General features: G+C 47.2%; 2 protein-coding genes across 6 annotated transcripts in view; one reads left to right on the top strand and one right to left on the bottom strand.

The window, feature by feature from the left end:
- Positions 1-20,411, top strand: part of PKNOX2 (PBX/knotted 1 homeobox 2) — a 255,102-nt gene extending 234,691 nt beyond the window's left edge. For 2 of the 3 annotated variants that reach the window (XM_060017724.1, XM_060017723.1), the window contains 5 exons: positions 7-104; positions 919-1,038; positions 15,084-15,160; positions 16,111-16,289; positions 17,325-20,411. In XM_060017724.1, the coding sequence (XP_059873707.1) occupies positions 7-104; positions 919-1,038; positions 15,084-15,160; positions 16,111-16,289; positions 17,325-17,551 (701 nt within the window). In that variant the 3' untranslated portion in view covers positions 17,552-20,411. The remainder of the gene's footprint in view (positions 1-6; positions 105-918; positions 1,039-15,083; positions 15,161-16,110; positions 16,290-17,324) is intronic. The other variant, XM_060017725.1, reaches the window with a different exon arrangement.
- A 9,742-nt stretch (positions 20,412-30,153) lies between these two features.
- Positions 30,154-70,992, bottom strand: FEZ1 (fasciculation and elongation protein zeta 1). Of its 3 annotated transcripts, none has more exons than XM_060017721.1 (10): positions 70,892-70,992; positions 64,292-64,647; positions 57,108-57,207; positions 45,494-45,580; positions 43,406-43,574; positions 39,410-39,681; positions 38,313-38,393; positions 36,829-36,904; positions 32,913-32,978; positions 30,154-30,508 (listed from the first exon to the last, which is right to left on the bottom strand). In XM_060017721.1, the coding sequence occupies exons 2-10, from the start codon at positions 64,600-64,602 to the stop codon at positions 30,492-30,494; spliced, it is 1,179 nt and encodes a 392-aa protein (XP_059873704.1). In that variant the 5' UTR covers positions 64,603-64,647; positions 70,892-70,992; the 3' UTR covers positions 30,154-30,491. The 3 variants fall into 3 exon arrangements, with proteins under 3 accessions (XP_059873704.1, XP_059873703.1, XP_059873705.1); XM_060017720.1 differs by lacking the exon at positions 70,892-70,992 and adding an exon at positions 70,232-70,389; XM_060017722.1 differs by lacking the exon at positions 70,892-70,992 and adding an exon at positions 69,619-69,722.
- Positions 70,993-71,287: the final 295 nt, after the last annotated feature.

The following is a 71,287-nucleotide window of genomic DNA, read 5'->3' as shown; positions in this document are numbered from 1 at the left end:
CCTCAGGTGGAGCCTTATACCAGCCGGTTACCATGGTAACCTCCCAGGGTCAGGTGGTCACCCAAGCAATCCCCCAGGGAGCCATCCAGATCCAGAACACACAGGTGAGTGTGTGTGTGCAGTGTAGGTGTGTGCGTATGTGCATGGGTTTGGGGGAGGGCAACCGTGACGCTTTACTGCCTGCTAAGCACTTTACACCGGTAACTCCTTACATCCTCATTAGTCCTCTAAGGAGTATCATTACCCCCGCTTGACAGAAAAGAAGGTGGGTGTTGGAAAGGTTTTATCAACTGGGATTTTGCTGCCTCTCGGGGTTACATCGAGGGATCCTGCACTTCCTATTCCTGGTCTACACTCCGAGCCACTCTGTAGCTCAGTGGGGTAGAGCGTACACAAGGGAGCCAGGGTGGGAGTGAGAAGATCTGAAGTCAGAGGCCCGAGATCTGACATTAACTCTGCCATCTCAGATGAGTCACCTAACCTCTCTGAGCCTCTGAGTTTTTATCCATAGATGAGGGATTGACACCAGCTGCACACTAGCCCCACCAGCCTACGGAGCTGATGTGAGGGCTGACCATGGTAATGGATAGGAAAGCGCTGTGCAGACTTTAATGTACCCCAGGAATGCTAATAACTATTGGATGGTTTACGGCCAATCTCTCTCTCCTGTGCCCTTTGCATGACCCTGTTTCCTCTGTCTCCTCTCTCATCCCCTTCTCCTCCCTCTTCGCCGTCTTCCCTTCTCCCATCCTCTGAGAGGCTGGCGCTGGGTGACAGGAAAGGTAACCTCCCCCGGGCCCTCAGAATGAGTTGGGAAAGGGGACTGGCAGCGAGAGGCTGCTGTCTCTATGGCAACAGGTCCCTAGCCGCTGGCCCGCCAGGCTGCTGATGCTGATTTTTTTTCCACGTGCCCTGAAGGTTAACCTTGACCTCACCTCCCTCCTGGAAAATGAGGATAAGAAGTCCAAGAACAAACGAGGAGTCTTGCCCAAGCATGCCACCAATATAATGCGTTCTTGGCTCTTCCAGCATCTCATGGTGAGTGTGTGTGTGTGTGTTGGGGTGTGGAGTTGCAGCGTGGGGTATGAATAAGCCCTGGGGCACCAGACCATCATCCCTAGATCTGCAGAGGGTGTGGCCTCAAAGAGAGGCCCTCTGATAGGGATACCATCTTCCAGAGGCCAGGGCAGAGGGAGGCTTAAATGGGACCTACAGCTGGGAGTTCCAGTGCTTGCGGCTGCTGCCTCAAAAAAGTGTGACATCGATGAGGGAATGGGGACAGACACATTCTGGAGAGAACGCAGTACTGGGCTAGTGGACAGGGTGGTTTCAGGGACAGGGTGAGATTCCGTGGGAGCCGGGGCTGTGCTTACTGGTTCAGAACCTCCTCCCGCGGTCAGCCATGCTCACCCCTGACCTCTCCCGTGGAAGAAAATGCTGATTCTCCATCAGGACTCTTCTGCTTCCCGAGTCCTCAGTACGGAGGGAAGCAGAGGGTGTGCGTCCATTTCCCTCTGATCAGGGCAGCCAGAGGAGGCACAGACTGGGGAGCCGTGGCTGAGCCCACCCCCCGGAGGAGCCGCCCAGGCAGAAATCCTGGCCTCACGTAACCAGCCGAGCTCAGAAACGCAGAGCAGTTGCTTTCATAGCCTCTTTCGTAAAATGACGACACGGCCTCAGATTTAAGTATAATGTTTATAAAGCAACTGCCCTGTGCCCCTACCATGACGGTAGTTGTGTTTGTGTGCAGTGTAAGTGGCAGCAGACAGGTCTTGACTATCAGAAGTGACTTTAACGCTATTATCACTAGCAACCTCCTAGTATCATTCAAGGACTGGAGCAATAAAGAAAGCCAGTGACTCTGGGCTGAGTGTGTGTGTGTGTGTGTGTGTGTGTGTGTGTGTGTGTGTGTGTGTGTGTGTGTGTGTGTGTGTGTGTGTCTGGGGTGGGGAGGTAGATTCTTCGAGCACAGACGGGCTCCCAGTGGACTGCAAGCTCTTGGCCTGGCATGAGTACTAGACACACAGACAGAAGACAGATACCAAGCTTGGGGCTGTAGATATATTGGTCGGAAAAGTGTGGGGAAGAATCAGGAGTTAGGGGGACTCTTTCTTCAGAGACAAGGAGACAAAGCCAGCGGATCGTGGGAACTAATTAATCAGTCAGTCATCAGCCCTTTATTTGAAAGTGCCTCCAAGAGCCAGGGCGCCCAGGCCCAGGTGGTCCTAGGATCTGGGGATCTTAGGATCTCCTGCCCCCCAGCAGATGGCCAGAACTGCTCTGAGGTGCGGGATGTGGCCTGAGCTCTGCGCTCCCCACCCTCCCCGCCGGCCCTGGGGAATGATGACTCGGGGCCGCCCCAGCGTTTGCTGAGGAAGCACATCTTGAAGGCACAACCTTGGGAGCAAACAATAACCAAATTTGGAGAGAAAGCGCTGGAAGGCTGAGGGTTAAAGCCAGGAAAGGAGGTTGGAGAGACTCCCAGAGCCTAGTGATGAAGCCAGGTGCAGCCTCGGCCTGTTGTTCTGACTCAGTATCTGGAGCTCGCGGTGGGGATGCCCAGGTCTTCTGCCTGTTCTCTCTTCCATGTTGTTAGAGAGCCAGAGGGCTCAGATGGACTTGGTGGCCCTGAGAGCCCAGTGTCTGTGCGAAGCTCCCAGCCCCAGCGCCGGGAAGAGGGCCTCTGTAGGGGAGGTTCTGTCTCTGTGCACTGAGCTGTAACACCCAAGTTGGGGGCACCCAGGCTACCTCCCCGGCCCCAGCCATGGACCTAGAGGAGGCCACGTGTTACGTTGTGTTGCTGTGTAACTGTAGGGCTGTGGGTTTGGTGGAAAGCTTGTGGGCTTTTGAGGCAACCAAACCCAGCTTCACATCTAGTCTTTCCCTCTTCCTCTGTGATCTGGCCACACTCACCTCTTGTGGCGATCGTGACGGAGCAGTGAAATGAGTGCAAAGACCCTAGCACACTGGGGCTTCTTAAATGTTCGTTCCCTCGCTTCTCTTCCTTTCCTTACCCCCATCCTGTGCATGTTTGAAGACTGATGTGAACACACCTACAGCCTTACTTCTGAGGGGAGAAAAGGCAAGTATAGGAGGGAGGGGAGCCTGACGTCCAGGCCAGTGCCCCCCGCTGACTCCTGTCACTTCCGGTGCCTCCCGTACCCAATGGCAACTCACCCCTGAGTTAAGTCTTCAGCCTGAGACAGAGGGTCACACTATCCATCTCTCCTCTGACCTTGGACTCAGTTCATGTCCTGCCTCTCGCCCTGCCCTTCGCCCCCCCGCCCCGCTGAGCCCCCTCAAAGGCTCAGGATCTTTCCCTTCCACTCTACGACCACCTCCACCCGGACGTGGGAAGGCAGAGGAAGGTGGAGGCAGGGAAGAGAGGGTGTAGCAGCTGAGCACAAAGCAGAGGGGAAAGAAGGACCCAGGTTAGAGCTGTAGGAGGGACCTGGAACGATGGCAGGGACTTGCTGAACCGTGTGAGTGAGCCCGTCACCCGCCCCAGGCCCTCTGCAGCGCAGAGTGCACTCAGTGTGGATACTGTCGATAAAGCACTTGACATTGGCAAGTCCTCCCCCACTTAATGCCTTCCCCACAGAGACCATGGAGAGAGGACAAGAGAGTGACCCGTGGGCCTTTAAAGTCAGAACTCAGAACTTCTGGAAGAGGGGGAGGAAGAAGATGGGGAGAAGTCCAGGCTCTAGGGACTTAGCATGACGCAGTTGTCCCCTGCAGGCCAAGGCTGGCTCCCCAGATACAGGTGGGCACACAGTTCCCCTAAACCCCAGCTCAGGAAAAATCCTGTGAAGGCTCTTGGTAACAGGGCGCAGTGGAAGGAAGACAGGCTTTCAAGCCAGACAGGCAGGAGTAGGAATTGCCCACTAGCTGGGCAATCACTTTATTTCTTTGAAAAAGGAGATAATACCCATTTTCCATGGTTGAGAAAACTAAATGAGATAACTTATGTAAAGAGCCATGCCTGATACACAATCACACTCAAGAAATGTGAACTTTCTAGAACAGCAGACCAAGAGCAAGTTTTTGAGGCCAAGGCCCAACATCTGTGAAAGTTATTTAGAGGTGGATGGCTGATCTGTTGTTCTGATCTGTAGTACCTCCTGATTCTCCCATCATTTGACCCTAAGAATACATTGACTAATACTGTTACCTACCTGTTCTGTGTGTATATGTGTGTGTCGAATCTACATGTTGTATATCTCTGACTCAGCTGTAAATTGTTTAAGAATAGAGATCATACATGATACCTCTTCTCTGGGCCCCAAAGCATTGCTTCCCAAAATGGGTACCTTTACAGGATGTAATAGGTGTTGCTCCCAAGAAAGGGTACCCTGATGAAACAGATTTGGGAAAATCTGGTTATACGAAGTTTAGCTTATTTCTTTACCCTTAGTATACTAGGGGGGCATCGTGAATTTGCAAGAGGGGGCATGGCTTGAAGCTTTTCCCAAATATTTGATCACTCTGAGTCACTCTTGTTTTCATTGTTGCTCTGAGAACAAGTCTGAGACTGTAGTTCTTGGAGAACCCCACTCTGTGGCAACATTGTATTAGGCATATAGTAGCTGTTCAGTCTTAGAAAAGGTATGAAAAAGGGCAGATCTCAATATCAGTGATGTTCTCATATCCAGTGCAGGGGAGACAACTAATTTGTTGATTGTTTAATTGGAAAAGTTGATTGAAGAAAGAAACAACCATTAAAAAGATACATTTTATTTTTTTAATTTATTTTATTGAAGTAGAGTTGATTTACGATGTTGTGTTAACTTCTGCTGTACAGCAAAGTGACTCAGTTATATATATATATATGTTTACATTCTTTTTCATATTCTTTTCCATTATGGTTTATCACAGGATATTGAATATAGGTCCCTGTGCTGTACAGTACGACCTCGTTGTTTATCCATCCTATATATACTAGTTTACATCTGCTAACCTGAAACTCCCAATCCTTCCCTCCCACACCCCCATCCCCCTTGGCAACCACAAGTCTGTTCTCTGCATCTGTGAGTCTGTTTCTGTTTCATAGATATATTCATTTGCGTCATATTTGAGATTCCACATACAAGTGATATCGTATGGTATTTGTCTTTCTCTTTCTGACTTACTTCACTTAGTATGATAATTTCTAGTCCGTCCATGTTGCTGCAGATGGCGTTATTTCAGCCGTTTTTATGGCGGACTGGTATTCCATTGTGTGTGTGTGTGTGTGTGTGTGTGTGTGTGTGTGTGTGTGTATACCACATCTTCTTTATCCATTTATCTGCTGATGGACGTTTAGGTTGTGTCCGTGTCTTGGCTATTGTGAATAGTGCTGCTATGAACATAGGGGTACCTGTAAGATACATTTTATTTTGATTTAAAAGACATACATAATATATTTGTTTGCTAATGTTTTGATATAAGGACAAGGTCATTTTCTGATTAAAGTTTGTCATTTTACTTGCACAAACTTCTCCTATAAGATCTATAAATTTCATCTTTATTTAAAATGGAATAAGAACTTTGGCTTTGGGGAAGTAATCTGTCTGCAGGATATTTCTAGATTTTTATTGTGTATCCCAGTCTCTTATACTTGTCTCACCTGGTCTCACTTTTAAGCAAATTTGAGTCTGGAGTCTTTCCAAAGCACTCCGCTTAGTTTTCTTAGCAACAACTCTTGCTTTTTGCACTCATATTTTATTGGTTTACAGAATAAAGTTACATAATTACAGTAACACGTATAACTGGCATAAACTAGTCAACACAAACACTGCTGACTTTCTGACAAGCACATAAATTGGCTAATGAACATTCTACAGAGTAATCTATTCATCTCAAGCCGTCAGGATACTGCAGACAGCAGTTCTAATGGTTGACAGCAGAAAGGGAGAGCGTGGTATAATCTGTAGACTTGTTTAATAGAGATCGGTTGTTAGAACTTCTATTGTAGATGCTGGTTTTCCTGTTTTCTTCTTTCCCTCAGGCAGAAGTTAGTATTCTTTGATTCCTTTTGCCCTGTGTCCGAGGCTTCTTGTCATTTCCACTGTTCTGGGGCACTAGCAGCTATAGAAATGTATTCAGATGACAGCATGCTCCTGAGATGGAGGCTAAACCCCGGAGCCTTTTTGCTGTTAGGCTGCGGTGAGACTGGAATGGTTTCATCCATCAGTTCCTTGCTTCTGGGTCCCTGAAGAATCCAGTGAGATTTTCTTGCTACTGCATTTTGGCTGAAAGCAGCTAAACTCCTGCTGGAAGCAGTCATTCCGTTACAAATCCAGATAGGGTGAGAAACCCTGGCAGAGGGTCCTCTCCGTGGAGGAGAGAGGGAGGGGCGCAGCTCAGCCCCCGCTTCTGCCCTCATCCCCTCTTGTCCAGATCCCAGCCTCCCCATGTCCTGCCTGGGTGATTCTGCCTATTTCCGTCAAAAATGTGCCTGTTCTCTGTGCTGCTGTTACCCAAGCACAGGAGCAAGTTTACAGAGTATTTTCTGAGGGTGGGGGGAGCCTAGAGAAGAAACCAAGCCCCAGCGGCCCTGCCACCATCAGAGGAGCCCCTCCTCCCTTAGCTACTTCTGTGCGCCGGGGTGTGGGCCAAGCATTTTCCTGCATCATCTCGTTTCACCCGCCCAGCCGGCGGGTGAAATGATCCTCATTTTACCAATAACAAAACTAGGCTCCATGAAGGTAACGCATTCCCCAAGGTCCCGCAGGATTTGAACCCAGGTCAGCGTGGCTTGAGCCTCTAACGTCTCACCCACTAGGCTGTTACTGCCTCTGCATTGACGCAAGAAACCACAGCATCTCTCAGCTCCCATGGAAAGTCTAGGTAAAGCAAAGGGGGACCCCGACCCTCAGCGGAGGCCCAGAGCCCCATCCTGGGACAGCTGCAGGATTTTGATAGCCGGGCCCTAGTTTTAGATACAGTGAGGCTGTCTTACTGTCTCATCCCTCCTCTTCCTTCCGTATCCATCACATCCACAAGCCCGGCACGCATCCAGCCAGGGTCACAGTTGCGCTCTGCTTGCAGCCATCTCACCCCTGCCCCACAGAGCTGAGGACCTTGCTCCAGGGCCCTCGTATAAACTCGGCTATAGTCACAAAAGCTGAGTGCACAGAAACACCAGGGGCCTTCTCTGTTTGATTCTTTCGGTATTGAAATATAACTCACATGCCATAAAATTCACTCTTTTTAACTGTACAATTCAGAGGTTTCAAGTATATTTACAAAGCTCTGCGATCATTACCACTATCTCATTCCAGACTATTTCATCACCCTGGAAAGAAACCCTGTACCCATTAGCCGTCCCTCCCCTGCCTCTAGAAGCCAGCGATCTACTTTCTGTCTAGATGGGTTTGCCTGTTTTGGGTAATTCACGTGAAGGAAATCGTACGATATGGAGTCTTTTGTGACTGACTTCTTCCATTTAGCGTGATGTGTTCAGGGTTCATCCGTATTGTACCCTATAGCAGTGCTTCCTTCCTGTGTATGACTGAACAGTGTCCCATTGTGTAGATAGACCACATTTTGTTTATCCGTTCATCAGTTTGTGGACACTTGGGTGGTTTCAACTTTTGGGCCTTGAGTGATACTGCTACACACATGCGTGTACACCCCACGATTCTGAGCCCGTCCTTATCTGTGAGATTCCTTGTCAGATTGCCAGCTATCCTCACCCACAGGGCTAGAGCCTCACATGCTGGGCTCATCCCTGCTGGGAGAAACAGGGTTGCCGCACACCCAGGTACAGTGTGTGCCCTGCACAAGGGCTCCCAGCCGGGGAAGGCTTGTGGAGGTGAGATCCGGTTGGTTGCCTCTGCGCCTTGGTGTTGCTTTCAGTCACTCAGCAAACGTTCTTGCCCCCTTCCCTGTGCCTAGCATTGTATTAAGCTCTGAAGGAAGCATGCATCCATCCCTGTCAGAGGCCCATGTACAGGCTTCATCGACAGCTGACTTAGAACAGTGGTGGCTCTTACAACAGCGACAGTCTATGGAAAGGGCATGGTACTCGGAGGCAGGATCTAGATTTGAGTCTCACTGCCCCCTCTTCGTAGCCAGCAGGGTGCGGTGAATTGCTTAACCTCATGAAGCCTCAGTTTCCTCTGCTGTAAAATGGGAATCACGATACCCAGCTAGAATAAGATGATGGATGTGAAGGTACTTTGTCCTGATACTGACACAGCTGCTGCTACAAATACCCCCCGTCTCCCTCCAGGAATCCCCACCATCTGCCCTGCCTTGGAAAACGCTGAGAGAAAGCTTGACACTTCTAGAGAATCTGTGGAGGAAAGTAGGAAACATTGAAAAGCAAGAAAATGGCCTAGGGAGACTGAACCATTCTTGTTCCAGAATATTTTGTCTACTACTTTTTCCTTTAACTTCATCACCTTATCTGAAATCTCACTCATCAGAGACCCACTTAAAATGAGCCAATCCTTGTCAAAATACCTACAGCGAGGCCCTGAGGCCATCACTCCTTCACAGCTTAGGTATGAATTCATCCAAAAGCTTGGTCTTCTACACCCACTCAGCTAAGATCACTTTCATGGGAAGAGTGCCAGTGCCTATTATTGGTAGAAGATGAGATTAGAACATTTTTAAACACAGCATTCTGAGGAGGTAAGCCAGACTGGGGTGCCAGAGGAAAGGTTCCTAGCAATTGTTTTCAACCTCTTCTAGGTCCTTGACCCTTCTGAGAATCTGGTGAAAGCTTTATCTCCATCATCATGAACATAGTTGCAGGGCATTTGACCGTGAAGCCCTAGAGGCCAGAGGCCTCCAGTTCAGGAAGCTGACTGTAGGATAACATGAAGACCCGGGGATTAGTGAGAGGGGTGCTGGGAAGAGTCAGCAAGGCACCAAAAAGGGAGAAGCTGACAAAGTCTGTGCTCTCCAGTCTCAGCGTTTACCCAGGTCTAGTTCTGTTCCCTGAAAGTAGGGGAAGATCTCTTGTTTGTTCTTCCTGAATCCGGGGGGGCTTCTCTCCACCAGAACACAGATCTTTAACTGAACTGTCCACTAAAACCTAAGCTTCAGGTAGGAGACATGATTTCGGCTGATCAATGAATCGGGGGAATAAATCATACATGTACTATGAGCGGTCAACCCGTGATGTAATCCAGTGCTGTTACACAAACACACACGCAAGGGGCTGGGGAAGAGATGACTCGATAGAGGTGGGGGGCTTGCCCATCTTGCTGGTCAGACACATCCAGCATAGTGTGTCCAGGACTGAGCATCAGATATCAAAAGGTCCTTCGACGAGTTGTGTCCAGAGAACGGCAGCTAGGATGGGGAAATGTCTGTTCAAATGATTCCGACAGGAAACGTGTCACATGATGAATGGTTAAAGGCTGGGGATGTTTGGTCTGTAGAAAAGGTTAGTTCCTTTAGGGCAGCCTGGTACAGTAGAAGGAACAAGGCTTTGGAGGCAGACAGACCCGAGATTGAGCCCTGCTCCATTTCTTACTGACTATATGACCTTGAGCGGGTCAATTAACTTCTCTGATGTCAATTTCCTCTTCATAAAATGGAGATAATAATACCTACCTATGGTGAATATCAACAATACGTTAAAAAGCGCAGTAGCTGACAGAGGTGGAATGGCTGTGGTTAAAGACACAGGGGGTGTGGGTCCCAGCTCTGCCATGTACCCCCCATATAACCTGGGGCCAGCGTTTAATGCCTCTGGGCTCAGTTTTCTCATGTGCAGAAGGTACCCCCTCCCCATCCCCCTTCCCCCACAAATATGCTTGAAACCATCAGTTGTGGGAATAGCACCGTTAATACGTAGGCAGCCTGATACAAGCTAGAATTCCCCCACCCTCTCCTACCCATCTTCACACCCACAAACACACACAAAGGGAATGGTGACAAGTACCAGTTACCCCCTAGGGTCCTATGATCATTCAACGAAGACATACTGAACGCTCGGCATGGGCCAGGCGTTTTCCTCGGCACCAGTGAGGTGGGGATGAAAAGACAGGTGTGGACCCTTTTCTCAAACATTGCAGCCTGTCTGGTTGGGGTGAAAAACAACAGATCATCCTTGTAGTGTGTGGAATCCTGGATAGGGTGAGGGCTCAGAGCTCATGGAGGGGGACCTAAGGGGTTGGGAGCAGGTTAAGAAGGACCAATCTTGCTGCCATGAGAAGGATGGATTGAAGAAGCCAGAGGGAGGGAGAGTGGTTTTGTAATTGCAGGAGGGTGAAGAACAAGAAGGCAGTAGATTTTTACAATGAGAAACTATACGGCAATGAACATGCATGTGATTGTTACATGGAACAGCCATAAGTGGATCTCACACCATACTGTGGAGTGAAATACTACATGCTACATGATTCCATTTATATAGAGTCCCAGACCAGGCAAAACTAAACCATAATGGTTAGGGATGTAACATAGATAGTAAAACTATAAGGAAAAGCAAAAAAAGTGATTACCATAAACATCAGGTTATCTTTGGGGAGGATATCTTTGGAGGTATGTGATTGGGAGGGGGCAGAAAAGGGGCTGCTGGGGTGCTGGTAGAAGTCTAGTTTTTGACCTGGCAGGTGGTCACATGGGTGTTTGTGATACTACACCAAGCTATGCATTTCAGTTCTTTGTGCTTTTCTGTGTGTGCACAACTGTAAGTGGGGAGGGGAGTTGAAAAGAGAGAGAAATGGAAGAGTGGGACATATAAGCAAGGGCAGCTACAGCAGGAAAGGGAGGGTCCTTGGGTGACTTGTGTGCCCCTCTCCACCCCAAACTGCTGTAGCATCTCTGAAGTCAGGGTGTGCCCGCGTCTTCGATGTGATGAAATGTGGTTGTTTCAGGGCCCCTCACCATCCTGGCTGCCTCCCTCCGGCTGGTCTCTGGCCCTTCTAGAGCAGCGGCCACGCTGTGAAGCTGTGGCCGCAGCAGATCACGTGCCCACAGTTGGTCAGGAGCGAGAAGGGGAGGAGGGTGTGGTTGACCCCAGTGCAGGAAAGTGGGAAAGCCAGCTCCAGGCGGCCCCTGCTCCAGCGGCAGCTCCGACTCACACCTGCAGGCCGCTGCTTCCCACGCGCTGTGTCGCTCCGGGACGTGGCCGGCCTCCTGCGGGTCTTCCTGGGCTAGGAGGTGGGTGCACCATCTTGGGTGGGCTTTGAGTGAAAGGCGTGGCCAGGGGCCCATGGGCCAGCCTGGCTGCGCTGCTTTCAGACCCGGGACCCTAGGGGGAACCCATAGTTCAGACTGAGAGATGCCTTCAACTCCATTTTAGCCCAGAAGAGACTTGAGTTCCAGGGCCAAAAGGGAGGTGTCAGGGACAGAGTTTGGTCAGACGTCAGAGGAGCTTCCCGATGCCAACTGTGGTGTCGTGAAACGCCTACTCAGTATAAATCCTGCAGTTCCCTTCCCCAGAGACTAAATATTCAGCGATACCGTGTCTGGGAGGCTTCACCATGTGGTGCAGAGTGAGTCAGTGCAGCGCACATGCTTTGCCTGCATCATTCATTCAATCACCCCCGAAGTCCAGGGAGTAGCCACCATCCTCATATTTCTATTTTAAGCCCAGGAAACTGAGGATGGCATACGTCAAACAATGAATCGCCAGGAGGGCCACACGGCTGGTTAAGTGGTGGGTGCAGGACACAACCTCTGCAAAGGCCATGCTCTTAACCACCAGGCAGCACTGCCCAGCCCCCTGAGGCTCCCCGCTGGCCCTGAAAAGGAGCTGGAATTTTCTGGTCCATTCTCTGTCCCTCCTAGAGGGCTGCTGCCTGTGCCCTTCCCTCCCGACTCCAGAGGAGCCCCTCCAAACTGTGATCAGAGAGCAGCTGCCGCAGCCTGATGGCTCAGCACCGTCTCGCTGGATACCTCTCCCCGTCCCTGGCCTCGAGCCCTTCCGATCGCGCTAAAAGTAGCACTGACCAAATCGAGGGCTGTCCAGGGGCCAGGACTATTTTGACTCTGTCCTCAGGAATCATCTGGTGTGAGGCGTAGACGAGCTGGACTGCTCCCATGAGCACCCAGACGTGGTGCCAGGAACGTTCTGGCGACACACCTGTCCCCAAGGCCGTGCCCGATGCAGCCACTCACCCCATGGCCTCCACCGCATGCCTCACGGGACACTGGTCCCAGGAGCGATGGGTGGTGGGACTTGCCCCCCAGGAGGATAAGGGCTTTGTATCCCTACCATAAGAGAACAACCAGCCAGTTTCAGAGTCCCTGCCTCTCCTCCCTCTCCAGTAATTGGGAACACATTAATCTGTGGATTGATGACATCCACTCAGAGTGGCGGCCCGCACGCGAAGCCTCCTTGGAGACAGCAGCAAATGTTATCTGGGTGGCGCTGAAGCATTTCCTTCTCTGGAGGTTTCTAATGATGGACGAGATTTGCATCTGACTGACTTGACTCTAAGTCCCAGTCCAAAGCCCCTGTCTGGAAGGCCCAGGTCCTCCTTTACTGGGATGGCTTGGCCATTCTTCAAAATCCAGTTGAAGTCCCTCCTCCCTAGGGAAGGCTCCCCTGACTTCTCTTACCACCCGACAGGTACTTACACACTACGTTTTCTTCTTTTTTTTTTTTTTTTTTGCCTCCAGAATCTGAGCTCTTTACTAAAACAGTTTACAGACTGCAGTGCTGAAGACACACTACCTTTTAATAGAGGCTTTTTCCTTTGCCTGTAGCCTTGCCCTCTAAGCTGCGAGCTCTATGGCCAGGTATCGTTCACTTGCGGCCACCTCCGAGGTAGCAGCTTCCCAGCATTTGTGGTTGATGAACCGGCGCAGTCGGCAAGGCTCAGGGAACAAGTCAGCCATCTCCTTCTTGTGCTGGTTCACTCATCTGTTTCATACACAACACTGAATATCCACTCTGCCTGTTACTGGTCTGGACACTGGAGATGCAATGTCTAATAAGACTGGGTCCCTGCCTGAGAGCAACTCCCAGGATAGGGGGGAGATATCTATCACCGTATAGCGGGCTAAAGGCAATTATTCAAGTGCAGCAGGCAGTGACTAACTTTGCCCCGGGGAGCTGGGGGGAAAGGCCTCTCAGAGGACTTGACCTGTGAAAGGTCTTTGCAGAAGCTCAGAAACGTACGCAGTGGAAAAGTGGGAGAAAGCTTTCCAGCAGAGGGAACAGCATGTGCAAAAGCATGGAGGTATGAAGGGCCTAGTGGGGCCCGGGAAGGCCGAAAGGTTACTATATTTTTGCTGTGTTCTCAGACCGGTTGCCTTGGATGACGGGGAGGCTGCTCGGCTCCCATCAGGGCCGCTGAGCTTGGAGCTCCACGGGGCAGGGGAGGAGGGCTCGGCCACCACCCCCCCCGAGGGTGTCAGATGCACGGAGCCCCTGGGAGGCTACGGTCTCCTCCCCACCTCCCTGGGCTCCTTCCCAGTTAGATGAAATTGGCTCCTATGACACCGACGTGCTTTCCTTCTTGTTAGAATCTTAATATTATATGGATCACGAGTCCCGGCTGCCCTGGTGTTGTGATCAGGGTCAGAAGTGTGAATTAAAACAACACACGACCCTGATTGCTTCAGTCGAGGGACATTGAGGACACCGAAGAGGTTCCTTTCCTTTGTCACTGATAATGAGAGTTCTGTGGGGGTTGTTGATCTCTAGCTCATCCCTTAGAGAGCTTTAAGCACCTTGCCAACATTGTCCAACAGTAATACGAAGAGCGATCTCTTATTGAGCACTTTACAAGTATAATTTCTTTTAATCATTAGATGACTTTATCATGTGGGGTTAAGTGATGTGCCTGAGATCTCACAGCTCTTCATGATAGAGCCAGAATCTGAGCCCTGGTCTTCAGGACTTTGGAAAGCCCAAGCACCACTATCTCAATAAGGGGATGATTCTGACCTGAGGACAGCTTGGCCCTCTACCCTGAGAGCTCCCGAACCTCCCCTAGCTGCCAGGGCAAGGCTCTGACCCATTCAGACGCTCATCACACCTATATTGCAAGCCTGCTGGGTGCCAGGTGTTATGCAGAAGCCTGGGAAAGACACACAGACACATAGACCCAGACATCATGGGGCTCACCACCCAGTGGGATCCAGAAGGTCCCCTAACCCTCTGCCACCCCAAACTTTCCCAGTCTTTAATGTGACCTATTCAGCCTCCCCAGCGCTTTGGCCAACACCCACTTCTCCTAAGCTTCTCCGGTGCTTGTTATCCAAACCCCAGCACCCACCGCCTTGTTTCTTTTGCTCAGCAGCCATTTGTACTTCGGGTCCATGTGGCGGGTGCTGGGGATACATTAATAAGAGCTGGTCTCTGCCCTCATGAAACATGATCCGAGAGAGAGACAAACGTGTAATCAGTGCAGGACTGAAGGCCCTGCCCCACGTCCTCACTCACCCCCACAAAGACACTGACTTCGTCTCACAAAGTGGCAGCATGAAGTGATGGGGGCAGCCCGGACCAACGTCAGAACTGAGTTCTGACGGGGAGTTCTGAACTGAGTTCTGGGGGACAGTGGAGATAGTCCTTCAGTTTCTTCACCTAACCTGCCTCTTACCAAGTTTTACCGATATGCTTTATGAAGTGAAATTAAGTGCATGAAAGCATTTCATAGGCTACAAAGTATTACACAAGTCGTAGTTATCATTATATTTATCTTCCGTCTCCTAGGATGCCTGCATGAATCTGCACCCGTAGTAGATATTCAGTAAATGTCAGTTAGTTTAAATTAAATGGATTCGTTCACCCGTTTACCACCTTCTGAGAGTCCTGTGGGCTCTTGAGGCCATTGTCAATCGTAATATTGATAATGCCTGACCTGCCTGTTTGGGGGTGGACCAAGTGAGAATGCGACACTGCTTTGGAAGCGATCAGTATTGAACTGTACCAACCCTTGGGAAACCACTTGGTCCTCCACCATGGGGGGCTGGGCTCAGGGCAGGTAGCCCTCCTCAGGCACAGAGCAGCCTCCCTCCAAGCCCTTGGCCATTCTTTCTGGGGAACATTACACTTTCCCCTTTTTGGGCTTCCAAACCCCTGGGGCTACCTGGCCTGCGATGCTGCCTGTGTTGTGGGCACGGTCTCTAGGGGGACCAGGCCACCACGGGCCCACCCCTCACTAGCCCTTCACCTCTCATTTCAGCACCCCTACCCCACGGAGGATGAGAAGAGGCAGATCGCAGCCCAGACAAACCTCACCCTCCTGCAAGTGAATAACTGGTGAGTTAGTATCGCCTGCCCAGAGGCTCTCAGAGCCAGGGGCCACTTGATGGGCAGGGGAATGCATAGCAGGGGAAAGAGGCTAGAGTGCCCAGCCTGGCCTCAGTCTCAACCTGGCGACCATGCCAGCCATCGCATGTGGGCTGGAAGCAGATATCCGGAATCAACACCTATAGCTTCATCTGCAGCTTCTCAGCGCCCTCTCCTGGGAAACTGTGTCAGGAACATCACTGGGAGCTTCTTGCCTTCTTGCAGAAAACCCAGCCCCACCTGCACTACGGACACACAGGGGTGCCTGCATCCCACGACCCGAGGCCACCGGTGGTCATCTGGTCTACTCACCACCCGTGTAAAAAGAGCTCAGGCTGAAACGCTCTGCAGGGCTGGGAGCAGGAAGAATAGGGAGGAGCTGGCAGTCCTCACCCCACAGGGCTCCCGTGCCCCCTCCTCTGTGGCCGCCTGGGGTGTCATAGAAACCTCAGAGGGCAAGTTCTGGCTGGATGGGAGCAGACCCTTGGCCCTCTGGAGAGAGGTCAGGTCAGAGGTTAGTGCCTTTGACTGGGGGGCTCTTCCTTCCTCTGTTCAGTCCTGACCGGTCTGGAGCAGAGATTCCTGACCCTTCTCACGCATTCGTCCCACGCTGGTTCGTGGTCCCCAAGCCCCCTGGTGACGTCACGAGCTCCTCGGTGCCCAGGGCTCATCACAGCTATGCTTCCACACCCTAGACCAGACCCGGGTCTGTTCCGTACAAGGACCAGCTTCTCAGAGTCTGGAAGCAGCTTAGCGCTCTCTGCACACACATGCACACGTGTGCATACACGTGCACACAGACACGCACACGTGTGCATGCACACGTGTGCACACACCCACACACAGACACACGTACCTGCGCACACATGCTCCCGCCCCCCTGGTGGTGACTAACCCGTCTCCATCTTACCCCTGGGCAGGTTCATCAACGCCCGGAGGCGCATCTTGCAGCCCATGCTTGACGCCAGCAACCCTGACCCCGCCCCCAAAGCCAAGAAAATCAAGTCGCAGCACCGGCCCACCCAAAGATTCTGGCCCAACTCCATTGCTGCAGGGGTGCTGCAGCAGCAGGGTGGTGCCCCGGGGACAAACCCCGATGGTAAGAGCTGGGGCTGAGGGTACTGCAGATGGGGGCGGGGAGCTGGTCGGGAGGGGCTCCTGGAGTTCCTATGGGCGCAGCTGTGCACAGAGTCAGGGGCTGATAGTCTACACGCTTGAGTGGCCGTGTCAGCTCTGTCACAATGGGTATCCCTACCTGATCCCCATCAAACGATGTATGTCAGCCTGAAAGAAGAGGATTTTTTTTTTTTTTTTGCGTATACTTTAACAAGCCAAAAGCAATCTCACAGAGACGAGTGGGAGTCAGCTGGTGGTCATCTGAGTCAGTGGCTCCTCAGCAGAGTCCCCCCTCCTCAGTCCCACACCCACCTGAAGTTCCTCAGCACCAGTGTCCGCACAGTTCCCCAAGAGCCAGGGCCATCTATAAATACCGAAGCAGGCAGCTGGCTTGCGAACGGAAGCCAGCAAGAGCATTGTTTTCCCAGCTTCTCCATCACACCCTTCGTATACACGTTTCTAATTGCCGGTCGCCTGGTGCACAATGAATAATTCAATGAGCCACGAGCCAGACAACGTTTTATAGCTTAGCATGTGAAGCTAGCTCTGTGTGGGAAGTGGAGTGGAGGTGTACACGTGTGCAGGCGTACCTTCATGTCTACGTGCATTTATATGACTGGGTACCAGTTCTGTGTGGTGGGCAATAGTCTTATGGGGTAGAGTAGAAATCAACAGATTTTGAGCTTGACCAAGCAGGGAGAGAATCCCAGCTATATCATGCCTGACTGTGTCATTCTGAGCTAATGACTCAACTGTCTGAGACTGTTCCCTCCTCTTGAGGATGGGGGTGATGACACCTACTTACAGAATTCTTCGAAAGGCAACAGTGTTTGACATACTTACACAGAAGATGCTCAGGAAGTGGTACCCAGGAGCGCTGCTGCTTGGGGTGGGGCAGGGAGCGGCTGACAGGGGAACGGACGGGAGACTTCGCGCCAGGGGACTGTCTAGCGTAGGAGCTCACCACTGAAGCCCCTGGCTTTCCTGGGCCTGACCCTTGCCTTCTTCTCCCACATAGGTTCCATCAACCTGGACAACCTGCAGTCCCTGTCCTCAGACAATGCCACCATGGCCATGCAGCAGGCTATGATGGCCGCACACGACGACTCACTGGATGGGACAGAAGAAGAGGATGAGGATGAGATGGAAGAGGAAGAGGAAGAGGAGCTGGAGGACGAGGCCGACGAGCTGCAGACAACGAATGTCAGCGACCTGGGCTTGGAGCACAGTGACTCCCTGGAGTAGCCGGGCAGCCCAGGTGGCACTGATCACCGAGCAGGAGTGTCGTCAGGAGGGCTTCAGGCTCGGGGGGGAGGAGACACGGGCAGGCAGCCCCGAGGAAGTTGGACCCTGGCTTCCCAAAATCAGTAGCTGGAGGAAATGCAGAGGAAACACCTGTTCCTTCCCAACCACCAAGCTTCCACCAGTACCCTGGCCCCACTTCCCTAGAGCTGCAGAGGACTCCGTTTGGCGGGGCCAGTCGAGCAGCCTGGACAGAAAGGCGGGAGTGAGATCTGGACTCACTGAATCCCTGAGGACAGATGGCACCCACGCCCCCAAACCCCCGCCACCGAAGGACTTGAGTTGTGTACAAGCCCTGCGCCGTGAGGTGGATCAGTGCTGTTCACAGAGTGAGCGTTTGCCAGGGAACAGAGTTAGGAGGAAAGGGAGAGACAAAGGGGGTCTGCGTTCCACCTCCAGAGGGCTGTTAGCTCCTCTGAGAGACGTTCAAGGGCAGGAGGGAGCCTCAACGTATAATCCATGGCTGGAGGAGGGGAACGGCCTGAGGCGTCGCATCCGGCAGACCAGGGTGGGACCTGGACTCCTGGAGCTCCTCTCAGCCCTCCATGGCCCTGTCTCTGGGTACAGGCAGCCGTGGACTTGGGAGAGAGGGATGGGAGCCACCGGAGCTGCCTTCTCTCTCTCCTGGAAATCAGTGGTAAGCTGGTGGGCTCATTTATAGGAGGTAAAGTGGAGTCCCTTCACCTGGGTTGGCTCCAGGACCCAAGGAGATGGCAGAACCTGGGCTAGGAGCCAGATCAAGGTGACTTTGGGGACCACAGCGATCCCCAGCGGTCACAGAACTCAGCTCCTGTAACAGCAGGACAGCGGTGTCTTATCCCAGATGTTCCAGCCCTCAGATGGAGCTCCCCAGACGTTCCACCCCCTCCAGGGGCCATCAGAGAGGGTGGAGCCAGGTTAGCTTGGAATCTGTCCACCCTCCCTGTCCCTCACTGCTGTCCCCCTGCTCCCAGGCCGGCTCCACCAGCCTTCATCCTCTCGTCTTCACTCTGTCCTTCAGAGGAGGCAGAAGAAACAGTGGAAAGAAGCATCCAGCCCAGTGGGAAGCCAGGGGTTGGAGAAGGTGCTACGTCCCTCTTCTCATCAATATCCAAAGTGTGGAGGAGGTGCCCCACCCCCCGCCTCACTGTTCTACACGCCATCACTTACACAGCACTGGAGGAACTGGGGCTCCACCAGGAGGAGGAATCTTCCCACCATCTGCCCCACACACACCCTCCCACCCCAACATCCAGTCCCCCGGGGTTGGCACCCCATCCTCCCGTTCCCTCCCACCCCTATGGCTGTGAATGACGGGACTGATCCCACGTGTGTTTTCCATTGAAGTTAATTTAATGGACTTGCAAATTCATTTGTCAGTCGTGCGTTGGCCATCTCCATCAGTGGCAGGATGTGAGTGGCTGCCTGGCTCAACTCAAGGGCCCCCGCGGGGCCCCCTAAGGAGGAGCAAAAGGATGGTGGCTTTCCTGAGGTCTCCCTGAAATGAATGTATTTCTTCCCCCAAAAGAGCTGATATTTAATGTTTTAATAAGGATTTTTGAGAAACAAATAACCTTATTTATAATCTGGGTGATCCAATCATTTTTTACTCCCTTTTGATGCCATAGGTAGAGGAAAGTCTAGCTTTTTTGGCGTGAGACTTTTGCAACGTGAAGTGGGATAAAATACATTTCCTGTTCTGGTTCACTTTTCTTGTTCACATGCACACTCTTCCACTTATCACTTTGGACAGGCATCCCACCCCAGCACAGGCACACCTGCACACATGTGCCCACACATCCTCCTCCCAGCCCCCTCCACCTGCCTAATTAATGTTATGCAACCTCTTCTGATGTATCCACCAAACCAGTACTGAATGTGGCCGAGTTTTCAGTAAACCTTATTACCTACCATAATTCTGGCACGCGATTCTCTTTTTCTGTGATTAGGGGTTAGGGGGACCCTGGACCAGAGAAAATTTGGAGGCCTCAGCATACTCCTTGTTGACCTGAATACCCATGAAAGGACCAAGGAAGAAGGCTTTCTGGGTGTCCTCAGTTTACCTCTCTGGGGAGGACGACGGCCAAGTTCAGTACACTCAGCGCAGACGTGTCTGCTCCAAGACAAAAAGATGAAGGAGGGCAGACAGGAGGAGGCTCTGCACTGCCCTCTCCTGGCAGGCTGCCCCCATAGCAGGGGAGCTCTTCCAACACACTCTACCCTCAAAGCCCCTTGCTTTTCCGACCTCCATCCAAGCTGGGGCCACCACTGCCCCTCCCCCAGCCCTCACATGCCCTATCCCTCAGGTGAAAGGTCCCGGGAATCAGGAAGGAGAGGCAGTCTTGACTGCCACATTGAATCCAGGAGCTGTGTCCAGAGCGTAGCCTGCCCTTTGAACCCCATAATTCAGCACTCTATTCCCTAGGGCGGGAAGAAAGTTAGAGGCAGCTATCTCCCCAACTAAGTGAGAGGCAGTCTTTCATGTTACTTTCAAGCTAGAGGTTTCCTTATCTGGGCCCTGTACTGGGGTATCGGTTTAGAAGCAGGAGGGAGGGTTCCTTGTTCCCGTTCAAAAAGGCTGCAGAGTTCACGCTTACCCGTGGACACCCTCTGGCCAGGCTGAAGATGGGAAAGGGAGTGATTCCACAGGCAAAACGGATCTCCACGCAGCGTGGATAGCGGTCCCCTGGGTCACCGCCCTCCCAGAGCCCAGCCCCCAGTCACACCTGGAGATTCTGCAAACACAGCAGAGACGCCACCCCTGGGCAGTGAAAAAAGTCTCAAGAGCCACAGGACGGTGATACCTGAAACCTCACCTTCCAGAACCAGGAAGACAGCTTTCAAAGCAGTGATTTCCAAGGAACACAGTCTTAAAAGATATGCTATCCAAAAAAAAAAAAAAAAAATTCCACAGCCTAATTAGTCTAGGATGAACTGCATATCATATTTTGATAGAGGAGTTTCATAATGTGCATTAGTGCATTAAAGCCTCTGAGAAGTCCTGCAGGAAAGAAACCTGTCTCTGTTTAACATGTTCCCCAAATTTATCTTTTTTTTTTCAAGTAATGTCTATTCAATTATACTAGTTACACACAAAACACATTTTAGGAAACACTACTCTCAGAAATTACAGTGGCCTACCCCAGCCTCTCCCACCCCTTCCTAAGTGTTTCTCTCAAGTTCCACCATCTTTTACACAATGCTTCTAACTAAAAAGTGGTTTCCTAAATCATTTGAGATGTGGGTGGTTGTGTTTTGAGAAGGCAGCAAGCTCTGTCTGTGCATGACCCCAATCCTATCCAACCCACGGAGAAGACGTGCCACAATCCATGCAGAAGTAAGAGATGGGACAATGCGGGGGTGGGGGTGGGGGAGAGGTTCCTTTACCCCCAAAATGGAGCTGTGGTATCAGGGCCCTGGGAAATGTTCAGACTAACTTTTAGCCCCAGCCCTGAGCCCATCAGGGATGAACTGATTGGAGATTCCTGCTCAGGGAAGTTCATGAGCAGAGCTCAACTTCCTTGGCCATGGGACCTCTCTGCTGCCTTGGATGTGACCAGATGAGGGCAGTGACTGTCACACGGCAGCCGGCACGAACTCATTCATTCATGTATTAATTGAGCGCCAACTCTGTCCCAGGCAGTTCTAGATACTGAGGACATAACTGTGATCAACAAAGACATAGTTCTTGCCTTCAGGGAATTCACATTCTAGGGGAAGATTGAGACTGAAGTGAGCTCCTAACATCCCATAATGGATGAGTTATGATCGCTTCCTAGGACAATGACCTCAAACTTGATCATTCAGAGCTGTATACAGGAGACACTCAGGTCAAATTCAGCTCACAGTCATGTTTTGTCTGGACCATATATTGTTTTGTAAAATTTGGGGGCCAACATTTAAGTTAGAAGGTTGCACATAAAAATTCAGATTCCTGGTTTCTCTTCAAAAATCAGGCAATCAGGCAACTCGGGACTTATATTCCCACCCGGCTACAGCTGAATGTAGTTGAGTCACTGCCGCCCCTGATGATGTGGCCTCCAGGTCGTCATGACAATGGCAACTCACGTGATCCCCCACCCGGAAGGCTGAGGGTCATTTATTATTGGGCGGCCGCTCCTTGGATGGCTCATTGACTAATTAAGCTTCCTCCTCCCTTTTATTCTTTTCCTTTTTTGCCTTTCCCTCCAATATTTGAGTGGTTTTTTTAAAAAGGACAATATAGCTTTATACCCATTGCTCTATCGAGAGTGAAGGCGGCACATCACTGGTGGCGCAGTGGTTGAGAATCCGCCTGCCGATGCAGGGGACACGGATTCGAGCCCTGGTCCAGGAAGATCCCACATGCCACAGAGTGGCTAGGCCCGTGCGCCACAACTACTGAGCCCGCAAGCCACAACTTCTGAGCCTGTGCACCTAGAGCCCATGCTCCGCAAGAGAAGCCACCGCAACGAGAAGCCCGTGTACCGCAACGAGGAGTAGCCCCCGCTCACCGCAGCTAGAGAAAGCCCGCACGCAGCAACGAAGACCCAATGCAGCCAAAAATAAATAAATAAAAGTAAATTTATAAAAATAAAACAATAGTTCCTTTAAAAAAAACGTGGGGGGGGGTGGGCTCTGCACATCCCTGGTGGCGCAGTGGTTGAGAGTCCGCCTGCCGATGCAGGGGACACGGGTTCGTGCCCCGGTCCGGGAAGATCCCACATGCCACGGAGCGGCTGGACCCGTGAGCCATGGCCGCTGAGCCTGTGCGTCCGGAGCCTGTGCTCCTCAACGGGAGAGGCCACAACAGTGAGAGGCCCGCGTATCGCAGGAAAAAAAAGTGGGGGGGGGGCTACTCTGCCTTTGAAAAAAATTCGGGAGAATATATTTGTGGAAGTGAAGAATCTCGCACCTTTAATTGCAAAGGTACCTGTGTCTGACATCCAGATACCTTTACTCATATGTTGCCTGCCTACCTGGCCCTCAGAGGTGATCATGAGCCTTGAGGCATAAAAACCACCAGGTTGCTTGTTATATATGATTAGGTCCCACGACTAGATTTTTCCCAGATTCTGATCAAGATGCTAAAGACTTTGAGAAACATCGCTCTCAGAAAATAGTTTTCAGGTGCCTTTTAGAAGTTCCTTGTTTTATAGCTGCTCCCGTTAACTTCCTTCTGCTAAATACACTACAACTCCCTGAGCCAGTTAATCATTCAGTGAGTATCCACAGGTGCCTACTATGTGCCTGGCACCGTATGGGGGACAGAGGATAATTTAACTTTGCAGAGCAGCCCAGGCCAAAGGTCACAGAGGACTGGTAGAAAGAATGCCAATAGCATCATACTCCACGCACTTCTTTCTTCCTTCCTTCCTTTCTTTTTGGCTGTGCTGGGTCTTCGTTGCTGTGTATGGGCTTTCTGTAGTTGTGGTGAACGGGGGTTACTCTTCATTGTGGTGTGCAGGCTTCTAATTGCGGTGGCTTCTCTTGTGGAGCACGGGCTCTAGGCATGCGGGCTTCAGTAGTTGTGGCACTCGGGCTCAGTAGTTGTGCCTTGCGGGCTCTAGAGTGCAGGCTCAGCAGTTGTAGTTGTGGCTCACGGACTTAGTTGCTCCGCAGCATGTGGGATCTTCCCAGACCAGGGCTCAAACCCGTGTCCCTGCATTGGCAGGCGGATTCTTAACCGTTGTGCCACCACGGAAGTCCTCCACACATTTCTAAGGTAGCATCTTATTTCCATCCCACATACCAGGCAGATTTTATGATACCACTTTCAAGTGTACCCTATACTTTTATATTTCTCAGTCTCTCTCTTGGCCAATCTCATTTAGCCCCTTTGCAAATTAAATGCATCTCATTAAACCAAAACCATTTAGGACAATGCCCTTCAGGTGTATGCATCTTAGTACCTCTTTCATTTTAAGACAAGTGTTTGATTTATTTTTCATCTCATTACACTCTTTAAAATTATGTGCATCTCATTACATTCAGTGCACTGAGACGACTTATTTCAGGTGTAGACATTACACCCAGTATTACCAGGCAAGAATTATTTTTCATTTCATTACAAGCCTGACAATTTATGTGCATCTCATTACAATCAGCCATTTAAGACAATTCCCTTCAGTTGTGTATATCTCATTATACCTTTTCATTTTCAGATTTTTTTCATCTTATTACACCCAAGCATTATCCAGAGAACTCACTTCAGGTGTGCAGATCTCCCATCCACCTGCTCTTTCGTGAATTTCTGGGTGGTTCTTCCCCCCACAGTACTGCAACTTTTTATGATATCAGACTCATGCAAGGCCAGCTCTGCCCACCTGCGGGCCTCCCGTGACTCCTTTGCAGGGAAAGAAAGAGCACTGGCTTCCCCTGGGTTTGACTGAGCCTCTGCCAATACTTCCCCTCACACACAGGGACCATCTAAATTCACTTCCTCACCTGCACAGCGAGGGGGTGAGAGGGGAGGGTCTTTAAGTTCCCCTTTGGTGGCTCTTCTATGAAACTCAGTCCCGCGGACTTCCGGGGATGCCTCTCCTCCCTGCGGACGGCCCCAGCCCTGCTGGGGAAGCTGAGACCACATCACTGCCCAGGCCCCCAGCAGCTAGCCTACTCCACTTTTCCTGCTGCCCCTTTGCCTGCATGGCGCTGTGTATGCATGTGGGGTCACATTTTGGAAGGAGATGAAATAACCTAGCTCTCTTGTGACGAAGTCCCCCCAGCATCTCCATGCCCAGGGGCATCTCGTCTCTCTCCCAATTCCCACCTCAGGAGTTCTCTGCAGGGGGCACCTCAGAATTGCTGAGCAGGGTTTTGGAGGTGAAGGCGCCCAAATTCCATTCTCAGTCTGCTAGAGCAGACTCTCCAAGGGTGGGCTGAGGTCGGTGCATTTTGAATAGCACCCCGGAGATGCTGAACCACCGGTTCACCCAAGCCTGATTGCAGAAAAAGCTCCGCGGTGAGTCGCTCTGAGCCGAAAGGGCCTTGTTGCCCTCCGTACCGAACTCTCCAGGAGTCTTTGCGCACAACAAGGATCCCAGGCTAGAGTGAAAACACTGTTTCTCAGTCCTGGAAAGGGCACCAAGGGTCAGTAAACCCAACTTGCCCACTCCCTGTGGGAACCCCATCCACAGCGCATTGTAAATTGTCACCCACCTTTGCCGTCCACGTCCAGCTACGGGAGCCCGGGGCCCTCCAGCGTTGCATAGATTCACCGGATCCCGCCAACCTCCACCCCTCGAGCTGAGAGCTGCCCTCTGGCGGCGGGTGGAGGAAGCAGTGGTCTTCGAGGCTTACTTCCTCTGCGGGATATCTGCAGTGCCTTTCTCCAACCTCTTGAATTTATCCTCATGACCCCACCTGATCGGATCACGTTGTAATCCTACAGCACGTGAGGCTTCTCTGACTGCGTCTGGGGTGGCCTGTGTGCTTCCTCTTCTGTCATTCTACCTGTCTCCTTGCCAGTGAAAATAGAATCTTTTCTCTAAGTGCAAAAATAAATGTGACTTTTCACCGTCCCTCCTCCACCACCCACCTTGAATGAACCTGCTGAGAAATCAGAATATGACCCAGCTCTGCCTCTTGGTTTTGTCGCCTTGTGCAGGAGAGCCCAGAGGCAACTGGTCCTAGAATCAGATGGGCCACCACTAAGCAGGATTTAGGGAGCCTAAAGGGGGTGGGGGTGGTGAGGCCGGTTTGAGGGGAACAGGCCACACCCTATCTTGTTTTGGTTTTGTTTTCAGGTGTTCCTGGTTGCTTCTGGATTGAAAAAATGATGAGGCTTACGAGGCCATAGGGCCCAGTCCTTTCTCTATGTTCCTGGAAGTTTACCAGCAACAATAAAAGTCACAATTTATTGAGCACTTAGCATATATGCTAGATACTGTAAATGATTCAAAAAAAACCCTGGGAGAATTACTGGCATTATTATTAATATCCCATTTCTAAAATAAGGAAACAGAGAAATTAAATAATTTTCTCAAAAATTATTTTGCGAATAGGTAGTAGAGCTGGGATTTGAACCCAAGCCTCAAACCTATGCTCCTTCTATGAGGTAATTTGCCTCCTGAGCTTTGGCTTGATCAGGGCTGGCCTTCAAGGTCAATGGAAGAGACTCCCCTCTTCCCTGAAATCCTCGGAGGTGCCTGCATCCCTGCCCCTGCCTCTGCTTTCCTCCCGTAAGTTTCCCAGATGAAACAGCCTTCACAGACGTGGGATCCAAACCTTAGCTGCTTCTCCCAAGGCAGAGCATCTACCCAGTAGCCCACCACCTCCAGCTGGAACCATTTACATTTTGGGGGGAGGGGCAGGACCTAAGTCCTTAAGAAATTGCTCTGCAGACTTTTCTAGGAGCAACCATTTACATTGGGGGGGGAAGGGTAGGACCTAAGTCCTTGAGAAATTGCTTTGCGTACTTTTCTAGGAGCGGTGCTGCGGCAGGGGGTTGGGGAGATAGTGTTGGGGGAGAGGCCGCTGTTGACTATCAACAGACGGGGACCAAGAACGGGGCAAAGGCAGGTCCATTGCGCCGTTGCTGATGGCTGCTCAGATGTGTCGTAGAGCTGGATGCGAGAGGTCAGGAACTGCTGAGTCCGAGTAATCTGTCAGTGATGACAACAGACATCCAAGCCTCCCTCACGTCCAGCCTGTGTAGGTGATTCCTTCCCTCCTGTTCAGAGGGCAAGGCCAGGTTCTTGGGTTTTTTAGGCTCGACTGTTGACAGTAAAACCAGGTTGAAAGATGGAAGGACAAAGAGAAGGGAGCTCATCTCTGGGAGAGAGAGCAGAGAATGGGGCCCAGACGAAGTGGGGAGGCCACTGAGAGCAGAGGGCAGGCCCGGGGCCCCAGGCGTTGTCGGATCAGGAACACTTTAATGGGAAAAACAAAATGGTTCTGTTCAAGGAGGAGGAGAGGAAAGTGGAAATACACTGGACTGGAATGCAGACACCTGGCCTTTCATTAACTCGCTTCATTTTCCTGTTCTCTGACAGATGGGGAGTGGAAGAGAGAATGAAGAGGGGGACACAGGATAGAGGAAGGGGAGAGAGGGAGGGAGGGAGGGAGGGGAAGAGAGAGAGAGAGATAAAGAGAGAGAGGAACTAGATGTGCGTGTGTCTCTGGGGTTTGTCAGACAAAGCTATTATCAAAATGCCAACCAGCTCCTGCCTGGCCAATTTGCATATTCCATGCTGTGCTCTTTGAAGCAGGATGAATATGCATGAGGGCTTGGGCCGGGGTGGGGGGGGGAGGGAGGGTGGAGCTGCGAGGCTGTGGGCTAAGGTGGCCCATTGTTCTTTTAAAAGAAAGGCAGTAATATGAAGCCAAGCACCTTCCTGGTAAGCAGAGTGGCCTCTGCGTCCCCTCTCTCATGAAGGGAGGAGGAGAGCAAAGCTCAGGCTCAGGCAGAAATCCTAAGGAGTCTCCTCTCATCCTCCCTGCGCCATCAAGAACGTGTCTCTTCTCCAAGAGCTGCATCTAATTACTCTCCCCTCCACGCATACTAACCGCGGGCGCTGGCCCGGGTGTCACCTCTCCTGGCTCCCTCCCGATTCACGCTTCTGCTGAAGGAGGGCTGGGCCCCTGGGGTGCCCCCTGCTCCTGGCCTTTGGTGAGACCGGAAGCGCTCTTTGTGACGGGGCCGCTGGGGGAGTCCCTAGGACACAGTGATGCTCAAAGCCCCTGGAACGGACTCATCACGCCCGTTAGGACTTGGTTCATCATTCATACTAGAACACCCATTGGGTTGCCCCTTATGATTTTCCCCGTCTCTTCCCGGGCCTCTAGCTGAAGATAGTTATACTCCAGATATTATTCCAGTGAGCATGCAAAAGGTTTATTTCATTTTAAAAATCCAACTCATCCCATAAAACTTAGTATCCCAACATCCTTCCCTTTGGGTTTTCTTTTTTTTTAATTTGTTTATTTATTTATTTAGTTTTGTCTGCACTGGGTCTTTGTTGCAGCGCGCGGGCTTTTCTCTAGTTGCGGAGAGCGGGAGCTACACTTTGTTGTGGAGCACGGGCTCTAGGCACACAGGCTTCAGTAGTTGTGGCTCGTGGGCTCTGTAGTTGTGGCACACGGGCTTAGCTGCTCCATGGCATGTGGGATCTTCCTGGACCAGGGCTTGAACCCGTGTCCCTTGCGTTGGCAGGCGGATTCTTAACCACTGTGCCACCAGGGAAGTCCCTTTTTTTTAAAATTAATTAATTTATTTATTTATTTTCCTTTGGGTTTTCTTTCTGAGATACCACATCTGTCTCCCATCTTGAAGCAGAGATGCAAGGAAAGGGAATGTGGGGACATAGGATAGTTTGTTTCAATTCTACACAACCAAAGGCTGGCATCAGGCCCTACGGTGGCATTTCCTCACCAAGGCTGGATCAGATTAAGCTTCGCAAACCCACATGGAGGCCTTTAATTGATGCGGATGCACCTCAGTAAAGGAGCCTGCTGGCCGGACTAAGTCCTACCTGCCCAGGAGGGTGCCCTGCAGGCCCTGGCTCCCCGGTGGCCCTGGCTGAGTGCCTAGCTCAAGTCCCTAGGTCGACTTGAGCTTTGCCGTGGGGATTGACTGAAGTTTGAAGTATCCATCCACCCTGGGACTCTTCCTGGACGTCACAACAGTCCTGAGGGATGAAGACCAGAGTCGGGGGGAGAGACAGTGAGGTCACCTGTTAATCACACCATCCTTGCTTTCTGAGGGTTCAGTCTCCGAGAGTCAGGGCTCCAGCTTTTTACTGAAAGCTTAGTAAAGCGTCTCCAAACGTAACACAAACACCAATTACCTGGAAATCTCGTTAAAGTGCAGCTTCCAACGGTGGGGGCGGGGGGTTGCTGGGCGCTGGGCCTGAGTTTTGCATTTCTAACAAGTTTCTACGCGTTGTCACTGCTGCTGGTCTGGGCCCCTCATGTTGAGTAGCAAGGACAGAGGAAAGGGTGATGCAAAACCTCGAGACATTGGTTTACTATCCCCCTCGGCTCCCGATGTGGACAACAGGAGGGAAACGGCAGCCGCTACTCCCACCCCCCACCCCACCCCCGTCCTGCTAGACTCACCTCCTCCGAGGTGGAGCATCTCCTTGGCACCTGAGGCTTATTTTTAACTGCCAGCAGCTTTGATTAGCTTGTCTCTGCTGCTTCAGACACCTGCTGGCAGGATAAATTGGGGGAAAGGAGTGGCTGACCCAGATCTGACAAATCCAAGGCAGGAAGGAAGGCTCTTGGGAATTCACTGCTCCCCCACCCTCCATAGCTGGCAAAGTGTGAATCGTGCTAAGGACCTCACCCTGCCAGTGGCCCTTTGCCCCTTGGCCATGGCACCAAAGAATGCAGAGCTGCAGGTGCCCCTTTTTGTCAAAGCTCTGGTACTTAGGTCCACATGCTGACCCCTGAGGATTTGCATTGGGTACCTTGTGGTGTTTCCACCTTCCTATAGTGGCCGGGGCTCTGTCCACACAGAAGTCCTGCTCTGTGTAAATGCCTGAGTTTGAGCTGCAGGCACTGGGGTAGTTTCCCCCCCTCACCCCCAGGGAAGACTGCTACTGCTCTGCGGCACCGCTCCTAGAAAAGCAGAGGCCCAGGAAGTGAGAGGCAGGGCAACAAGGATGCCTTCTATTGTCACCTGTGTCGATCTGTGGCCTTCTGTGGAGTTGCCAGTGTGGTGAAGCACGGCTTTCCGTGTGGCACACAAACACCAAACTCCTAAGAGGGGGTGCAGATCTAACTGGATAAGAGGACGAGGTGCCAGTCTGACTCCACCACTTTGAGCATCTCTGCTTCTTGGTCTCCGCATCCTTCTATCAGGGCAATGCTACTACCTACGTAGGGCTGCTGAGATGCAAGATGATTTGTAGAGGTGACAAAGCTAGTGGCAGGTGCATAGCAAGTACTTGATAAAAGTTTTGTTTTAAGACAGGACTGTGGGAATCTGCAGAGTTAATATCATTCAAGCCAGAAGATGGAAGCCAAAACAGTTCAGGTCGTGGTGAAATCGAGCCCCCTCCGGATACGAGGACAGCTTTCACCTGCTGGCCCAAAGAGGCTGGCAACTGCCTGCCACCAATGCCGGGGACAGCACATGGGAGTCGAGGGCTGCAGGGAGGGCAAGGAGGGCACGCACGGCCAGAGGGTACCAGGGGTCGGTGGGAGCAGTCAGGAAAGCAGCCGGGACCCCCACGCTGGGAGAACCCAGCGGAGCTGATGCCCTCCAGCACCCGGGCCTCCTGGAGTCAACCCGGCCATCCCAACAGGAGGCACCAGCTGCCCAGCCAATCCCCCCGAGCTTCACTTGCCATGCGCTAACTTCACAATCTCCTCTCTGACCAGTAGCTCCTCCAACTCAGCGTGCGGCTCCCTGTAAAACTGTCAAGCAGCTAGATCTTAGGCGTCTGCAGATGGCCTCGTCCTCCTGTCTGCAGCCCCGCCACAGGGCATGGCATGCACACCCACCCCCGGCCCAGCCCTAAACACCGTGTTGGCTGCCACGGGCCACGAGCATCATGTGGTTGCAGCTACACATCCTTTCTCTGGAGGTTTGTACCAGAGGGCCGAGGGACACCACACGCCAAAGCACATGAGGGATATTAATTAAATGAAGGTTTATTTCAAAATTAGTCTTAGGGTGGAAGCTGTTTTTGAGGGCTGGAGCCAGACTACACCATGAGTGGCGACAGCGTCTACCTCCCTCCGACACAGGCAGAGAGGAGGTGACGTCACCAGCCCTGCCCCTCGGTCATGCATCCAATGGTTACTAGGACTAGAAGCCAACAGCAAAGGACCCCGCGCATTTGCTCATGTTTAATCCAGGTTAAGCTATACACGTTTAAATACACGGCGGAGGCTACGTGGTGTCATGCAGTCCCTGCGGTGGGATGACTCTTGCTCAGTGACCTCCGCAGCAAGGCTGCTCCCAAGGGCAAGGTTAGGTAGGACAGAGCACTGGAAAGAGAAGAGGAGAGAAGGGATGTCAAAGCAAGTGTGTGGCCAGACCTGCCAGCCTGGGGTGTCCGTGGCCGAGAGCGGTCACGCCAGCCTCTCGCCTGCGTCCTGAGCAGAGAACTGCCCCCTTAGAACCAGGGAAGGATGGTGATCACGTGTCTTCCTTCCAGAAGGAGGAAGAGCCAGGGATAGGCGATTGTTCAGTGTAATGATTAACTGCATGGTCTCTGCTGCCCATTTGCTTGGGTTCACATCCTGGGTCTTGCTGTTACTAATTCTATGACCTTTGGGAAATAAGTTCTCCTACCTGTGCTTGTTTCTTCATGTATACAGTAGACTGTGCCTCTGCCTACCCCACAGGGTTGCTCAGAGGCAAATAGAAAGTGCTCAGTAAATGTTAACTAGTTTTATAAATTCACTGACATTTCAGTGGATCGTGAGGGGTAAAGTCTAGCTCTCGGGCTCCCGGACTTATAGAACCCATTTCTACACACCTCCTTTGAGTAATGGGATACTCTTTTAAAACCTTTAAGAGTCAAAAGTTCTTCCCAATGTTTAGCCTAAATTCATCCTGCAGAAATTTAATATTAATCTTTCTGAGCCTTATGGAAACAATACAGCTCAGAGGTTCTAAACTGAAGTCCACAAGCCTTTGGAAGCTGCGCCCAAGGTTGTGCCTGTGGAGCAAAACCTAATGAAAAACAGAATCTGGACAATGAATGACAATTGATGGAGAGTGTTACACAGTCAATGTTTGTGTCCCCCCAAGAATTCATGTTGAAGCCCTAACCCCCAGTGCAGCTGTCTTTGGAGATGGATCCTCTAAGGAGGGAGGGTTAAATGAAGTCATATGGGTGGGGCTCTGATCTGCCGGGATTAGTGTCCTTGTAAGAAGAAGCACCAGAGCGCTCTGGCACTCTCCCCACACACACAGAAGAAAGGCCATGTGAGAACATAGTGAGAAGGTAGCTGTTTACAAGCCAAGAAGAGAGCCCTCACTAGAAACCCACTTTACTGGCCCCTTGATCCTGGACTTCTACTCTCCAGAACTGCGAGAAAATAAATTTCTGTTGTTTAAGCCACCTGGTCTTCTGTTTTCGCAGCCTGAGCAGACTAATACAGATATTAATATCCCCCAAAGAAAGACAACCAGGTAATAGGTCTCTCAATGGAAGTTTACAACCACTGATAACCTAAAACTTATAAAAAATTTTGTGGACAATTGTACACTGAGCTCTCTGGCCCTGCCTGGTCTGGTCTGGTGTGGACGATCTGAATGTGATCAATCCTCTAGCTCTACTGGGCAACAGGAAATACAAAAGGTTGAAGAACGTATTAAATGAAACCATGAGGACACAACTACTGAGGAAAGGCCGGAATGAGGAAATGCTATGGGGCAAATAACCTGGTTTCTCTAAGAAATAAAATACAAAGAATGAGAGAGAGGAGGGAAAGGGGAACCTATATATATTAAAAGAGATTTAAGAGATACATTATGCAATTGTAATATATGGACCTTCTTTGGATCCTGATTCAAACAAATAACCTGAAAAAAATTTATAGGAAAATCAGGGAAACCTGAACACTGGTTGGGTAATCAAAGATACTTTTTTTTTTTTTTTTTTGGCCATGCCATGAGTCATGTGGGATCTTAGTTCGACCAGGGATCAAACCTGAGCCCCCTGCAGTGGAAGTGTGGAATCTTAACCACTGGCCGGCCAGGGAAGTCCCTCAAAGATACTTTTACATTTTTTATTTTTCTAGTTGTGATCATGATATTGTGGTTATATTTTAGGAATGTACATTGAAATATCCATGGATGAAAAATATATATAGTGGTTGGTATTTGCTTCAAAATAACATGGAAGAGAGAAGTGATATAAATGAAAACTAGATTGGCCAGGAGTTAATAATTGTTAAAGCTGGATGTTAAGTACATGGCAGTTCATCATACCGTTCACTCTACTTTTATATATATTAAAAATTTTCATAATAAAAGATGAAACAAAAAAGTTATGAAAGGATGTAGCTAATCATGACTCTAGTTTGCTGCCTTTCAAGTAGTTGAAACTGTTAAAGGTATCCTCTGGCTTTGTTTTTGCCAACTAAATAGCCCAAACCGCAGAGAACTTTCACAATAAGTCTTTTGTTGGTTTGGCTGCTTTTTGTGTGGAGTCACTCTGGTGACTCGGGGGTGATGGAATCTCCTCCTCAGGCCTCCTAGCAACATCCAAAGGCGAGGGCCTCCCCACAACTGTCCACTGAGTTCCCTGGCCCTGCCCGATCTGGCCTGGTGTGGATGCCCTGGGAGGGCTGCAGTGCGGGTTCCATGTGTCTAGCAGGAGTCCTGGGGGAGGGGGCCCTAGAGGATGCTTCTGCTCCCAGAGGCCTGGGCCGCTCTCACCTTTTAAAATGTAGTCCGTCAGCAAAGTGGGCACCTTCTCATTATCCTCCTTCATGGCAAAGAGAACTGGAGAAGGAGAGAGAAAGGAGCTAAGATGCATCAGGGCATAGGGCTCACCTCTGGGGCCAGGCAACCCACCAACCCAAAGTGAGCGAGACAGAGACAAGGAAACAAGACATTCACTGAGTACTGAGCAAAGTCTAGAAGCCTCTGGCAAGAGTCAGCATTCAGCCTGCTGGGGCGGGGAGGGGGCTGCTGGGAAATCCATCAAAAGAGTCAGGGTCGGGGCTTCCCTGGTGGTGCAGTGGTTGAGAGTCTGCCTCCCGATGCAGGGGACACGGGTTCGTGCTCCGGTCCGGGAAGATCCCACATGCCGCGGAGTGGCTGGGCCCGTGAGCCATGGCCGCTGAGCCTGCGCGTCCGGAGCCTGTGCTCCGCAACGGGAGAGGCCACAACAGTGAGAGGCCCACGTACCGCAAAAAAAAAAAAAAAAAAAAGAGTCAGGGTGGCCCTGTGGATGAGGTGACTTCTCTTTTATCCTTTACTTTTGGTGTGTGTGCTCATCTATAATTTCCACATCTCCTCCTAAGTATGTATCTTTAATGATCATAAAAATAAACAAAGCAATGTAAAAAAGGAATCAGCTTTCAGATGCAATCCAAATGTTAAGAATAACAGCTGTCACGTCACCGAACCACCGATAAATCTGTCCTTAAAGACATTCTATTCGTATAAACAGATATTATTAGCAGAGTTCTCACCTCCAGTTTATTAACTGCAAATGAATTTAATTTCACAAATATTTTCTACTCTATGCCCAGTACAGCACTAGAATTTGTGGAAATGCAAGCGTATTAATGACCCTCAAGGAGCTTACAGACTTCTTGTTGAAACAGGATATGACCTACACCTGAAGCAAACAATAGGGAAGTGAATAAAGCCTAAAGGCTTTTTATAAAAGATTTTAAAATAGATTTTTCTGTTATTAAACTAGGAAGCATCTTCTCATATTCACGATTCATGTTGTGGAAGTCAGCTTTGTAGAAAATCCTTCAAGGAAATACCTGGACCTTGCTTATACTATCAAAAAGTGAGGGCAGGGGTGGGCTATCCAACAATAGAGTCATTCATCAGTGGATGCCTTAAGTAAACTATGGTGTATGTAATATATACACGGTCTCATACAGCTTCATGAGAGATGAGAGCGATCTCTGTATACAAGACATACTTAAGAATGAAGAAAGAAGGCTGCAGAACTTTATGTATTAATTTTAAATGAGTAAATAATACATGCTAATATTCATAGAAAAATCTGGAAGAATGTGCATGAAACCGTAAAAAGCAGATACCTTGGAGTGTGAGACCCCGGGCGTTGTTCCCTTCTACGTGATATCTCTACAGTGTCCGGTTTTTTTCCATGAACATGTATTACTTTTGGCAAGTGGAAAAAACACTAAAGATCAGCTGGCCCTGATAGCTGGGGTCAGGAGGCAACCATTACAATGGAGGGACCCCCCAGTCCATTCCTAGGTCCTGTTTTCCATTGATTACCTGGCCTCGTTGCAAGTCAGGGTCATGGAACTTGACTCCAAAGCTCAGGAGTGGGTGAGGAACAGAGCCTGATGGTGGCATGAGTCTGTGGCCAACTCCAGAAAAAGACTGGACCTCAGGCCATCCAGGCAATGTTTTCTTTTCTTTCTTCCGTATTTTTAGACATGGATTCATTTCGATGTAATAGGCTGAAAATACTTTGCAACTGAGCACGAGCAGACTAAATGCTGCCCACCAAGAAGATAGGCGTAAAAATACAATAATTGCACTCAGTCAATATGTGACTAAGGTGATCTCCAAAATCCAAAATTTATATAAATTGCCCAGTCCCCGGAGACAGTCTTTGGCCTACATTCTTTTTTTTTTTTTTGCGGTACGCGGGCCTCTCACTGTTGTGGCCTCTCCCGTTGCGGAGCGCAGGCTCCAGACGCGCAGGCTCAGCGACCATGGCTCACAGGTCCAGCCGCTCCGCGGCATGTGGGATCTTCCCGGACCGGGTCACGAACCCGCGTCCCCTGCATTGGCAGGCAGACTCTCCACCACTGCGCCACCAGGGAAGCCCTGGCCTACATTTTTGACTCAGGAGTTGGGGAAAGAGGAGTTGTTATTCATGAACCCATACGGGGATGTGCCCAAAAAGAGAGCTTTCATAATCTACAGGAGAATTGGTATTCAGGAAAATTGGCAGTTTTATTTTTAAAGGGATAAAATATTGGAATGTCGTATGTCCATATGACAGAAGAGAGAGCCATAAAAAGGATGTTAACCAAATGTTAACTGATGTGACTGAGATCATGATATGAAATTTTATAGCCAGTATAATCCCAACCATATGGAAAAGGCATAAAATCCTATGGCTGAAAAACACCATACAGTAACCACAGTGAAGGGGACAAGAAGTTACTTATTTTCTTTTGTTCACATTTCTATGTTTCCAAAGTATTCTAACTGATGGATATACTCTAGCCCTAACTTTTAAAATGAACTTGAAATGTGTAAACAAACCCAGTGTTTCTTAATTAAAATGAAAGGATTTCACACTGAATTCCTGAATAGGTATCTGTAATCAATTTATAGCTCTTCCTTTTTTAAAAAGAGCATGATAGAAAAAAAAAGAGCACGATAGAGTACTCTACATATATCAACCTTCATAATTTGTCCAAATTATTTTCCAAATGCTTACTCCTTGTGAAAATACAAACACCTATAAATGTCAGCTCGTTTCTATCTGCTTCCGTTAAAAAAAATCTTTGTGCATATGTATGCAAATAAAGGCGCTCCAAATGAGTTTAGAGGAAGCCGATGCACTTTGAATTTAAAATTCCAGATTCTCAAGGCCGCAGTATCTATTGATGTAGGCAAGATTTCCGTTTACCAGAACCTCCTGCTTTAGTTCTCCAAAACGATAAAAATGAAAACCGTTTGGGCACTTTTAGCGCTGGGCCCAGGAGGTATCTATCTTCCTCAGCCAAACAGCTGAAGCTCCTCTTCCCATTCCCTAGGGTGTCAAATAGCCCTGCAGGGGTCCATTCCCGCTGAGGAAGCAGCACAGCAACGGGCTGTGGGCTGCGCAGCCCGGTTAGTGTGTCACTCAATGCAGTGCACGGTTGCCAGGGAGATGGACGGTCTCGTGATTCACTGAGCCCGTCCCCACATCTCAGCCTAGGATTTTTCTCTTCCTAAAAGAATCAAGCTGACACTGAGGGCTGACACCACGTGCCCCCCGGCCCTTTGCGGGTTGTAGTGTTTGATGTCTATAAAGAGATTTTGCCTCCAAAAGGCTCTTTATCACAGGCTGTTTTCTCCCATAGCTCAGAATGTTTCTTAATATTACTTAACACTAGAGTCAGAGTGGAAGAGAGGAAGCAGTCATTGCCTGGAAGGAAAACCAGACTCTATTCTCTCTAATCAGCCTTACCCCACTCAAGAAACCTTGCTTCTCAGTAAATACAGCCAGTCCCTTAGAAGGAGCTCCCTGCCTTGGGGACACGAGGCAACCTCAAGCTTCAGAAGAGAGAAATGGCAAGGCAGAGAGTGCACAGCCTTGAGACCTGTGGATGAACCACAGAGAGCCCCTGCACACCACTACCACCCTGCCACCGCCCCAGCCTCTTCCACCAGCTCCTTTTCTCTGGCAAGTCTCTTCCCTTACAGGAACCGGGAAAAGACGAGGCAGCTCTGGGTATCGCTGCAGAACTCTTTAATTGTACCCCGTGCCGGGGACGTGATGCAAGGTGTGGAGCACATTTTGACCCATAGAAGCTGCTTTGGGGACACCTCCGGACTGAGATACCACGGGTGCAACTCACAGGGTGGGAGGGAGGGAAATGAGCCCCTGGTCTCGCTGCGAATGGGAGGAACTCACTGTTTGTCAGCATCTGGAGATCTTCCACCGACGGGGGCGAGGCCTTCTTCTCGTAAGGGATGACCGTGTTCAGGTACTAGAAGACAAGCAGGGTGTGCAGCATGTGAGACAGAAGTCCGGCCCCCGGGGGCTGAGATACGGTTGACAGCTTGCATGGGGATTGGACTTTTCTCTAAAAAACACACTCCGTCAAATTTGACGTTCTCGACAACACCCATGATGATGTGAAGGACTTTTTCCTCATTTTTGGAAAATGTCTCTTTAAAAGTAAGACTTTACCATATTAGCCAGGCAAAATGTCCTTCCACTCCAACGGATATATTCTGACACTAGAAACTTTTTGATTATTTAGGAATCCTGGTGAGCTTTTTCTCCTCCAGGCTGAAAGCAGACAACATTCTAAGGGGGTGGGGGGTGATATTTTCTTATCTTCTGCAGTGCAACTTGAGAATGAATGGTTTCTCTTCTGTCAAAATGACTGGTGAGAAAACCTCAACCCTGCCCTGGGTCTGGGATGTTGGGTTTGCTCCCTCTGCTGGAGATGAGGTGCTCCTACAACAAAATCATCTTAGGGTCCAGTGGGATATCAAAGAACACCGGCCAGAGAGACCTGGAAGGTTCTGAGGGAGCCTGGGCGTTGTGAGTGAGAAGAGCTCTAGACCAGGAGGCCTGTGTTTCAGTCCTGGCCCTGCCACTAGCAGCGTGGCCTTGGGGAAACGCCTAATCTCTCTGGGCCTTAGTTCTCACTGCTGTGAACTCAGGGGAGTGAGTTAGATGTTCCTAAAATCTCTTCCCAGGCTGTAGTTCCAGAATTCTAACACTTAGGATTCAGCTACAAATATGTCTAAAACATACACAGTTTTTGTGCCCAATCTCAAAGGTGTCTAGTGACAAACTGGCCTTCTCTGTTAGACTATTATGCATTGCATGAGGGCTGGACCAGGGTTTCCTCATCTCTGTACTGCCCTGAGCAACAGAGCCTAGCACATGGCAGGCACCTGAGAGCCAGAAATGCAAGCCACTTCTCAGGTGAGAAGTGATTGACTAAACGGAGCTCAACGGGAGACCCCCGCAGCGCGGGTTACAGTCAACAGGGCAGCTGAAGTGAAGAGGCAGTCTTGGTGGGATTGGCTCACCTGGTGGCCCAGTGTGGCGGAGGTAATGAAGCTCTTGGATGGGATCTTTCATGAAGTGGATTCCCCTTTAATGCATTTTGTCCTGAAAACAACTGAACTCATAGGTCTACAAGTAGTGTTGAGTTTTAAGTTTTATCCAGGTCCTCTCATATTAAAGCTCAAAAAACTTTGCCTTTAAAAAGACACTTTCTGTTCCTCCTTAGAATGGAAGAAATTGTTAGGACATTTCCCCCTGCAACCTGGCCCCGTGCAGGGATAATTCTAGTGAATCAGCATCCCCTGCTCTGTTGGAGAGACCAAGTTGCAAGAATCTGGGAAGGAAGCTGGGAGCAGGGAGATGGGTTGTACCTGCTTGTCAGTTCCTGAGGGGCCAAAGGTCTGGCGGATGCCGCTCTGCAGGATGTTGGAGATGCCTTCCATGCTGAAGCGCTGGGGAGGGGGGGGACAACGAGACTCAGAAGGGCAAGTGCTTCCTGCTCATATTCATTGCCCCAGGGACACCTGTGTCCTCCCTAAGCTACCTGGACCCGTCAGCTTCCACACTGTCCCAGATCCGGACCCCGATTCTGCGACTAGAAAGCAAAGGTAAGACCTGGGCTAAGAGACAGGCCAAAATTTCAGCCTGAGCTTTGCAAGAAGCAATAGCAGAGTCTCAAAGACTCTTATCTGAGTAAGTGCCTCGGGCGATGAGACCCCACCCCCCCCACCCCCCCCACCCCCCGCCCCGCACTCCTGGGTTTCCTCATTTCAGCCTCCATTGTGTGCACAGAAAAATAAAGCAGCAGAGGGAAACTTGGACAGATGAGGATGAAAATGTCTCAGGGAAGAAAAAAAAATGCCCAGCCATTGGGAAGGGCAGGTGTAAAACGACTGTCCTCATCTGGAAAGATTTTTCCAAAATGCATCTGCCCGGGCCCAATTCAGTAGGTCTGAGAGGGAGCCCAGGAAAAGGTATTTTGAAAAAGCTCCTTAGCTGATTCTGCTGAGCTTCCCTGATGGAGAACCACTGGTTAGAAGAATCTGGTCAATATCACTAGGCGTCATAATGTTCCATCCGGAAACACTCTATGGACATCCTAAAGAGATGAGTCAGGACCCTAAGCTGTGCTGGTAGCAGGCTCATCCCAGGGCACAACTCCTTTCAATCCTAAATGCTTTCACCCCACTTTTTCAGATCTAGCTTAAGAGAGCACACGCCATAGTCACTTATTTTCCAGTGTTACATCCTGTCTCCTCCAGTTAGACCGGGCGTCCTCTAGGGGGGCAGAGGACACGGGTGGGCTCTTCTCCCTCTCGTGGCCCTGCTGTCTGCCAAGGTGTCCTTGCTCATTGTCACGGCTTAGGACAGGTCTGTCTGGGGTCACGGCAGGGCTGGTCCCGGGACCTGCAATGGGGAGCCCGGAGGCGTGGGTGTGCTTTGTCCTCGTGCCGGGCTGTCCTCTTACCTTGAGTGGCATCTGGCTTCCCTTCTCTATCCGGCTGCTCTGCAAGCTCAGCCCTTTCTCTTTCCGCCTCTTCTTCATCAGTTCTCGCTGCTCCTTCTGCTTGTTCTGCACCTCGATGAGCACCGTGATGAAGGAGTTCTTCACTTCCTTCTCGAACTCCAGCTCGTCCCGGCGGGCCAGCTGCTGCACCAGCTCCTCTGAAAAGTCTCGGATGGCGCCCTCCACCTGGTCCAGCAGCTCTGTCAGCTCAGACCCAGACATGTGCCTCAGTCCTGCAGGGGTAGACCATCCTGCAGGGTCACTGCATCAAGCCCAGCCCACTGGAGAGGCTCCCGGGGCCCTGGTCGCCTGACAGGTCTGGAGCCCCCTGGCCCCAGACAGTTCCTCAAAGGGCCATGACAGACCTTCACAATTTAGGGGCGTGCCAGCAGGGAGAGCCAGTTATCGACTGAGGAAGAGAACATCATCTCGGGGAAATGAAGGAGGGAGGAAAAACAGCCCCCAAGGACTGTGGACTCTGTGGACTCTGTCCACAAAAACGTATGTGGGCAGACATGTGGTTTTTGATCCCTTGTTCCATCTCCCTATTTCTCCTCTGTCTCTGTAATATTCCTCATGTGAAATGGGTCAAGAATTGGGGGGAAAAAACATGATGAAGGGGTTTGGCGTCCGTGCTGAGGAACAATAGAGAGGTGGTGTTTATTCCCAAAACCTGATCAAGACACAGCCGACAGCAAAATAAACAGAGCGAACTGAGGCCTTCTTTACACCTACTGTCCTGTGTCGCGGTGCACGTGCCCAAAAATACGTGAAACATGTAAAGATGGGCAACACGTACAGAAAAATGAAGTCTGGCTTGTTGGTACCAAGTCGTCTGCTACTGTCAGAGAAAAGGAAAGGGAACCTGGGAAGACGGGACACCGATCACTTTGTTTTAAACTCTTGTCCCCTAAGACTTCTTCACCTAAAGTAGATTCGGGAGCATATTTTTGAATGTGCCCCTTCCTAGTGGCATCTTTTGTTTCTACATCAGAATCCATTTTCCTTTCCCTTTCCGCTCCTGCTCTGCCGGGGGATTTGCTGACTTAGCTCAACCTTCCCCTTTAATTTCACTCTTTGGAGCTGTCCTCCTCCTTCTGTTTTTGCCATTTCACTCTGCATTTCAGCCGTTTTCCCGAGTCTTTTGCTGAGCAGTTCTATGTGTGGGACCTTTGTGTGCCGGAGAATGGCCTGATTGGAGCTGCTGTGAATGCAGCGCCAGGGCCAAATCCACTCCATCCCTCCCAGCGGATTCCTTCTGCTGCCATTGCCCTGCCTCTGCTCTTCAGAGCCACAGGGTTTTACTTAGAGGGTGCAGTTCTTCAGATCACGCCTCTATTTTCACCACTATTCTAGTCTATGCTTGGACCTTTATACCCTGACCAGCCTGCCTTCCCTCTCCGTCGTTTATAAGCCCCGTCACCCCCATTCGGATCCGCTCCCAGGGAACGTGTCCCCTCCGGCCGCCTAGTTACCACTATCCCCGCAGATGGATGAATTTTATACTCAGTTTTGCCACTGCTGTTACATCTTTTAATTTCACGCTTCATCCACCTCTTTCTTTGCAGGATCATAATTACCACAAACCTGTGTCAGAGAGTTAATACGATACACAGATTAAGAGTGTGGACTCTGCAGTTAACCTGCCTAGTTTCAAATTTTGACTCCACCCCTTAAGACTTGAATGTGACACGGGGCAAATATGCATTAAAAATAAAAGGCTTAACAAACTCATGAAAGGGTGCTCAACATCACTAATCGTTAGAGAAATGCAAATCAAAACTACAATGAGGTATCACCTCACACCAGTCAGAATGGCCATCATCAAAAAATCTACAAACAATAAATGCTGGAGAGGGTGTGGAGAAAAGGGAACCCTCTTACACTGTTGGTGGGTTTGTAAATTAGTACATCCCCTATGGAGAACAGTATGGAGGCTCCTTAAAAAACTAAAAATAGAACTACCATAGGACCCAGCAATCCCACTACTGGGCATATACCCTGGGAAAACCATAATTCAAAAGGAGTCATGTACCACAATGTTCACTGCAGCTCTATTTACAATAGCCAGGACATGGAAGCAGCCTAAGTGTCCATCGATAGATGACTGGATAAAGAAGATGTGGCACATATATACAATGGAATATTACTCAGCCATAAAAAGAAACGAAATTGAGTTATTTGTAGTGAGGTGGATGGACCTAGAGTCTGTCATACAGAGTGAAGTAAGTCAGAAAGAGAAAACAACAAATACTGTATGCTAACACATATATATGAAATCTAAAAAAAAAAAAAAAAGGTTCTGAAGAACCTAGGGGCAGGACAGGAATAAAGACGCAGACATAGAGAATGGACTTGAGGACACGGGGAGGGGAAAGGTAAGCTGGGACAAAGTGAGAGAGTGGCATGGACATGTTATACACTACCAAACGTAAAATAGATAGCTAGTGGGAAGAAGCTGCATAGCATTGGGAGATCAGCTCTGTGCTCTGTGACCACCTAGAGGGATGGGATAGGACGGGTGGGAGGGAGACGCAAGAGGGAAGAGATATGGGGATATATGTATACGTATAGCTGATTCACTTTGTTATAAAGCAGAAACTAACACACCATTGTAAAGCAATAAAGATGTTAAAAAACTAAAATAAGAGGCTTGATTCTCCCTGTTGAAAATAAGGGAAGAGACTTCCCCTCTTCCTCACCTCCCTTATTTTTGTTGTTTTTTTTTTTTTTGCGGTACGCGGTCCTCTCACCGCTGTGGCCTCTCCCGTTGCGGAGCACAGGCTGTGGACGCGCAGGCTCAGCGGCCATGGCTCACGGGCCCAGCCGCTCCGCGGCATGTGGGATCTTCCCGGACCGGGGCACGAACCCGCGTCCCCTGCATCGGGAGGCAGACTCTCAACCACTGCACCACCAGGGAAGCCCCCCTCACCTCCCTTTTTCTTTCAGAATCTCTCTCTGTTTTTCAAATATATGTGCATCATTTTAATGGCTAAATAAGCCACTGGCCAGTCTCAGGACTCAGATGTGCTTCCTCAAGGACCTGGGAGCCACTGCTTTGAAAAGTCATCCCCAAGAAAGAAAACAGGGGCCTAACTTGCCACCTGACTCTAAATTGCAACATTGTAATGGGTTGTGTCCAGTTAGCTGTAGACACGGGTTAGATTTCTTTCCAGTTTTGCAATCCCTTTAGTGGGTTGACTGTGACATGCATCAATTCAATAATGAAATTGTTTTCATTTTCTCAGAAAGAAAACCTCTACTTCTGTGGAGAGGTTTTCTGGGTGGGGAGGAGATTTTATTTCTTAATTATATTTCTGCAACGGTGGCCTTGGAACAAGTCACTTACCCTCTTGGAAACTCAGTTAGCTCAATCCTAATGGGGTTGGCACAGGCATGAAATGAGATTATGCATAGAAAGTTTTAGAACAGCGCCTGGCCCTCCAAAGCTCTCCAAAAATACGAGCTCTTATTATCATTACCATTTGTAGGTTTGTTCATTGATTTCACGGTAGCATCATTGTGAATAGTGGGTTCAGATTTCCTCTACTCGTTCTGCTTTAGTCTTGTTCTTTGGTTTGTTTTACCGTTGTTTTCATTTTTAAAAAAGTTTTATTGGATTATAGTTGATTTACACTGTTGGGTTAGTTTCAGGTGTACAGCAAAGTGAATCAGTTATACATATACATATATCCACTCTTTTTTTTTTTTTTTTTTTTTTAGATTTTCCCATATAGGCCATTACACAGTATTGAGTAGAGTTCCTTGTGCTGTACAGCAGGTCGTTTTATCCTTTTAATCTTGCTTCCTCTCCCAGCAATGCTTCTCTCCTGATGTCCAGTAAGAAAGGTATTGCCAACTCCCTAGATCCGAGGTTCTCTTAGTGGCGTGTGAAGCATGTGCCCTGCCTGGCAGAGCTGAGTTTGTCCTCCGTGAGCCCGCCCCCAGAACTCTCACCTTCGTAGGACCAGTTGTTGTTGAAGGTCTGGGTCAAGGCCTGCATCTCCTGCAGGAGGACCAAGTCCGCCTGGGAGGAGGTTTCTCCCCCATCCTCCTCTTCTAGAACATCCTCTTCCTCCTCAGGGTCTGGGGAGTTCTGCATCATTTCCTCAATCTCCTCAATCACCTGGAGAAGGTACACAAGGGAGTGCTCACTCTTCTCTGCTGCAGGGACATCCCAGCTTGAATTCTGATCAGGGAAGGATGTTCCTAATTTGCTGTCTGTAAAATTCCTAAAGCAATATTGTTACTTAATAAATACTGGATAATAATAAAACTAGATCTGACCAAAGGCTTACAAACACTCTTCCTTTGATATAAAATCCTCTCTAATGTCAAACCTCTTCCAAGAACATCATTTAGATGAGTGCTTTTTTGGGAATAAACTGCTCTTTCAGGAAATGAAGCAGAGCTTCCTGGAAGGGAACATTTACTTCAATTTTCTGAGCACTTTCTTTCTAAGTGGAAAGACATTTTATCTACCCAACTCAAACACAAAATCCAGTCCATTCATTGCGATGATGCTTAAGATGGGAAAAAAACCAAAGTGTTCCTAGGATAACTCAAAATGGGGAGTTGCTTTTTTACATAGAGGAAAACAGCTCTTCCTCCAGAATTCACCTGGACAGGAACTAAAGCTGCCCAACAAAAGTGGAAATAAAGATAATGACATAATAAAAGGACAGGTAGGTTCTGGAGAGCAGAAAATCGATAAGAAACCCATCTGTAATCTAGACTCTTGTAGGGGACAGCTCCTAGAAGAGAGAGTAAAATTAGATAACTGCCAAGAGGAATAAGGCTGAACTACTTTGTACATTAATTGTTTACACATAAAGGAAATGGAATAAGCAAAGACCACTTCTGAAAGAAGCCATCCATGAGTCTGGTCAGAACAGTGCATCTATATATTTGTCTGTTCTCGATGCTATGACGGACTCCATCTCCAAGGCCAACTGGTCTTTGAAGTGGGCTCCTTTATGTTAGGCTGGATCAAAGATAAAGGCACTTAGGTCCCCTCCTCTGGAATAATTTCTATTTTATTCCCAAGCTTTCCCATCTCCACTCACAAATTTAAGGGATACTTAGTTTTTGACTACTGCAAGCCACTCATGGAACATGAGCAAACTACACGACCCCCCTTTAGAATTTTATGGCTAAGCTTCTCTTTCAGAGTCATTATCATTGAACTTGTGTCACTGAATTGTATTTCCCCCCAAATTCACAAGGTAACTGCTAGCTCCTGTTCTTTTTAATCTGGTTCCTTTTAATCTCTTGATCCTTATCTGTTTATAGCCCACCTTTTTACCACAGATATGAAAGAGTTCCTTTTACTGAAAAGCATTTTCTGGAACCAAAACTCCTAGTGGAGCTTTTTCAGAACCACTCTGTGAAAACACCTGAAAGGTGCCTGCTCAAAGCAAGTGCCCATAAATAGTTGTTGACTCAAAGGTTGAATAAGGAATCCAGAGACTCAGGAGTATTTTCCCTAAGTAACAAATTATTAAAACTAAAATTAAGTAACTCAATAAAATGTGAAACATTAGATCTTTTTTTAAAAAAAAAACAAGTGTTTCTAATACTTCTTTTGGAAGGCTCAACGTTTTCAGTGTTCTATGAAAGATGAGAAAATGTCCATCACTTGGAAGCCTCTTCTGCCATTTCTATTCTTGTAGAACAGCTATTTGGGACCCTTGTTTAAGTGTCTTGACTCCAAGTACAATGAGCTGCAATAAAGACACTTAGCAGGAAATGAAGGCAGTAAACGCTGAGCCCATCTCTGGCTGTTATCAAACATGGACCACATCCAACACACGTCAGGAATTACATCCCTAATTACAGCAGGTGCATAAACTGAGGCTTAAAGAGACATGAAATTTACCAAAGACACAGCCACCACAAGACCATACATTTTTCTACTGCCTGAAAGGGATGTGGCAGGTATGTATTCAGACTTTTTGTCTATCAAAGGAACTAAAAGTTCCAAGAACTTAGAGAGAGAGAGAGAGAGAGAGAGAGAGAGAGAGAGAGAGAGAGAGAGATTCGTACCTGATCTGCTGTGAGCAGAGGCTCCTCACTGATTCCAGAATAATGTTCACTCTTCTCATTGAACTCTTCCTCTCCTTTCTCATGGATCTGAAAGAGGTGTGGGGTGGGGCATGGAATTCTGATTGACCATCAGCAGAACTAGGATTCTCTCCAGTCTCTAGAATAGATGACACTGACAGAGGCCACTCTGGCCATCCCCTGTGTAAAGAGAAAATCTGAAGAGGTGTGCAGAGTTTCATCCAATTCCAAGCGTACCCTGTCCACACAGCACGCATCACTGGGTCCAGCTTAGAAAAAGACAATAAGGCATGTGTGGCCGGCACCATTCTGACCCATGGGGAGCAGAACTGTTCTTTAACCGACAGACAGGTCGTTTTTACATGAACAAGGAACCTTCCTGAGGTGAGTAACAATGGCAACCAACTCCTGCAGCAAAGGCACACTTGTTTATATAAGGAATTTCAATCTGGGGATCGGTTTCCAGATTTTATTTTATTAGGAATTTAAAGGGGTGGGCTGTTCCAGTGCAAATAATCATGTTTTTAAAATTTGATGAAATGTCATTGTGTCATTGGAATCTAGGCATGGTGTCGTAGCTGATGAAGGATGTACAGAAGCTCCGTTGGACATGCCAACGGAACAACCTAAGCACACCAACCAAAGGACAGACTCCACAGCAACAGCACATACTGAAACATTTGCCACGTGTCTCCAGATTTCCATCATCCCAAGTAAGGCTCTGAAAGCTCCCAACCCTTGAGATTCTAAATGTAGAAGTCCAGCAAGGTATTCACAGCATATCTGACTTTACTGTCGGTGTCCCAGGCGGCCATAGCCTGGTATTGATGTTCAAAACCTGCACAGGATAAGCCCCTAAACCACCTAACAAGCTGTCTGTGTCCAGAAGTCTCGTTTGAAAGTCTTTTAGGGTCTGGCAGGAAGTGCCTCAAGGAAATCTTCCTGCAGACACCTGTCATCCAGGAATCGATTTCACTTGCGCACCAACAGCTGGCATGCTGATCTCCCTCTTTCCTGGGGATTACACTTTTCCTGTTCTAATTAGCACCCGCAGGAAACATCCCAGTTCCAATCCAAGCAATCATGTCAGAGGGAGTCCATCCTCAGAAACTTCTCCCCTCTTCCTTGAACTCCACCTTGGCAGGTACCCCCAACAAAACACATCACCTTCTGTCTACATTTGCTTAAAACTGGGACTATGTCATAAAGAAAAAATCAAATATATCTCAAAGGCCCCCTGCTCTCAACCTGGATAAGGGGTAGGACAGGGAGGTAATGGGATTATTTGAGGGGTTTTGTGCCAGATGGTGACATCTATTTCTGCTGTCGAACCCATATGCTCCTCTCTCCGCCAAGTCCACCACCTGTGGTACCCGCCTGCTTTCTGCAGCTCCCCACTGTGCAGAAGGAAACTCCTGTAGCCACGGTTTGTTCACAACTACTCTCACATAGCAGAACTTTCTTAGGGCTAGAAAGTCCTGTGGTAGAAGTTAGGCTCATGCTGGGAAACAAAGTTTTCTTTTCTGTTTGGATTATTTTTTATAAGCATCTGACAGCAAGTGTGAGTCTATAACCAGAATTCTTTTCATAGTAATTCGATTTTTTAAATGGAATATTTACATTTTCTGAGATGTGGCCAATTTTAGCGAGTTTACCTCACTGGCTGTTAATACTGCATCTTTCAACTACACCATCGCCCTTCCCAAGTCCTCCCTCTGAGCTCCAGGTGAAGGCAGGGGAGAGCTTTTAGGCATAGACCCTTCTTGCTGTTCAGACATTAGGGAAGCCAGGCAGCGGCATGGATGATCCCTAGTTAGAGCCTTCTCTCCCCTCTGGTACAAAGCCTGCTGGTTTGATTTTTCAGGCATGGGTAAAACGAGATTTGAAAATGAATTATAAGCTTGTGAAAGTTACTATGAGTTCGTAGTATCGTGGGAGCTATACCTAACCTGTATGTTCTCAGATCTCAGAAGTCTGCCGCTACAAGATGAAATAAAATAAAAGGAGACACATGCACAAAGTCCTCCCGAGAAAGCCCTGGCCCCTTCCCTCTTCCCCACGTGGATCTCTGCCATCCTCTGCTTTCACTGCATCTGTCCCTCTCCTTTTCTCCTCACTCTGTAGCTTTTGTTCTGGTTCCCTCATCTTCCTCACCCTCTCTAAGCCTGGTCCCATGTTTTGCCTCTATCTAGTGGACTCTGTTCTGCTCTTGTCACTTCTCAACAAGCCCTATTTCCTTTCAATGCTGTTTACAGACTCCTTCCCTTCCCTCTGTTCCTAGGACAGCATCTTGTACAGAGTGTGGAAAGCTGGTGAGAAAGATTTTGGAAAATGACAGCATTTACGTATATTGATAACAGTATTCGTCATACATATTCATACACATATGTATACGGACAAGTGTATGAATACTCTTATTCTTAATATATGACACATGCAGAGAAACGACTGCAGGGAGTTCTTTAGCCTCTTGTGTGGAAACGAGAAGTCTGTCAAATTGGGGCTGAATTTCTCTGTAGACTAAATCTTCAAGTTGTCTCCATATTATTGAAGTGAACTATGGCTCTTCCAAGAAAAAAACCTCATTCTTCTGAGTGACTTCTTCCCAGAATTGAGAATAGAAGACCAAGATCCAGAAATGAGCCTGGCCATACTATTCAGCAAGCTGTTTCCTCCTCCTGCTTTCGGTAAACGGTGTGCCTTTAGGGCTGTAACTTGGTCACTTAAAGCTTAAAAATAAATGCAGAGACTCTTCCCTGGAGACTATGAGAATGCTAAATCTAGGTGCACGGGAGTCTGAGTGAGAATTAAAATGACATCAAGTTCTTGTGTCCAGCAATGCCTATTAACCAGTGTTGTTTGTTAAAGCATTCCAGATGATGCCATTCACAGGAAAGGGAATTTCTACTGCACGATATTTCCCTCCCCTTACCACGACTGTTTCACATGGGTGGTTGTCTTCTTGACCAAATTTAAGAGATAGCGATACATTTTCACCTCCAGTCAAAAAGTAAAAGAAAGAGAAAAAATCACCAATATGTACCCAGCCCAAGGAAAGGGCAACTTAACCCATCTGTGTGGGTTAAGTCAGTGCTTCTATATCCCCAAAGGAAGATGCACCAGAACACAGCAAACAGCACGTGGCAACAAATACTTGTTGAAAGAAGGAATGAAAAGGAGAGGACTATCACCTCCTATATTCAGTCCCAGCTCCACAGATAAATGAGCTGCTTATTCACCTGAAAACAGAAGGATGTCACTTACTGTCCTAGACTCCCATTTCCTCTTGTCTAAGAGAACCACCATCTGCTATCAACTAAAGTTACAGGGATAAAAGAGACCATCTTTTACATCACAGTCAGGAACAGAATAGGTTCATTAACTGAAAAACCCAATTAAAAGTGGAGAATTGTGAATAATAGTCATACATACATACACAGCTCAAGCAGATTATTTTGACCTAAAAACATAAATGTACATTTATTCATTCACCGAGCGCCTAACGTAAGGCCAAGGCCTTTTCTTCCATCATGGGCCTCCGAGTAGAATTTCACGTAGTCTTTCTTGCATCATCCACAATACAACACAACTTTTGTTTCCTGTTTCTGTTTTTGAACAGTAGAAGGAAGGTACGTGGGAGATTGAGCACACGCAGTTATCTCCTGAAACTCTGCTAAAGTGAGAGTAAAGGGATCAAAAGAGAATATCCCACAGGGACAAAGAGAACTGGAGAAAAGACAACAGCAAAAGAGATGCTAGAGGGCTTCCCTGGCTTCCCTGGTGGCGCAGTGGTTGAGAGTCCGCCTGCCGATGCAGGGGACACAGGTTCATGCCCCGGTCCAGGAAGACCCCACATGCCGCGGAGTGGCTGGGCCCGTGAGCCATGGCCGCTGAGCCTGTGGGTCCAGAGCCTGTGCTCCGCAATGGGAGAGGCCACAACGGTGAGAGGCCCATGTACCGCAAAAAAAAAAAAAAAAAAAAAAAAGAGATGCTAGAGAGCAGATGCCAACCTAGCATCCACTAAAAAAAAAGGTACAGCTATACAAAGAGGTATAACTAAAATTCCAAAGGTAGATATAAAATGGAATACCAAAAAGTATTTGATTAACCCAAAAAAAGGTGAAACAGAGGAACAATAACAACAAAAAACCCAGATGGAACAAATAGAAATGCAAGATGGTACACCTAAACACAAACTAGTAATGTTATGTTAAACGTTAATGAACTAAATGCTATGCAAGTGAACTAAACACAATAAACTAAAAAGCACAGATTATCATTGTCAGACTGAATATAAAAGACCCAACTACATACAATCTATAAAAGACACATTTTAAAGACGCAGATAGATGAAAAGTAAAAGGATTGAAAAAAATGTATACCTAATAGCACAAGAAAGCTGTTGTGGTTAAATTCGTATCAGACAAAGCAGATTTCAAAACAAGGAGTATTACCAGAGATAAAGAAGGATATTTCATAGTGATAAAAGGGTCAATCAGGAAGACATAACAATAGTAAAAGTGTATGCAGTTAATAACAGAGCTTCGAAATATATAAAACAAAAACTGACAGAACTGAAGAAAGAAATAGACAAATCCAGGGTAATAACTGGAAATTTTTAACACTCTTGTCTTGATAATTGATAAAATAAACAGACAAAAAATCAGAATATAAAGAATCCAACCATACTATAAACCACCTTAATCTAGTTGACCTTTTTAGAACATCACAACCAACAATTGCCAAATATACATTCTTCTCAGTGATACGTAGTACATTCACTAAGATACAACATGTGCTAGGCCATACGTCAGTCTCAATATATTTTAAAAGATTTAATTTGTACAGATTTTGTTCTCTGACAAAATTAAATGAGAAATCAATGACAAAATATCTATAAACATTCTTCTAAATAACCCATAGGCCAAAAAAGAAAGAGGAAACTGGAAAATATTTTGAACTGAATGATAATGAAAACATACCACATCAAAATTGTGGGATTCAGTTAAGGCAATGCTTAAAAGAAATTTTATTGTTTTAAGATGCTTATGTTATTACTATGGACTAAATGTTTGTGTCCTCCCAAAATTCATGTTGAAATCCTAACCCCCAATGTGATGGTATAAGGAGGCCTTGGGGAGGTGCTGGGGAGGGTGGAACCCTCATCAGTGGGAGTGTATTTCTATAAAAGAGGCTCCACAGAGCTCCTCTGTACCACGTGTCCTGTGAGGACATAGTCAGAAGTTGACAGTCTGCAAGCTGGAAGAGACCTTTTACCAGAATCAACCATGCTGGCACCCTGATCGTGGATATCCAGCCTCCATAACTGTGAAAAGTAAATTTCTGTTGTCTATAAGCCACCCAGTCTGTCGTATTTTGTTATAGAAGCCCAAATAGACTAAGATCATTTTTTTAAAGTTTAAAATATGACCTAAGCTTCCACTTTAGAAGCTTAAAAACTAAAGGGTGAAGTAAAACCCTATTTTAAATACAAAGAAGAATACAATCAAGTTAAGGGAAGAAATCAACATACTAGAAAATGAAAAAACACAGAGGAAAAAAAAAAACTGGTTCTCTGGAAAGATTAATAAAAGTGATAAACCCAAAAACAGACTGATGAGAAGGGGATGAGGGAGAGGGACAGAGGAGAGAGAAAACACAAATCAACAATAACAGTAATAAAAAAGGGAACATCACTATAGATCTTACTAACATTAAAAGAATGAGAGAATATCATAAACAATTTTGTGGTCAATACTATGACTTAGATTAAATGAATAAATTCCTTAAGAAACACACTTTACCAAAATCATCTCAGGAAGAAGTGGAAAATCTAAATAGCCCAATATCTTTTTTTTTTTTTTTTTTTTTTTTTTTTTGCGGTACGCGGGCCTCTCACTGTTGTGGCCTCTCCCATTGCGGAGCGCAGGCTCAGCGGCCATGGCTCACGGGCCCAGCCGCTCCGCGGCATGTGGGATCCTCCCGGGCCGGGGCACGAACCCGTGTCCCCTGCATCGGCAGGCGGACTCTCAACCACGGTGCCACCAGGGAAGCCCAACCCAATATCTATTAAAGGAATTGAATCTGTAATCAAAAACTTTCACGGAGAAAACCCCTGGTCCAGATAGTTTCATTGGTGTAGTCAATCAAACATTTAAGGAAGAAATAATACCAATACAACACAAACTCTTTCAGAAAATAGAAGAAGAAAAATTCCCAATTCACCATATGACATTACAAGAAAAGAAAATTAAAAAGAAAGATTCCTCATGAACACAGATGCAAAAATCCTTAATAAAATATAAACAAATCAAATCCCACATTATGTGAAAAGGATATCTATCACAACTAAGTGGGACTTATCTTAAAAATGAAAGGTTGGTTTAATATTTGAAAATCAATTAGTGTAATTCATCACATTAACACTGATCTACATACATAAATTGTTTTATAGATTTAATACAATCACAGTTGAATGTCCAGCAAGTTTCTTTGTACAAATTGATCAGGTGATTCCAAAATTTATACAGAAATGCAAAGGACCTAAAACAGCCAAAGCAACTTTGAAAAAAAAGAACAAAGTTGAAAGTCTTATGCTTTATGTCAAGACATTATTATAAAGCTACAGTAATGAATATAGCATAATATTGGCATTAAGATAGACACATATATCAGTGAAACAGAACAGAGAATTCAGAAATATATCCACACATTTAGGTCAACTGATTTTCAACAAAGGTGCCAAGACAATTCAATATGGAAAGGATATTTCCAATGAATTATACTAGAACAACTGGATAGCCATACACATGAACCCTGACATTAACCTCACACCATATACAGAAACTAACGTGAAGTGGATCATAAACTATATAAGAGCTAAAACTACAAAACTTCTAGAAGACTTAAGAAAAAACTCTTAGTGACCCTGGGCTTGGCAATTTCTTAAGTACTACATAAGAAGCACAAACTATTAAACACAGATGAATAAACTGGACTTCATCACATTTAAAAAACATTTGCTCTTCAAATGTACTGTTAATAAAGTTAAAAGACAGTCCATAGACAAGAAGAAAATATTTGTAAAACATACAACAGAAAAAGGACTATACCTAGAATATATGTGTTAAAATAAGTAAACAAAGAGGCTATTAGACTGAGATGACTTGAATGCTTCAGGAGTCTCCTAAGCAAACCAAAACCTCTAATGCCTCAAGGTTAAGAACTCAAACCAAAGGACAGCCACTCACAAACAGCCACCCAGACTTTTCCAGATGATACAACCACTCAAGCTACAGCCAATCAGATAATTCCTTCCTTTGCTTCCACCTCTTCTCTGTAAAAGTCCTTCCTCTAGCTCCTGTCGATGGAGCACTCCTACCCACTTTGGGTTTGGCATTGTCTGATTCGAACAGATTTTTGCTCAGGTAAACTCTCAGAAATTTAATATGCCTCATTTTATCTTTTAACATGAGGAACTCCAATGACTCATTACTAAGAACACAAACAGCCCTCTAAGAAAATGGGCAAAAGATCTGAACAGGCACTTCACCAAAGAAGATGCATGGGCTGTGAATAAGCACATGAAAAGATGCTTAACATCATTTGTTACCGGGAAAATGCAAATTAAAATAAGATACTACTATATACCCACTCAAATGACTAAAATCAAAAAGGCTGTCCAGGGCTTCCCTGGTGGCGCAGTGGTTGAGAGTCTGCCTGCCGATGCAGGGGACACGGGTTCGTGCCTGGGTCCGGGAGGATCCCACATGCCGCGGAGCGGCTGGGCCCGTGAGCTATGGCTGCTGAGCCTACGCGTCCGGAGCCTGTGCTCCGCAACGGGAGAGGCCACAACAGTGAGAGGCCTGCGTACCACAAAAAAAAAAAAAAAAAAAAGTGAAAAAGACACTTACAATATGACTCAGACATCCCACTCGTAGGTTTTTACCCAAGAGAAACAGAGACATGTCCACAAAAAGACTTATACGAGAATGTTCATAGTAGCTTCATTCGCAATATTCAAAAGCTGGAAAAAAACCAAATGTCCATCAACATGTGAATGAATAAGCAAATTATAGTATATCAATATAATGGAACACTACTCAGCAATAAAAAGGAATGTACGTAGATACATGCAATAAAATAGATGCATATCTAGATAATTATATTGAGTTTAAAAAATCAGACCGAAAAAAGAGTACATGCTGCGTGATGCCACCTATACAAAATTCTAGAAAATGCAAACTAATCTATGATGACAGCAGCTAGTTGCCTGAAGATTGGGGGGTGAAAGGGAAGAGTGATGGACATGCAGACATGCTCGCTATCTTGATTGTGGTGATGGTTTCACAGACGGATATGTCAAAACCTATCAAACTGCACTCTTTAACATGTGTTGTTTATTGTATGCCAATTATCCTTCAGTAAAGCTATGATTAAAAAGGAAAAGTAATATACCATGACCAAGTTGCCTTTAATCTCAAGAATGCAAGGTTGATTTAACATTTGAAACTCAATTCACGTAATTCATTACATTGACATAATAAAGGAGAAAACTATATAATCATCTCAATAGAGGCAGAAAATGGAAATAATTCATCTTCAGAGAAATAACAAGAAACCATGCCACAATTTAAAGTCATGAGCTTCCAGGTCAAAAGGGCCCATGGATTATAATTCATCTGAATGAAAAAATAAAGCTCACTCTGAGGCACATTACTGTAAAAGAAATGAGAAAGGAAAAAGAGAATATTCTGAAAGCTTCTAGAGAGAACCAAAAGAGAGTCACATAGAAAAGACAAAGAATCAGAATAGATTCTAAATGGGGCTTCTCAATCGTCACTGAAAGCTGGAGGAAAAGATAATGATGGCTTTGCAATTCTGAGTAAATATTCACTTGCAGCCTAAAATAACTCTATCAAGTCAAATTCTCAATCAAGAGTATGATGGGAGAATAAAGACACTCTCATCTATTCTAACAAATATATTCCTCTCTACCCTTTCTCAAGAATACACTGAATTTTTTTCACCAAAACAAGGGAACATACCCAGAAAAATAAAAGCATGGCAGTCAGAGGACAGGAGAGAGAGCCATGAAGATTTCCCAGGACAACAGCTGTGCACCAGATCTAGAGTACAACCACATTAGTTTATAGCAAAAAGATGGAGGGTACTGGTTTGGATTTTTTTTTTTTTTGATTGAATTGGAAGACTATCTGATTTTTTTAAAACATATTATGAGATGTAGAGTTCACTCAGAGTTTGGGATTGAACTAATGATAGATATACAGGAAGCTAAGCAAATGAAAAACCAAGGCAATTCTTCACTCCAGGTTAAATAAGAAGTCGTACAAGAGAGGAAATATTCTTATAGAACACTACATGATTCAGCAAGAAATAGTATTTACACAGTTACCCTAGTGTGTACTTGTAATATTGATTTAATTGGTGACAAGGGGGAAGGCCAAATGTGAGTATTTGAGGTGATGCGAGAGACTTAAATCTTATCTTCCATAATGGACAACAGCCAAAATTATTCATTTTAGATAATCAAAGAAGTAGTAACATAAATGTGTTATTTAGAAAATTGTAGGTACCCGCCAAAAGAAACAGCTATAAGAAGTCGAAGTGGTTGCCTCCATGGAGCCAGGAAAGATAAGTCAGAGACTGCTGTTTATATTTTTTGTTGTCTCGTATTATTTTAAAAGTATTATTTGACTTTTAAAATTACACACATGTGTTACTTTGATTTTATAAAAGCAAAAATGACTGTCTTTGCAGTCATAACCCTACAGTTTCCATAACATTTCATGACATTAGTTACAGTCACAAGGACAAGCATGAACAGGTTTGGGAACAAACACAACTGATTCTTGGCAATGAATTAAGTGGAAGAAGAGATAAGACTTCCCAGAGAGAAGCCTACCAGTCGTGTTCATGCCGCATGCCAAGGGCTTTCGGTTGGCATGTTTTACAGAAGCAATACAGAGCACTGGTTATATAGCAAGTCGTTTAAACTGATGTCAGTGAAAAGAGCTTCTACTGTAATGAATCCAGATAATAAAGGAGGTTAAAATAAAACAACCTTAATCCATCCACTTTTGCTACGCCGTCCATTTCCCGTGGGTCAGATGGAGAATATTCTACAAGGAGCAGAGCTCAAGATCATCCTTCTCAGGGTCATTCAGTTTGCCCTGAAATATTAACCCTCTTGAGGGAAATCTGCAAGTGAGGATAAATTAGAGTCCTTTTGAAGGGTAGGCTATCTTATATATACTTTGGCTTAATCCACAAAATGAGTTGGAAAGGTGGCAAAGGAGATAACAAAGCAAAATCTGCCTTTTGCACCATGACGGACCTGATTTCATTTCAGTCACTAGGGTTATTCCATTATTGCCTATCTTCTCCTTTGCATTTTGGGTAAGTACTAAACACGATCCATATAAGTACCGCAAGAGAAAAAAAGCGCTCGGGAGTTCAAAACAGGACCTGAGACATCCCACATCCATGCTAAGTAGGGTTGAAGCAAATCTCTTTGTTTCGAAGTCTATTCTTGCGGTTTTAAGTATTTTGGATGGCTAAGTATTAGAAGAATTAAAAAGGGTATTCAGCCACCTTTTCAACAAATCGGCCAATTGCTGATCTCTTTGCTGTGCTATTTTGGCCAATGATCTGCAGAAATGTCGTCCAGTAAGGGAAATCTGGTTCTCGCTCTTCCTTGGACTCAATCCTGGAGCACCTAGAAAGATCAGATCCACCTCCCACCCTCATTTGCTGTGCGCACAGGATTGTGACAGCCCTTCCTGATAAGAAATTGTCAAATTTCCTTTATAAATGAAACTAGAAGACAAAGCAACGTAGAAACAGGCTTTTAGCAAGGACAGAGCCCTTACGTGATTTAGCTTTCTATATGTATATTCAGCTAGGAGGGGCAGTTTGGATATTCTGAAAGGTCACGTTCCATAACCTATGCAAGTCAACTCAAAATAAGTCTTCTCTTTACTTTTTCAGAAGTCTGTAGGCTACTTTCCTCTTCGGCATCAGTAACCACAGACCGTGACTCAGGTCCAGCCATATAAGTGCCTGTTTAATGAGTTTCATAAAGAATTCCTCCCCGTTGCATGGTCACCTCACTATTATCTGGGTCCCCACTCTGGCCATTAGCCAGGCCCTGAGCTGGTCACAAGTCTGTCAACACTTTTTTTTTTTTTTTTTTTTTTTTGTCAACACTTTTTGATGGGACTGAACTGTCCATCTTAGATGGGAAACCCTGATTTTTTTTTTTAACCATCATTATTCCAACACAAAAAAAGCCCATTATATTCACTCTCCTCTCTTACTTCAGATCACCTTATTTTGCGATGATGAGCAACAGAAGTGATCTGCATTTACAGTCTTTACAATCACTCCAATCACCTCATATACCCTGGATGTCCCCCTTCATCTTATTTTTCACTTCCTCCACAACTCCTGCTTTCCCAGCAATGATGTCGAGCTTCATTACATAATGGGGAAGACCGTTGCATTACTGAATGTTTTTCTAACTGGAATCCACAGCTTCTCAAGCCCTGCTAAGCTGGGGGCCCCAGAGAGGTACCTCAGTTTCAGAGCTGTTGCCATTCAGAGCCTCCACGTTTGGGTCCCTCCAGTCTTCTGAGAGTGAAGGGATGTAATTGTCTGTCAGAGCATCCCAAACCCTGTAAACAAAGAGAAGCTCTCATTAGCACACATCTGTGGCCTGGCCTGGCCTGGAGGAAGGAAGAGCTGGGCCAGGGGAGGAGAGAGGCTTCTGTGTGTGCCAGGCTGAGATCATCTGCCTTCCAGCATGCAGGAGCGAAGTAGCTTCAAAACTGAATTTCAGGCATTACCAGGAGAGAAGGAGCCAAGAGAAGAGACCCTGGCCAGGAGCCTCAGTGCCAAAGGTGTTTGCTTAAGAGAAGAGGAATTTCTCACCATTGAGAAACCAATGGTAGCGTCTACAAGTAAAACACCTCTGGCAACAGATAAACTGCCCCTGAAACTAAATCTGCCCCTCAACCAAATGGCTCCTGTCTCATGAACTTAAGAAATGTCCATGTTTCCTTTTTTATGGGCAGAGAAGAATGAGAAGAAGGGGAGGGAGGAAGAGAGAGATTGATCTGGGCAGATTTTCTGGCTGAATCTCATTAAGATCAGGGTCAGGCTTCCCTGGTGGCGCAGTGGTTGACAGTCTGCCTGCCGATGCAGGGGACACGGGTTCGTGCCCTGGTCCGGGAGGATCCCATATGACGCAGAGCGGCTGGGCCCGTGAGCCATGGCCGCTGGGCGTGCATGTCTGGAGCCTGTGCTCTGCAGTGGGAGAGGCCACAACGGTGAGAGGCCCGTGTACCGCAAAAAAAAAAAAAAAAAAAAGATCAGGGTCATTGTCTAGTTTATATATAGAGCTGGCCCTTGAATGACGCGAGTTTCAACTGTGAGCATCCACTTACATGTGGATTTCTTTTCCAGTAGATATTGTAGTACCAATATTTTCATTTTACAGTTCTTCACTTTAACTAAGTGTGGAGGAAAGTTTGTGTTCGATTAGAGATCACAATATGTGGACTTAAAAGAAGTAGGGTTTGAGTCCTGCTTCAATTGTTTCAGCTTATTGCCCTTGTGGTTTACTAATTCCTTTGTTTTTGAGGCAGAAACAGCAGGAAATGGATTTTTCGAATACCCAGGGGGTCAGCACCCTTAATCCCCCATGCTGTTCAAGAGTTAACTGCCTGCAATCTAAAAGGTCAAGAATTAATTCCTTGACATCTAATGTAGGTAAGGGGATGATGCCAGTGCTATTAAAAGTTACTTATTACCCAAAATGTTCTAGGGATCCCAGGGTGGCACAATCCTGTCCTCTAGCAATGTAGAGTCTAAGTGTGCCCTGTCTCTATCATGGAGACTCCAAAGAAAATATATGAAAGGAACCAATAAATACACCACTGTCTACACAATTAGTTTTTAGTGGGGGAAGATGGGGTTCCCTTTATTACGTTTCTTTTTTAAAGTTCTGATAGGTACATTATAGGAAAGGGTATTCTACAATTCTTTTTGCTTAACTCACTTATTTCAGAAAGATTTTCTTGGGGAAAAAAATGGGGAGGGGTTTGGGGAAAATCCCAAAGTCACAAACTCTCACACACAGGAAAATGAATAAATTAGTCAACACTAAGAGATTAATGTAAGTCAGTAAACCAAGCTCCTAAAATAATGAATGCCGTCCATGGAAGCCAGCGGCGCTTGAGTTAATATTAGGTAATGAAATAATGAGGGCTCAGTGCAATCTCCTTCAGGTGCCTATGCACATCAAACATGAATGATACCTGTGAAACAAGGTATAAGAAGGTACAGTTTATTTAGATATACTAATATAAGGAAAGGGTCATTTAAAAACAAGCAACTATGTACACATACGGATCAAATCCAAAACATGACAAAGTATGGTGTAAGATGCTGAAAAGATAAGTGCACATTTTATATATATATAGCAAGATGTGTGTATATATATATATATATATGTATATATATATTTATATATATTTCAGAGCACAGACACTTGAAATCAGATACATAAAATGGGGGAGGGGAGTGTTCTTAACATATATAAAATCTGGAATGACATATGGGTATATAATCAAGGAGATTTTCCTAGTGCACAATGCACACAATTTGGTGATAAAAAAAAAAGCAACTCAAGAAAACACAATATAATGGCACTGCTTTGGTTATGCACTTATTCATTTTTTGTAGTACAGTTACAAGAAGGCACTTGGAGAGACCTCATCAAGTGTTCATTCGACATCTCTTCAGCAGGATTTCAGTCTACGTCTTAAACAGGGGTGATAATCCCGTTTCCATCAAGCACTATTAGAGCTTCATTAATCCAGCCTAATTCTAAATCCAAGTCTCATTAGCGTTCTAAAGCCAAGAGGCAAATATGATTTGCTGTCTCCAAAAGTCCCAGCGCCACACCCACTAGGAAGGTCAGCAGTCGAGTCCTCCCTGCATCACTGCATTACTCTCTCTGCGTCGAGAATGAACAACTGCATGCAGGCACTGACCTTCAGGTCTGACCCTGCAGCAGGCGCCTGGAAAAATAAAATTCAGCAAAGCCCAAAACAGGCAGGAGCCTTTTGTACCTCTCCTAGATAGGATGGAAGCTGGAACCTTGAACGGACCGCACACTTTCCAATGACCTTGAAACTGTTTATAGCCTTAAAGTGACAACTGGAGACTGCCTCCAATCATTTAGGGTGGCAACTTTTCTCACCTGAGCCTTCACTGACATACTCTGGATTTTACCTTCTAATTCTAGACCTTTAGTGACAATTCCCTAAACCTTTATCTCCTCGGGATATCAAGCCATCCTTTTTCTGTTTCAGGTTTTCTTCTTGCTTTCTGATGGACATACTTTTTATCCTTTGAGGTTCATAAGCAGCCTTTAATAGAACGACTCTCACCTCTTTGTCATCACTTGCACACCCTTCCCGTATTCATTCAGTGCCCATTTAACAATAATAACCATAGCAGCCAACCTTACTGAGCATTTACTATGCATAAGCCAGGCACTATCCTAAACTCTCTGTGGATTAATTCATTCACTCCTCACAACCCTATAAGGCAGATACTGAGAAAAAAACCCTGAAACACAGAGAAGTTAATTAACTCATCTAGATTCACACAGCCAGCAATGACAGAGGTTGGATTTGAACCCAGGCAATACAGCTACAGAGCCTATATTCCTACCCACTTAACTATTCCAATTCTTTATGAACTTTATGATGGGCATGGGCATCAGAACAATATGCCAAGTTCCAAATCACAACCTAGAACAGCAGTTCAGCAGCCGGCTCTGCGTGAAAAGTCTATAACTGCATTATTCTGGACCTGGTGCTTTCATCAATCTATGAAAGGAGAAATGGGAAGGTCAGCAAGGGTACACGCCTGCTTTCTGTTTAGATCTCCAGCCCAGGGAAGGTAAAATGGACGGCAAAGGCAGGCACAGGAATGAAGAATGGCGGTGGGAGGGAAAAACACAAAGCTTTCTGTGAGGGAGAGAATGGGACGGACTTTTCTCCCCAGAGGGGTTATCCATCTTATCCTAAGAGGGTTCTTGGGAAGAGATATATTCCCTGTTCGAAGCATCCTGGGTGGACTGTAGAACTCCACTTCCTGAGAAGCATCCTGCTATTGACACTTATCTCGGGGAAAGGAGACTTTGAAAGCTATCCACTATATCTTTCATCAAAGAGCTAAGATTAAACAGGTTCCCTCCATTCTTGTCATTACGCTGCCACGGCACCTGAGATCCAATTTGCTCCTTCAGTCCCTGTAATAACAGAAAAGCCTTTTCACGTGCATATTTTATATCATGGGCTTAGATGCCTATAGAAATGACCGTAAGTATCTTTCACCATGGAGGGCTAGGGATTTGGAAAAGGATGCTAGCAGAGGATGAGCAAACCAAACAGAACAGGTTGGACAAGACACGTACCCAAAAATCTGGGTCTGGAACTGGCAACATAGCTATCAAGGCTACATCAATCCTCACACACACACTCACACACACACACACACACACACACACACACACACACACACACACACACACACCCCTATATACCTATTCCCGACAATATGGTAGACAGCTTATAGTGCTTGTTAGAATTCCAACTTGGGAACATTTCCCTTAAGCCCCTCTAGGCTGGCTACTGCCCTTGTCCAGTTTTATTTGTGTCGAGTCAGGCCAATATCCACACTTAGATGTGTGTTAACATGAGTATTAACATTTAATATGTTAAATGTTATGTAATATGTATGTATTATGTAATATGTAAAATGTTAACATGTGTATTAACATTTGCTGTTAATACTTAGGAGTTATGAATTATTAACACATCAATGACTTTGAACAACTTTTTAGATTCTTTCAAATGCTTCAGTAGAATCCATCCTATCTCGGCCTTCCACATGGGGAAACTGAACCTCTGAGAAGAGAATTAACCTTCCTAAAGATCACAGGCATCTGTCGACTTTCCCTATCTGATTATTTGGGAGTCACTTCTCTTCGACTTAAAGCATGGCTGACTCCAGGGTGTTCATTGATCATGCGAACTTGATTTTTAACATGACCTTTAATCCAGTAATTCTACCGGAAGGACAGGACTGTCAGTGTTCTCACATGTTTGGCCCCTCTGTCTCCAGGGTCCTTGTAAGACAGGGACCCCGGTGAAGCAGGAAGTGGGGTGAGGGCTGACCATTCCCACTCTGTAGGCCTCCAGGTCGGATCTCTTATGACAAAGGAAAGGGTGTTCCTACATATGCAAAGAAGAGATTCTGGAATATTTTCTAAATTTAGAAACAAGAAATACATATAGATACATACTGACTCTCTTTCAATGCCTAGGACTTCCATGCCCTGACAAATCAGAGAAGAGTTGATATCTCAGCCAATTCCCTCTAAGCCACATAGTTCCAAATGAAAACTAAAGAAGTCAAAACTTCAAAGGGAATCACTGACCCTGCTTTCTGATTCGTGCTATCTTTCAGGAGGTTAGTTTGACCGAGAATTTCATTGTTTTTGTTTGAAGCCTCTATTGTATAGTTCTAACCCACCCAAAACACTTTCCACTCATTGGTGGATGAAATAAATCGCTAACTACTAAACCTAAGCAGGTTTATTAGAACACCAGAGCAGGGCTCAGGAGACTATTAACCGCGCTGGATATTAAATTATCTTTTTCCTTTACCTCATCATAATTTTACAGTTGAAATAGCTTGATAGGTGTCTCTAAAACAAAGTGTGTAATTTAATTCAAATTTTTATTTTAAGTTGTAAAGCTTTAGATACGCGGAATGCCTAGAAACCACTGTGTTACGATTTCTCGTCCCAGATTCTTCCCACCATGCTTTCCCCAAATCATATTTTATCTCTAAGGAATTATTCAACCTTTGGTCATTTAGCTGAGGCAGTCAATGAGGCAGGCAAGTCAGAAAAATCAGGATAAGACTAATAATCTCATGTGATGGTAATTAACATTGAGTGGCCTCTGCTAATGTGCTAGGAAAGAGTAAGAACCTGCTTGCTGGGCCTCTGTCCTTAATGAGGCAAAGGGGTGGTTTGGACAAGGGAGAAATGATTTGTTGGAAGCAAAAGGAATTTTCCGAGCACAGCCTGGGTGAGGTAAGAAATTAGCTTATTGGCAAGTCCTTAGCCCTGCTTCATCAAGATTGAGCTCGGGAGGTCCCAAAGATGAGGACCCACGCAGTCAACTAGAGTTAAGTGACAAGCCCAAGGTCACACAGCGAGTTAGTGAGAGTATGAAAATCGCAATTCTTCGTGTTTCTAGTCCATTGCCTGGTGCAATGAAGTAGATAGCAGTAAAAGCTACTCTGTATAATAAAGCCCCAGAGCCATTCTTTTTTGACCTTGAGGAGTTGAGCAAATTATAAAAGGCTCAAATCTAAAAGAATCAATTTGAAACTTAAGATTGAATTGAAACACGTAGCCCACAGTTATAGTACTGGTCACCAGAGTGAAATGTTCTCTGTGATCATGCCTTCAGGCTAGCATTAATTAAAAAGAAAAGAAGGAAGTGGCGTGGGCCTAGAAATACATTAAGTGCACCTACGAGGCTAGCTATTATTGCTTATCCAGGTCATTCGATATTCAATATTCACTCCAAAAATATTATTTGATCACTTACTACACACCATGTGCTGAATCAGACAGTGGAGAGATAATAATGAATAAGACAGACAGATATACAACCCTTGTATTCACAGAGATACAGTCTCAGTAGTCATCAAATAAGCAACTACCTGCCCAATACAATCAGGTTCAATCCTGTGGGACAAACCTCTTCCCCCACTTACTCAGGGGCAACTCTTCCCACCCAAGTCCATAAAAAGAGAAACCAAAAGTACAGTTGCTCTAAACTTCCACTGCCAACAACTTGACATTTCTTGTGTGATCCCTAAAAAACAGTTAATGCATATCTTATCCCTATGGGGAATTTACGCCTATTTTTACTAAATGCCCCAAACACCTTTCTTTAATTTATATGACAAATCACTCCCTTCTTCTCTTTTCTAGTCCCTCCTTGAACAGCACTTTTCTCAAATTCCTTTTCTTGACTTCTGTTAAGACCCTGCAAGGTGGCTAGTAAGTGACCCAGGGAATCTGCATACTCAAAAGCCACTTCACCTGGTTATCACCTTTATTGTGTCCAGGGTAATTCCCTGTTCTCTCGGTTCAACATGTATGCTTTCTTATTTGGACATATCTTAACATTTGTAGATAATTTTTCCAGTCCTAAGGGGTTATAAACAATTTGGAGATTTTCACAGTCCTGGTGTTTTGTAAAGCAAATTGTTCCAACGACATATATTCCTCTGTCACAGTTAACTAAATTGTTTTCTGGTCCTTATTTCTAATATCTGGGTGGGTTACCATGGATATAAAGAAAGCTGAAGATAGACAGACCCCCAAATGTACCATGCTCCTGAAATTCAATTTTGCATCTAGGAAAACCCATTTCCTAAAAATCCTTCATTCCTTTGTGGTTTCAACTTAAGAAAGCTCTATGAGTAACTGTAAAGGGACATAACTGAACAATGTCAGCAGTTACCAGGGCGCTGCCTCACAGAGAAAAATATAAGTAATATGCCATGAACCCAAGGACAGAAACTTGTTCTACGTCAGAAAGCCCCAGATTCCAGGGCTCTAATCTGAGGCAAGAGAGGGCAATTAAGACAGCTTACTCCTCATCCTGCAGGGTCTCCTCCTCCTCTTGGATCTGGAACTGGTTCTTCACGGGAGCTAGGTTTTCAGTCTTGGCGTTGTAGTTCCGAAAGCAGACATTGAGCTTCTCATCAAATTCATTCACCAGGTCCTCCATGGACTTGAAGCTGATTATTTCAGAAGAAAAATTCTCAAGCTCAGAGAGGGAGGGGTCCTCTAGATGGTGGGGAGATGAGCCGTAGAAACACCGTGGCTTCTCTTCTGGGTCCTCCGAGCAGCAGGGCCGAAGGTCCTCAAATTCTTCATCCAAACTCACCAGTGGGGCCTCCATTCTTGCACAGCAATAGAACAACTGCAATGTTCAGGATTCGTTTATCTAGAAGAATTAAACAGGGTGATGTGAGTTTGGACTGGACTTCTGTGCCAACTCTGCTGAGGAACCATAATCACTTATTCCATAACTCTCATCCCTCTGAAAACAAAACTTCCACTTTACTGGTCCATCGCTTCCGTACTTCCTCACTATTATACCCTTAAGGAGTTCAAATATCATTGTTAGTGTGAATAATGCTAACCCAATTAGCACACATTTTGGAGGCACACCTGCTTCCAATTCCCTGCTCCAAAAAACAAAGCCTAATGGTTAAGCATGCAGCCTCTGGACCAGACTGCCTAGGTTTGCATCCTGCTCTGCCCCTTACCAGCTGTGACCTTAGCAGTCACTTAACTTCTCTGTGCTCCCTTTTTTTCTTCTCAGGACAGAAATAATAACAGGACCTATCTCAAAGGACTGTCCTAAGGGTTAAGGGAGTAAACACTGGTAAGTGCTTAGAACAGTGCCTGGCAGATAATAAACGTCTATGTTGTTCAGTTTATGTTCTCTATTATTATTTTATTATTATTATTACTATTACAATAGGTCCACAACCCTAACCATGTGCTCTCAAAACTGGAAGTTTGGGCTTCCCTGGTGGCGCAGTGGTTAGGAATCCATCTGCCAATAGAGGGGACGCGGGTTCGAGCCCTTGTCCGGGAAGATCCTACGTGCCGTGGAGCAGCTGGGTCCGTGTGCCACAGCTGCTGAGACTGCGCTCTACAGCCCGCGAGCCACAACTACTGAGGCCCCCGTCCCTAGAGCCCGTGCTCCGCAACAGGAAGCCACCGCAATGAGAAGCCCGCGCACCACGATGAGGAGCGGTCCCCACTCGCCACAACTAGAGAAAGCCTGTGCGCAGCAACGAAGACCCAACACAGCCAGAGATAAATAAATTAAATAAAATGATTAAAAAAAAAAGAAAACACCTGGAAGTTTTTCGTAACTTATTTGGTGGTAAAACCTGCCCTGACCTAAACACGTTTGGCAACTAAACCTGATCTACATGAATATAGAGCTGTTCATGGTTTTAATTTATCCCATTTAGTGTGTTTTGCTGCAGAAATTTTAATTTTTTTAAATTATAGAGATTGATACCCCAGGCCCCGGGGGATGATATGCAGAATATGCACTCTATTATCGCCTTCCAAAATCTGAGATAATCTAAATTCTGAAACATGCCTGGTCCCAAGGGTTTTGGATAGGGCTTCATGGACCTGGATATGATTACTCTCATCAATAAATGATAGACTAATTGAACACTAATACAGACTTTCAAACAAGCACCTGAGTTTTTCCCAGACACACAGCATATGTCTGAAACTAGAAGAATGGATTAAATGACCTAGTACCCTGTAAGAGATAAGACCCAGAGACTCATGTGCTCCAAAGCCCAGACTCCACAACCACCTTGGGCACTACACCCTGGAAGGCTGTACACTCACCTCCCTTCATTTCCCAACAGCTCCGGGTCCTCTACCTACACTGCCTTTCGCTGTGATTTAACCATCTGTGCGTACATCCAAGCCCTTCCCCAATTTTCATTTAAATTCCTCGAGGGCAGAGACGTCCTCTGGATACCCTCCATGGTTTCTAGCACACGCTGCCTGCGGCGAGGCAATCAATCACTGTGTGCTCACTGACAGATGATCTTCTGTCCCCCTCACGCAGTTTTCATTTTCCATTGCAGGCAGCACAAGCATTATTAGTGTCTATCATACCCTTCTCCACATACTCAGCTTCCTTCCCTGGAACACGGCAAGGCAACCAAACTTTTCCCTCCTATCTGCGTGATGACTGATCCAGATAGATGCTTAAATTGGAACCACTGCCTCAAGAGGACCAAACAGACAGCAAAAACCACGGCTTCTGCCCCAGGACTGCCATTCTCCACCTCTACCTACAAAACTAAAACTCTAAATAAGCGAGGCAGAGGGTATGCCAGGTGAGGACCCGGCCAGTTCTTACTGGGATTTTCCTGGGATTAAGTCAGTTACCACCACATCTCATCAAAACATATTCTGAGTATCTACAGTCTGCAAAGGCAACATAACAGGACCTTGGAATACAAGAAGATATAAAAGCGGTATTATGACAGCTTGGAAAGAACACAGGCTCAGGAGCCAACAGACCTGCCAAAGGCTGGCTGAGTGACAAGCACTGTGGGTCCTATTTCCTCGTTTGTTAAAATGAAGGTGTTGGTATAGAGTTAATGCCTCTGAAAGTTAATTTTAATAACATATTAACTTAATACTTTTAATTGATACATTTTAATAGTATAGTTTATTTAATCTAATATATGCAAAATAGTGCCATTGCAAAATGTAATCCATAGTTTTAAATATTCATGAGACATTTTACATTCTTTTTTCATACTAAGTCTTTGAAATGTGTATTTTACATTCACAGTATGTCTCCATGTGGATCAGCCGCATTTCAAGTGTCCAATATCCACGTATGGCTAGTGGCTACCATATTGGACAATCCAGCTATTAAGCAATATACACACAACTAACTACCAGCTAGAGCTTCTTCACCTATGGTCGACAGACCCCTAAGGGCTCTTTGAATATAACCATATTTTATTTTATGCACTTAAAAGCATATTCAGAGAAGGATCCCAAAGGTTTCTCTACATTGGTAAAGTGGCCCATAGCACAAAAAAGATTAGGAACCTCCGAGTGCCAAAAAAGCGAGTTTAGAAAAGATCACTGAGTGCAACTGAGAGTAAGGAAGGTTTTACAGACAAGGGGTTTGTATGGAGAGAGGAAGGACTCTGATGGTTAATGCCGGGCCCCAGGGTCCAATCCTGTTCCTATTACTTCCTAGCTATGAGACTTTGGGCAAATTATAAGCCTCTCTGACTCAGCTTCCTCGTCCATAAAATGGTGTTTAAATAGCACTTATATTGGAGGTTATTTGGTGGAGTAAATGAGATAATCTTGGAAGTGCTAAGCACAATGTGTGGAATGCATGAAGTATCCAGTAAATGTCAATAATATTAGGAAAGCGAGGCTAACTTAGCTACGTGGAAATGTGGGGTGAGAGCGCTTCAAGGAAAAGAAAAACTATCCTTGCCATGATATTCCAGGTGTGACGCTTCAAAATGCTTATCAGATGAGAGAACTATTGCTGAATGAATGTTACCATCTTTTTTTACTAAGGCACCCCTGCTATTTTCAATTCATGTGGTCAAAGCCACTCAGATCACTGGTTCCATTTCAGAGAGACATGAAAGCTAACCAGCTGGTACTCCAGATATGACACTTCCTTTAAATCTGTACTCTTCCTGGAGAGGACAAGGGAGCTGGTGTGAGAAGGTGATATCAAGGAGGGTGCTGATTTGAAACAGCACAATCTATAACATTAGCCAGTAACAAGAGGGCTAGCCAAGTGGAACCTAGGGCTACGATTGAGTTTTGAGCGTTGGCAACAAAGAAGATTATCCTGAAAGCACCTATCCTCAGCCCAGGCTCTGGAGAAAATAGATTCACCTAGAAGATTATAAAAGAAGAAATGGATATCACAGCTCTATAGTTCAGAAATGTGATCATTTGAACAATCTGCAATATAGCCTGATTTCTTTTCATCAACTCACTCACTACCCAGGGGCCAAGAAGCTCCGCATGAACGACCAGGTGGGGAGGAAACTAAAACTGAGAGCCTGCATTGAAAATCAAAGTCACTTGACTCCCAAACTGAGCCCAGAATTTGTAGAAAGAGCCCAGGCTGTGGCAGAGGAGGTGAGAGCCAGGCATCTGACTGGCCCCACCAAGGCCTCAAGGAGGGGTCTCTGGGTTAGAGCTGGCAGTCCTTCTTAAATGGTTCCCCTTCCCTCCTTCCTTTGCTCTTCTCTCTTGGTGGGGTAACTTTGCCCCCCAAATGAGATGTCTTACTCTTGCATCCTGGCAAGCTTGCCCCTGTCTTCAGTCACAGCTCATTTCAGAAGCTTCCTTCCCTTAAAAGCTAGGGATAATTCATTTGAGAGCTTATCCTCTTTCTCTATACTTCCAAAATCAATTTGAAAAAAAAATACATGAAGAATGGCAGAAAGAAGGAACCATAGGAGGGTGGTCTTGTCTTTTTCTCTTTATCATAGAATGAATGCAGGACTATAGTTTGCTTATGTCCTATAATCTATTCCATTTATTTTGGTTCCCAATAGATGGTGTAATTTGGAAAAGAAAAGACGGCTCAGAACTTAACAGAGACCCAGTAGGAAACACACGGTTAGCCTCTCGTGCAGCACAATGGTGCATAGTAGCTGCAGCTCGGGGCTGCAGCACCGTTTCCCAGTGCCTGCTTTGCTGAGCGGAGAAGCAGAGAATTCACCATGCCTCCCCCTGCTGGGCCTTTGCACCTCCACGCAGGCCCCATTCCATCTCCCCTTCTTCCCACTACTTGCCCCACAGACCAGTTGATTCTATGCCCACCCACCCCCCCATAGCATCCCTAAAGCTGCCCTCCCCTGACCCACCTTCGGTTTCCCACTGCTCCTCAGCAAAGCCCAGTCAGTGTACATGTTCCTGCCAAGCTGCACATTTTGACGGAAAGAGAGTATTTCACCGCGTAGAAGTCAGCAACCCCTTTGTGGTTCCGCTTCCCCCTTCCCCCTCCTCCTGCTGCTCCGTTCACCCTCATCTCACATCCCCCTCCCCCAGTCTGTTGGGGTAAAGAAAGGCTCCTCCAAGCAGCACAATGCCTGGAGCTCCAAGAAAGCCGGGGGCATCCCGCGCAGGCCGCACGCATACTCCAACGGCCACGGGGCCCTTTCAGCCAAACAAGACCGGGACATGGGAGCGGAGGGGGTCGGGAGGTGTCGCGGCGAGTAGGGCAGGAATAGGGAAGAGAGAAGAAGAGAGTGCTGTGATGTACCCCCTGGGGGCTCCGTCAGATGCGCTCCCAGCCCCAGAGGCCCTGGGCCCACAGGAGGGCAGCGTGCCCCACCACCATCACACCCGTCCTTTCTCCGACCTGTTCGCGGTAAAACAATCGCTCCGCCAGCGTCTGCGGCAGCTGCCAGCGGTTCTGACACTGCAGGAATGCACGGTCCCTGGGGAGAGGAGGCTCGGCGTCCCAAGGAGGGGCACGGGCGGGGTGCGGGGTCAGGTTCTTAGAGGCATAGATGATTCTGGGGCGTTGAGAGAGCCGGACCAGATAACGGTCCTGAGAGGAGGTACCGACCCACTGCTCCAGCACCATCGGGCTGCGTTCCCTGCCTCCCCCAGTCCCCAAACCGCGCCGCCTCTCGACACACACACACACACACACACACACACACACACACACACACGCCTGGCTGGGGGCCCGCGGCTCCGATGATGCTTGAAGTGCCCATCATCCGGTATCTCCCGGCGCCGGGCGCTGCGCCCCGCTGCTCTCCCGTGAAGGGCTGGGCAGGAGGGCAACGGCCTCCGGGTTCTCCCTTTCCGATTCCGGGATGGGACCGTCCTGGGTGCGGAGCTTCGGCGCCCCCAGACCTGCCGGCCGGAGCATCCCAAGTCGCGGGGCCTCCTTCCCCACCCCCGTCCACCCCCACCCACGGCAGTGGGTCGGTCTGGATTAAGGTCGCCCACCGCGACTGCACCTGTGCGGGTCCTGGAGGCGGAAGGCGGATCGCGGGGCTCAGCTGGACACCCCCATCCACTGGCCGCGGGGAGCGGCCGGAGCGCAGCTCAGCGACAGCGGCAGCCGCGAGCTAGCGAGCGCTCCCCTCGCAGCTCCGCCGGCGCCCGGCTCCGCTCCCTCCTCCCCGCCCCGCCCCCCTCCTCCCCCACCCCCACCTCCCCCGCGCTCGTGCCCGGGCTCCGGGGGCCGCGCCCGCGCCGGGCACCCGCCCAACGGGCACGCGCAGAACCCGGACGTCATCTTCTCGTTAACATTCCTAGCCCTACTTGGTGCATGTGGCCTGCCTTTATTAATATTTATGAATTACTATTTCTCCCCCCTTTAGCATTGGTCTTTCTGCTTCCCTCATGAATATTCAGAAGCTCAAGATGTGCGCTTGCAATAACTCCCAGTGTGGATTTCTCACAGGGAGGGCCTGACACTGTAACTTCTCCATAAAAGCATAAGTGGGTGGCCGAGTGGATGGGCAGGCGGATGCCCGCAGACACACTCAAAGACCTCCCTGGACTTTCTGGCCTCCCCCTTCTATTCTGCTGGGGGCTGGGGTGAGCAAGTGAAAGGATGCCTGCCACGCTGAACCGGGTTCAGACCTCGAGTCAAAAGTAATAAACGCTTTTACCTCCCAAAGACGCAGGGTGGGGTTGGCTTCAGGCCGAGAAAGCTGCGAACGTTTCCACTATCCAGCTACAGAACTTTTTCATGGATCCGAAACTGAAACTCTGTACCAGTTAAACATTAACTCCCCGTTCCTTCTTCTCTGCAGACCCTGGTAATCACCATTTTACTTTCCATCTCAATGAATTTGACGATTCTCAGTATCTCTTGTAAGTGGAATCACACGGTATTTGTCCTTTTGTGTCTGGCTTATTTTACTTAGCGTAATGCTTTCAGGGTTCATCCATGTTGCAGCGTGTGGCAGAATCCCATTTCCATTTCCATTTCTATTTTAAGGCTGAGAGATATTCTGTTGTATGTATGTAACACATTCTCTCTATCCATTCTTCCCTCTATGGAC

This window comes from Delphinus delphis, chromosome 8 (assembly GCF_949987515.2).
Source record: "Delphinus delphis chromosome 8, mDelDel1.2, whole genome shotgun sequence".
NCBI classification, from domain to species: domain Eukaryota; kingdom Metazoa; phylum Chordata; class Mammalia; order Artiodactyla; family Delphinidae; genus Delphinus; species Delphinus delphis.
Note: the sequence above shows the minus strand (reverse complement) of the source record. Positions and strands in the feature narration are given on the sequence as shown.

What these genes read in the sequence shown, in the direction of transcription:
- FEZ1 (XM_060017721.1), bottom strand. Translation starts at nt 64,602, where the DNA reads ATGGAGGCCCCACTGGTGAGTTTGGATGAAGAATTTGAGGACCTTCGG. An exon ending in GAGACCCTGCAGGATGAGGA is followed by an intron (nt 57,208 to 64,291) that starts GTAAGCTGTCTT and finishes CTTTGTTTACAG; the next exon opens with GGTTTGGGATGCTCTGACAG. An exon ending in GAAGCCAGATGCCACTCAAG is followed by an intron (nt 38,394 to 39,409) that starts GTAAGAGGACAG and finishes CCCCCTCCCCAG; the next exon opens with CGCTTCAGCATGGAAGGCAT.